The 71,584-nt window shown below is 28.5% G+C and overlaps 9 protein-coding genes, 1 non-coding gene and 1 pseudogene across 13 annotated transcripts in view; 7 read left to right on the top strand and 4 right to left on the bottom strand.

The window, feature by feature from the left end:
* LOC101506536 (DEAD-box ATP-dependent RNA helicase 36) overlaps window positions 1-4,277 on the bottom strand; it is a 4,899-nt gene extending 622 nt beyond the window's left edge. Inside the window, exons 1-6 of the mRNA XM_004503161.4 lie at window positions 3,592-4,277; window positions 2,758-3,080; window positions 1,508-1,711; window positions 1,343-1,424; window positions 360-458; window positions 1-193 (exon numbers count right to left, since the gene is read on the bottom strand). The exon at window positions 1-193 is cut by the window's left edge and continues 622 nt beyond it. Coding sequence (XP_004503218.1) covers window positions 1-193; window positions 360-458; window positions 1,343-1,424; window positions 1,508-1,711; window positions 2,758-3,080; window positions 3,592-4,227 — 1,537 coding nt within the window. The 5' untranslated portion in view covers window positions 4,228-4,277. The remainder of the gene's footprint in view (window positions 194-359; window positions 459-1,342; window positions 1,425-1,507; window positions 1,712-2,757; window positions 3,081-3,591) is intronic.
* Window positions 4,278-12,705: 8,428 nt separating this feature from the next.
* On the top strand, window positions 12,706-14,095 carry LOC101506870 (lectin-like protein At1g53070). The gene has a single exon (XM_004503162.4). It carries the CDS (start codon window positions 12,842-12,844, stop codon window positions 13,895-13,897), a length of 1,056 nt encoding a protein of 351 aa, XP_004503219.1. The 5' UTR covers window positions 12,706-12,841; the 3' UTR covers window positions 13,898-14,095.
* Window positions 14,096-18,270: 4,175 nt separating this feature from the next.
* Window positions 18,271-19,275, top strand: LOC101505142 (U-box domain-containing protein 45-like; annotated as a pseudogene).
* An 8,313-nt stretch (window positions 19,276-27,588) lies between these two features.
* On the top strand, window positions 27,589-30,779 carry LOC101507200 (proline transporter 1-like). Its single transcript, XM_004503163.4, has 7 exons — window positions 27,589-27,809; window positions 28,419-28,643; window positions 28,726-28,820; window positions 29,096-29,285; window positions 29,730-29,854; window positions 29,942-30,157; window positions 30,256-30,779. Exons 1-7 carry the CDS (start codon window positions 27,722-27,724, stop codon window positions 30,631-30,633), a joined length of 1,317 nt encoding a protein of 438 aa, XP_004503220.1. The 5' UTR covers window positions 27,589-27,721; the 3' UTR covers window positions 30,634-30,779.
* Window positions 30,780-36,247: 5,468 nt separating this feature from the next.
* LOC101507517 (probable sugar phosphate/phosphate translocator At3g11320) lies at window positions 36,248-42,933 on the top strand. The gene is made up of 6 exons (XM_004503164.4): window positions 36,248-36,466; window positions 36,573-36,790; window positions 40,038-40,505; window positions 41,139-41,242; window positions 41,329-41,557; window positions 42,353-42,933. The coding sequence occupies exons 1-6, from the start codon at window positions 36,418-36,420 to the stop codon at window positions 42,497-42,499; spliced, it is 1,215 nt and encodes a 404-aa protein (XP_004503221.1). The 5' UTR covers window positions 36,248-36,417; the 3' UTR covers window positions 42,500-42,933.
* A 365-nt stretch (window positions 42,934-43,298) lies between these two features.
* LOC101508572 (uncharacterized protein At2g39910) lies at window positions 43,299-47,683 on the bottom strand. The gene is made up of 8 exons (XM_004503167.4): window positions 47,528-47,683; window positions 46,944-47,442; window positions 46,772-46,858; window positions 46,127-46,317; window positions 45,017-45,212; window positions 44,637-44,701; window positions 43,676-43,777; window positions 43,299-43,587 (listed from the first exon to the last, which is right to left on the bottom strand). Exons 1-8 carry the CDS (start codon window positions 47,569-47,571, stop codon window positions 43,425-43,427), a joined length of 1,347 nt encoding a protein of 448 aa, XP_004503224.1. The 5' UTR covers window positions 47,572-47,683; the 3' UTR covers window positions 43,299-43,424.
* An 88-nt stretch (window positions 47,684-47,771) lies between these two features.
* TRNAY-GUA (transfer RNA tyrosine (anticodon GUA)) lies at window positions 47,772-47,865 on the top strand. The gene is made up of 2 exons: window positions 47,772-47,808; window positions 47,830-47,865. It is a non-coding gene; the product is annotated as a tRNA-Tyr (tRNA).
* A 3,873-nt stretch (window positions 47,866-51,738) lies between these two features.
* LOC101507830 (LIM domain-containing protein WLIM2b-like) lies at window positions 51,739-54,956 on the bottom strand. Of its 2 annotated transcripts, XM_004503166.4 has the most exons (6): window positions 54,799-54,956; window positions 54,431-54,583; window positions 53,646-53,745; window positions 53,516-53,550; window positions 53,324-53,413; window positions 51,739-52,221 (listed from the first exon to the last, which is right to left on the bottom strand). In XM_004503166.4, the coding sequence occupies exons 2-6, from the start codon at window positions 54,563-54,565 to the stop codon at window positions 52,012-52,014; spliced, it is 570 nt and encodes a 189-aa protein (XP_004503223.1). In that variant the 5' UTR covers window positions 54,566-54,583; window positions 54,799-54,956; the 3' UTR covers window positions 51,739-52,011. The 2 variants fall into 2 exon arrangements, with proteins under 2 accessions (XP_004503223.1, XP_073226499.1); XM_073370398.1 differs by lacking the exons at window positions 54,431-54,583; window positions 54,799-54,956 and adding an exon at window positions 54,078-54,102.
* A 2,537-nt stretch (window positions 54,957-57,493) lies between these two features.
* LOC101508884 (uncharacterized protein At2g39920) lies at window positions 57,494-59,763 on the bottom strand. 3 transcript variants are annotated; one of them, XM_004503170.4, is made up of 5 exons: window positions 59,624-59,763; window positions 59,304-59,449; window positions 58,344-58,788; window positions 57,936-58,136; window positions 57,494-57,850 (listed from the first exon to the last, which is right to left on the bottom strand). In XM_004503170.4, exons 2-5 carry the CDS (start codon window positions 59,344-59,346, stop codon window positions 57,823-57,825), a joined length of 717 nt encoding a protein of 238 aa, XP_004503227.1. In that variant the 5' UTR covers window positions 59,347-59,449; window positions 59,624-59,763; the 3' UTR covers window positions 57,494-57,822. The 3 variants fall into 3 exon arrangements, with proteins under 3 accessions (XP_004503227.1, XP_012572049.1, XP_004503225.1); XM_012716595.3 differs by having other exon boundaries at window positions 57,494-57,855; XM_004503168.4 differs by lacking the exon at window positions 59,624-59,763 and adding an exon at window positions 59,567-59,623 and having other exon boundaries at window positions 57,494-57,855.
* Window positions 59,764-63,706: 3,943 nt separating this feature from the next.
* On the top strand, window positions 63,707-66,848 carry LOC101509633 (sedoheptulose-1,7-bisphosphatase, chloroplastic). Its single transcript, XM_004503171.4, has 8 exons — window positions 63,707-63,891; window positions 63,984-64,103; window positions 64,315-64,500; window positions 64,994-65,075; window positions 65,192-65,413; window positions 65,735-65,835; window positions 65,940-66,011; window positions 66,400-66,848. Exons 1-8 carry the CDS (start codon window positions 63,793-63,795, stop codon window positions 66,679-66,681), a joined length of 1,164 nt encoding a protein of 387 aa, XP_004503228.1. The 5' UTR covers window positions 63,707-63,792; the 3' UTR covers window positions 66,682-66,848.
* A 4,177-nt stretch (window positions 66,849-71,025) lies between these two features.
* The window catches only part of LOC140920927 (uncharacterized), a 1,032-nt gene continuing 473 nt past the window's right edge, over window positions 71,026-71,584 (top strand). The window contains exon 1 of the mRNA XM_073370255.1: window positions 71,026-71,584. This exon is cut by the window's right edge and continues 473 nt beyond it. Coding sequence (XP_073226356.1) covers window positions 71,026-71,584 — 559 coding nt within the window.

Raw genomic sequence — 71,584 nt, forward strand, 5'->3', positions numbered from 1 at the left:
CCTCCACCTCCTTTTTTCCCTGCTTTTTACCTTTCTTGGCAAATTCTTTATTTCTTTTTCTCTTTTTACTTCTATCCTTTAATAATCCTTTCTCTTCTAGCATTTTCAGTTTCTGTTTTTTCCGCTCTTTTGCTTTCTCTTCAAAGCCATCATCCATCATCTTCATTTCTGCAACATTCTTAGCACTGAAAACCTACAATGTATCAAAAGTAAAGAAGTCATTTGGAAATTTAAAAAATAAGCCTTACATAGCTCATAATTTTAAATTTTAAAAAAGCTACAATCAAGAAGAGCCAACAAAACACAATCTGATACGCAAATCAATCACTAGACTGAAAAGCTACACCATAAAAACATACCTTTTTCATCAAAGATAGCACCTCTTTTTCATTGTATACAATTATTTCAAGTTGCCTTGCAATAAGGGCCTCTATTTCATGAATGAGAGCAACATCATTCTGCAAATGCCAAACTTAGATGGTTACAAAAGAGGAAACTAATGTAAAACAAATATCAGAATCCTAAAATGATGTCATTTAATATAAATGAAACACCATCATCGCTATTGAAACAATCCAAACAATGCTTATGCAAACAGCAAGACCATATGAAAATATTTAGATGTCTTTATGTTATGACTAACAACAAAGTTTGCAATGCCCTATTCATAATACTACACTTAACTTTAGAGCTCAGATGTGCCATTTTTGAAGACATCACATACCTATAAGTGTTGGGTACTCATGGATATGCATACCAAGCATGTAATGAAATTATTTTAAGAAAAATGGGTAGAGCAGAGTGACTCTATGGATAATAACTTCCATATTGTTTTTGCATAATGGGTAAGAGCATACTAGTTACAGAATACTCAAGGGTCTCCATCAAGACACACTATTCCCTTTCACCATTCTGGACAGAGAAGCTTAAAGATACAGATGGTGAAGACATAGCAGCCAGTCAATGTATTACAAGAAAAAAATTAAAAATCAATACATACACCATAAACTCTTTCAACTACAATGCATGAAAACTCAATTTCAAACAATAAAATAAAATCTGAAAGGATCTGTTTACTACTTTGAGAAAATATTTTCTATTTTCATTTCATGTTTTCATTTTTTAATTACAAAACTGCCACCTTGTTTTCAATTTGTTTCGTGTTCTCAAAGAATTGTATAGAAAACACTCAAAAGTGGATTTTTTTTTTGTTTTCAGTGTTTTCTGCACAAATCTTTGAAAACAGAAAACAGATTGAAAACAATGTGGCAGTTTTGAAATTAAAAGGGAAAACAGAACATAAAAAAAATGTTTGCTCTTATCTCTAAAGTAACATGTTTACCTGGGTGATGAGGCTCAAAGCTTGTCCTCCTCTACCTGCTCTTGCAGTACGACCAACACGATGTATATAATCTCGTGGAAACCTGCAGGAGAATAGTTGAAATCCATTTCATCAAATGCTTGAAAAGCGACGAATAAAATAGCTAAATTGGAAATGAAAAGTAACCTTGGAACATCATAATTGATAACAAGGTCAACTGTAGGAATATCCAAACCGCGACCGGCAACATCAGTTGCTAGTAATATTGAAACCTTTCCTGATTTAAATTCCTGAAGTGCTTCAAGCCTCTGAGCCTGTGACCTGAATGAATATAGCGCTGCAGCTTCTTGATCAAGCACTTCCAGCATTAAACTTAAACGATGACAATCTCTGCAATTTGAAAACTTTTAAAGTATCTACAAAGATCTAGACAAAGAGAAGGAGAAATAATTACTTAGGATAATCAAATAGTTTAGGAATAATTGTCATAAAATTTCCACTTTAGACCTCAACTTGCACGCCCAAGTGTAAGCAACCATGACTCAGAACAACTATACTCCTATACTATCAACACTTACTTTTCCAATGTGCAAGTCAACAGTTCAGTTACTATCAACACTTACTCCTATACAAGTAATTGAATCTTATTTTTAAAATACACAGCAAATAAAGCTTTGAATCACCAACAAAAACAAACAACCTCTTTCCACATATTGATGTTAAACCATAACCTACATTTTCTGCTGAAAGGCATGCAATGATGCATCCCATATTTTACGAGAGTAATCCTACATACACCCAATGTCTACTAACAAGCGGGGACACACGAAAACCAATCTCAAGTCTGACTGCCTGCCAAGTGCCAACTATCATTTTTTAGCACATCACAAAAGGTTTTATTAAACGAGGCGAGGCAAACAATTGGCCATCACACATAACAATACCAACAGATATTTAATTAGACTGGAGAGTCCACAACCTAAAACTTCAAAAGGTATTTCATTCCTTCAAAATCATAGAGAAAGCTAATGGTATCTAGTGATGACCTATAAATTTTCAACAACAAACAAGGAGGAAAAGAAAGGGAGGGAAATGCAAAACTAATACAATCAATATTTATCATGCCGGTATTACAATGAGTTTTATCTTTTACCTTCTGACAATGGGGAAGGGGGAAGTTATGACAAAAACATAACAGCCTAACCATCAAATGAAAAAAAGCAATCAAAGTTAAAAGTATGACATTAGCTACAAAAAAATAGTAGGCAGGGTTGTTTAATAAATATACGAGCTGAAAGTGGCAACATGATACTATCCCTATAGCATCTCGGGAAAAAAAGTGTTCTGAGCCCAAGAGAATAAACATGAATAGCATGCCATAAACATACAACAAAAATTAGTCATGAAAAAATTGAATAGATCATCTAGAAAGATACCTGCATGTGGAGACAAAGACAATAGCAGACCGAATGCTATTTTCTTCCATTTTAGACAACACATACATCAAATATACATCCTTCACCTTTTTAGGAATTATTACACCTTGTTGTGTAAGCTTTTCAACTGTCTTAAACCCTTCATAAGCCTCAAAGGCATACAGCTTATCTTGGTAACGGTCACACAACTTTTGAAGATTACTCGTCGTGGTTGCAGAAAAGAACAAGTTTTGCCGGTTTTCAGGTAAGCACTGAAAGATAAATTTCAACTCCTCCTGAAAACCAACATCCAGGACTCGATCCGCTTCATCCAAGACAAGATACTGCAGAACCAAGTATCAAGTACAGCATAATCATAATAATGTTCACTCTATTTATAATTTTTTAAAACAATGCAATGTATAATATTTATAAAAATAAGCTGTACTCACTCAATTAAAGTATGTATAAGCTACTTCTATAATAAAAGATAAAATAAAGCCAAACTATTTTCATAAATTATTCTAAAGAGCTTATAAAAATAAGCTGAAAACAAGTTATCCACGTGCAATAAGTTGTTTTTATAAGGTCTCCAAAACAATTTTAGTAGTGTTTATGTAGGTAAATAAACTTTTATAAGTGGATCCAAACAGATCCTTAATCATACAAGTAAATCATGCAATTTTAATTACTAACAGTTACAAAATAGATTATAATCATGGATAGCATAAATTAACCGCAAATGCATTGGCAAATCAAAACAACAGCGACAATTCAGATACAATCAAATAAAACAAAAACAAAAACAAAAAAATCACCAAATTCATCGTGATCATTGTTCATTAGATTCATTACCTTAGTCCTAGCAAAAACAGGAGGAATTTCAGGACTATCTTTAAGCAAGACCTTAATCCTCCCGGGAGTAGCGATAACAAGGTGAGGTCTGGCGACCAACTCTTGAGTCTGTTTAAGCATATCCATACCTCCAACAATAACCGCAATGCGGAGGCGGAGCGAGGATCCAAGGGCGCGGAACTGCTCAGCCAGCTGAAACGCAAGCTCGCGCGTGGGCGTCACCACGAGAGCGAACACACCGAACGGATGCTCAGCGAGACGCTGAAGAATAGGAAGCGCAAACGCCGCCGTTTTACCGCTTCCAGTCTCGTCGATACCGATCACGTGGCGGCCTTCTAGAACCTTTGGGATACAGTGCTGTTGCACGCGCCGTGGCTTCTTCATGCCGAGCTCCTTGCACGTCTTGACAACCCATTCTGATAGTCCAAGATCGGAAAACGTGGCGGCGGAGGTGTCATTGGTGTTTTCGGCGGTAGAGTTAGGGTTTTCATTGGAAACGACTGCGTTTTGAGGGATTTGGGGATGGGAGTTACGTTCTGTGGCATTGGAAGTGAGGGGTGAAGGGTTTATGGAGGGTTTGCAGGATGGTTTGAAGAGTGGGAAGTTTTCGTCTGTTAGGTTTTGTTGTTGCTCCATTATGTTGCCGTGTTACTGTCGAGGAATTGGTGATGGAGGGTTTATCAAAATTAATTTTTATTTATTGGGTCTCATATATATTTTACAGTTAGACTAACTTTTTTTAGTTACACCCGAAAAATAAATTATAAATTAAATAGTTAAAATGTTTTATTATTATTTATATTTCTAAAATTCTTATTTTATCTTTCTTTTCTTCATCTCTCTCGTTCATTTAAAAATATAAGTGTTTTCGATCAACAAATATAAATTGAAATATGTTTAACCCTCGTATTTAAAAAAGTATATATATGTAAATTGATTCAATATATAGGTTAAGAAATTATATTTACACAGACATAGTTTATGTAAACATATGTTTAATTAATTTATGTACGAGTGAATATAAATCAAATTAAGTTGATATATGTATAGTTTTATTTACATTGTTTGTTAACACAATTCACGTAAACTTGTATATACGTCATGAATTAACTTTACTTAAACTACGTGAATTAAGTTCATGTAGGCAATTTTGATTCAACTTTTATTTCTTCTTAATGCATGCAGCTAAATGAATCAACATAAACTTTTATTTTTGACGCAATGAATGGCGGTGTGGAATATAGTAACGTGAAGTTGACTGATGTATTTACCATTAAAATGATGTTTGATACACGAGAATATTTATTGAGATTCGCTAAAAATACTTTAAGAAAAATGGAATTGTTGTAATCATCTTTATATCCGAAACAACCACAACAGGCCAAGAACAAAGACAAAGTTAATTTTTGGTTGTGAAAGAAACGACAAGCATAAACCTTGCAAGAACCTAAATCATGTGTTGGGTACTTCCACTAAAAAATGTGAATGTTCATTTAGATTAAGATGAACACTTTCAAATGTTGGTGATGAATGGTCTTTACATGTAGCATTTGGTTTCCATAATCATGATTTGTCGGAAAAAATTGACTAGTCATTATTTCCTGAATCAGTTATCGCATGAAGAGAAATATGTAATTGGTGATATTACTAAAACATGGTCAAACTAAGAGAACAATTGATGGCATTAAAGGATCAATATATGGAGAGTTTTACTACCATCAAACATATTTACAATGCACGTCAAATATATCGTTAATCGCTAAATGGCAACAAAACTAAAATACAACGTCTAATGGCATAGATGGAACGCGATAAGTATGTGTATCCATATAGGAACATAGATGATTCAAATGAGTTGAGGAACATGTCATGAACCCATTCAAATGGTATCAGTCTTGCAAATAATTTTCATATAGTCTTGATTGTGAATATTATATACAAGACTTGTAAATATTGATTCATTTACCAATGGTTTAAGTGTGTAGATAATTTTGCATGGGCACTACAAATATTGAAAGAACGTATTATATTTGATGGGGTTGAGGTCATTTTTACTGCTAGAGACATTGTCTTGATGAACGCAGTGCAATATATTTTTTCGAAAATGGTCAATTTATTGTGTTTGTTTAATGTATGCAAGAATGTCAAATTCAAGTGTAAAATGGTTGTGTTTTAGAAGTAGAAACAAGTATTAGTCAATATTAGAATAATCTATGGTCTAACTTGTGCATGTGATATAATAGGGTATAGTAGATGCATATTCTCATTCCATTGGACATTATTCGTATTTTTTTGGAGGTAATTCCATTTTCATGAATATAGATTTAGTAAACATTTCAAAGCTATCTTTGAAACATGAGATAGATGTCATAGTGAAAATGTTTGATTAGCTCAATTAAGCAGACAAAATTGTACTTGGGGTAAATTGCATGAGGTATCTTACCCATCTACTACGTCAATATGCCCACCTCCTAAAAATATTAAAATAAAGATGCACTAAAGAAGGGAAAAAGTAAGGTGTTAAAAAGAGAAAAATCATATCTTGTGATACATCATGGTAGGAGTATGTGGATGCATTTGTTTTATGCACTGGCGCAAATGCAAGCAACATTAAAGCATATGTGAATATGTTGCTACACATGCAACTACTGATAATTGACGATGCTTCCATAAATGGGACATGTGATTGATTCAAAGTTTAATGTGGTTTTTAAAAGTTCAAACATGAGGATGAGGGTTAAATTGCGTTTGACAAAGTTGGATTCTTTTTGCTAATTTATTTAAAACTGATTCGGGTTTGGTGGCTTGAACACAGACACCTTGACTCTACAAGCCAAATTTTCTCAACAAACCTGAAAACCGACATATTGTTTAAAGAAAAAGAAAGCCACTATCAAGTTAGGTTACAAAAGTTTAGAACAAATTTGTTTGCTTCTATCAAGTTATTGTAACAATGACTCTCACACTATAACACGCTAAGAAAATATTTCTTTTGAGCGAGTTTTTCTCTATACTTTAATCATATGAATTCTAATGACTTAGGAAATTCTATGCTTGTGAGTTCTCTAATTTTCTTCTTCAACCTTGATTATTTGTTTTATAAAATAGGTTAGGGCTTCTCCTTTGTCCTTGCAAAATAAATGTATCTTCTATTGAGTGTTTCATCTTGTAAATAATTATTGATCATATCTTCTTGTAGATTCTGATCAACTCTTCTCGTAAATAATTCATATCTTTTTGTGATAAATCTTGATAAAATATTATTATAAATAAACCATATCTTCATGTGATATATATTGATAAAATCTTCTTGTAAATAATTCATATTGTCTTGTAGACAAATCTTGTTGTAAATAATTCATATATTCTTGTGTTAAATCTTGATCAATTCTTCTTGTAAATAATTCATATCTTATTGTTGATAAGATCTTGATCATATCTTCTTCAAATCTTAATCATATCTTGTTTTCAACTTGGTCAAAGATTTTCTTCAATTATAAATTTGAATCAAATCTTATTTTAGATTGTATTCAACAACACAAATCTTTTTTCATACTCTTGTGTTGATTTGAGATTTTGTATTATGGTTGTTCTTGGATCTTCACAAGGTTTTGATTTAGCTAAGTCTTCTTCTCATACTTAATTCTTTCAGTTTCAGTTGTTGGCTTTCCATCTAAGGCATTGAGTTTCTTGTTGGAGTGAGATATTGTGTTTCTTGAATAATGATGGTCAGAGGTGGAATTGCATGACTTAGAATTAAAGGCATTGAGCAAATTACCTTGTTGAAACTTCAGAGTTAGTGCAACATAAGAGGTTGCATATCAGAGACAATATTTGAAGTGTGTTGCACCATTTTGATCAGCGGATTGTGAGCTTTGAATTTATGATTTGAACAATATTTTAATAGTTAATTATACATTAATATGAGCTCTTTTTCAATTTTTGCATACTTAATAACGTCATTAATCTAAATTTATTGTTCATAAAAAATATTTATTAACATCAAAACTAAAAGTGGAAAATCAACTTGGTTCCAACAGTTTCAATGGTTTATATGTTCATAACAATAAATATTTCCAAATTAACTAATGAGCTTTACAATCCCTTTTCTTCTTCGTATGGTGTGATATTGCTTTTGACCAATTTATAATCTCACCACCTCTCTGAGTATGCAACAATTCAATCAACTCATTTATAACTTCAATTCCATTAGGTAAAACCAAATTACGACTGAGAAGTGTCTCCACAGTTTCTAATGAACTCATCAACAATAATAAAAAAATAATTTAATGGACTTTTAAATATGATAATTTAATCATTTTAAATATGAAGTGAATTTCTTGATATGTATGATTCTTCTAGTTATGCAATGGATTGACCTTTAAACTGGTTGGCCTATCATTGATGGTTTTCACTATATGATGTAAGTATTAGAGATCATGTGAAACCACTTCATATAACCATAGACACAATATGGCCGATCTTGTAAAATTGCATTAGGATCAACTAGATGAACAACATATTGCGTGAACATTATGTACATCTACTCTAGAATGGTTGTATGACCTACAATCTCAAATAGTGAACCAATAATTATCTCAACATGATTGTATTGACGCAATACCTTATTTGGAATATGTGTATACATCTCCAGGCCCCACCTATTCCAACATTTAAATAAACAGGTTCCTAAAACAAACGTGTCATTTTATGGTCTTCATACAGAATCCAATATATCTAATTAACAATATGAAGTGATCCTCCCATAATTTTGGATGCCTAACCCAACTTTATACCTGTCGGGATTGGGTGGAATGGGTTAAGTTTAAATTATGATGATTTTACCATACACTCTCACATCTAAATTTGTCACCCATCCAATCATTGTGAAATACAATTTTGCCCTTTTAACCATCTATAAAACCTTCAACTTTTTTAACTTCTCATTTTTTCACTCATCTTTACAGAATATTCGAAAGTTTCGAAATAACAATTTACAAAATTTTCAAAACTTTAGAACAATTTGAAACTTGCAAAATAGAAAATACTAGAATTTTTGAAATTCAAATAATTCAAAACTTTTGGAAAAGGAAAATTTCAAAACTTTCTATATATGGAAACTTTCGAAATTTTCGAAATGTGATCCTTATTTTGAAAATTTTCAGATCTGGAAACTTTCCAAATTTTTGAAATGTAATCTTTATTTCAAAAATTTGAAACTTCCAAAAGTTTTGAAAATTTGAAACATTTGAAACAATCAATTTTGAAACTTATTATAAATAGTTAAAATGATAAAATTGTATTTTCATGTGTCTTTGAGAGGTGACAAATTTAAGTGTGGGGTGCAGGGTAAAGTCATCTTGATTTATTGAATTCTATCGGTCACTTCCAATCCAACTGTAGTATAGCAGCTATACGAAAATTTTATTTTCACACAACTACGTTGATATAGAAATTTAACTCCAAAATCAAATTTTAGCTTTAAGGTTATAGCTTTTCATTTGAAAAAGAGCATATTTTAATATTATCTTATCTTTTTTTGGCACAATATATTATTGGCTTACCTTGATATAGAAAAAATTGCTAAAGAACCAAAGCCAATTTTTCAATCAAAATATACATGGATAAATTCATAACTTTCTTACCTTTTTTTGTGTTCGAATAGATAAAAAATTTCATCATAATTAACTCACGCAATTGCGAGATCCGAATTTGAATTCGAGATAAGACGTTCAATATAATAATATTGACATTTGTTAGTTGAACTAATACTTAAAGACAACTTACTTACCTTGTTTACCACATTAATATTTGAACAATTGTCTAAATATAAAAACTTATATTGTTATTTTAATCTCATGGTTTTTTAATGTAACAACCCATTATTTTAAATCACATAAATCAATAAAAGTTATAAAATTAATTTGGTAGTTGGGGTGTATAAGTTAAAGAGTGTAATGTTCAAAATATTAAAGATTATAGCTACCTCCAGTAAAACACTAAATAAGTATACTAACATTGAATATTTATCATTTTAAAAAAAATTTACAATAGTCAATAATTATTTCTTCTAATAAAAATGTATCTATCTAGTGTTATGCTATTCTTTCATTGTTTTTTCACATCATACATATCATTTAATATTATTAGCGACTCATTCTAATATAAAGATTTATATAATCATATCATTTGTATTTTATTATTATGTATCACATCATTTAAAAATGTACAAATATGACTTTGTTTTAATACAAATGTCTATATTATATTTTTTATTATTATTTTTTTTTAGTACATCACATTTACAATAATAGAAAAATATTGATTCATTTGCACAATATAAAAGTTTGCATTGTCATGTTATTGTCTCGTTGCTTTCTCGTCTCACATACTTAAATATGTGCAAATTGATACCGGTTATCTGAACTTTTTTATTTTTATTTTCTTTTTAATTATCACAATTATAGACGAATTTTGTTTTTATTTACTTTGTACTAATAATGTAATCTTTGAAATGGAGTCAAAGTTAGTGGTTGATCAAATATGGTCTACTAATGCCACGGAAAATGAAGTGGGCTAAAGTTTATTGTGATAATATGGTATCTTATATTATTTTCAAAATTTTAGTATAAGTTTGGTATAAGACAAGTGAACACCGTAGCTTGCTCTTATCCACGATTTTTTCTCAAATTTTATAATATGTTCTACTTTGTATTGTTGATTCTGTAATGAATAAATGTCTTGAAGTTTTACCGTAAAAAAATTAAAATGAAGGATTGAGTATTTATTTTTACTTGAATTTGAAAATTGATTTTTATATCCCATTGATTAGGTTTTAAACGGTAGTAGAAGATGATAAAGAGAGAGTTTATTAAAAGGCCGCACAGAATTTAAGTGTATAGGTTGAACTTTTATTTAAATATATATTGTCCGTGGACTTAATTATAAAATGAACTAAATATAAACAAAACCCAATTAATATATCGATATTTAATATTATTATTTTAAAATTATTTTGAAGTTAATTTTTTAATGATGTGGGAATATAATCATTATATTTTGAGGTAAGTTTTTGAAGTTAAAATATTTGTTTTCGATCAATAAAAAATAGTATATTATGTGTGTAATATAATATATTTTAATATAATATATTTTAGTAATTTTCAATTGTTTGATTCATATAAAAATTAAATGTATAATAAAGAGACTACAAAGTGAAACTCATAAGTTGATTGAGTGATTGTTATAATAATAATTATTATAATTATAATAATAACAATAATATTAGTATTTATACAAATTTATTATTCTGGTATAAATATTATTATCGAAATATATATAAAAAACTATAATATAAAGTAAAATTATTATAATACTGAATTTAGATAAATTTTGATGTGACTGTTGAAGTACCTTTTGTAACAATATTTTTAATAAAAAAATTATCATCGAAATATTTATAGAAAAAGTTTTATTTTATCTATAAATATTTCAGAAAGTTTACAAAAAAAGAAAAAAGAAGATATATCAGAAAGTGCCAAATCATTATACTTTTGACATTTCGCAAGTAGAATGCACCGACAGACAAATTAAGACAAGCCGGTTCCCCGAGTTGGATAGTTCGCAAGTTCCTTTGAAGCCAGCTATTAATACAACGATTACAGTCAAAATATATTTTTTAAAGAAAAACAATAATTATAACATCGATCTAAATTGTTTTGCATTTTTTATTCCCATGGATTCTCACACCGAGTGTCTTAATATTTTTTAAGATTGTTTTTGAATATAAAAAATTATATATTTAATATAAAATATAATTTTAATAATTATAAATTACTTTAAAATATTAATAAAATTAAAATTAGTTAAATTTATTAAAATAAGTAAATTGCAAATAATATAATTTTAAATTAATATTAATCTTCTAACTATTAAAAAAAATTCATTTTCTAATATTTTTTGAAGCAAATTCATATTTTTTAAAAATACTACTAAATAATCACATTTCAAAAGAAAATAATCACATTTCAAAAGAAAATAATCACATATCTTTATCACCTTTCATAACTTTAAAAAATACTACCAAATAACATATAAAAAAATTAAATAAAAACATTTTTAATTATTTTATTAGAGCCAAAACGAACTTTTTAATCCTATGATATTATTTTATCCATTTACTAATTATAAATTCTTGTTGAAATCAATAAAACTTAGTGTAATTAATATTTTTTATATAATAAATAAAATCACACTGGATTTGAGTTTTTATTTAATTCTATAATTTTTATAATTAATTTATCGTAATTATTATAAATAAATAAATAAAAGATTGGAGTCATAATAATTTTGAGACAATGTGTAATTTGTCCAAATTGTATAAAACAATTATCGAACATGCTCACAACAAAGATAATTTTCTTTTTTCATATGTAAAAGTAATTATATATAAGATACGTTAAATATCAAATATAGATACATATTTTGTTAAATATCAAATATAGATACATATTTTGAAAAAGATTGAAAGTCTAAATATATATCATGATGTCTCTGAGAGATTGATTCCTCTGTCCAACCCATCTCAATTTGATATTCACTTAACAACCAAAAACATTATATTTTTCAATTAAAAAAAAAAGTTAGCCTATACTTTCCATTACATATTTTCAGTTTTAAAATAAATACCATTTTGGCATTTAAATATTGTTTTATATAAATATTGCATTATATTTTAAGATAACGTTAATTAATTTTTTTAATTTTACCTCTAATTCAATATTATTGATCCCACCTCAGTTATTATAGTTGAAGTGTAAAAGTAATGTTATAGAATTTTAAATTAATTATTTAATTATTAAATGTCATAATAAATTATAATTAAATGATAATTATTAAAAAAAATTACATTATCCATCATTATATCTTAAAATTTACCATAAATCTATAACAATATTTGATGTCATTATATTTCACTATATTAGAGTAACTATTAAAAATAAATTTATAAAATCGCAACATCCTTTTATAGTTTTTCCATAAAATTTATAACTACATTTAATTTTTGAAAGGAAGCTACATTTATTTTGAAAATTTTGAGTAGTAATTTACAATATAAATGAAAATGAAAGGAAAGTTAAAGAAAGATTATATTGAGCGGTAGACATGAGCAGCAGCAAGAAGAAGAAACACAGAGATTTGAAACATAAAACAAAAACAGAGTTACATTATTGTTGAAAACTATAGCGGCATGGTTACATTATCCCTTTTCGTTTTATCTTCCTTAATCCTCTTCTTCATACAACCTTCTTTTTCTTCTTCTTCTTCCACCACACATTCCTTAATCAATATCCCTAATTTCGACAACGACGTCGATCTCTTCGGCGATGCCAAGGTTTTCGCCGATAAATCCGGTGGTACTGGGACCCACGTTAAACTCACCCACCACTCTTCTCTCGCCGCCGGTCTTCTCCTCCGCCGTCAACCCATCATTTTCACCGACACCGCCTCCTTCTCCGTCGAATTCACCTTCTCCATTTCTCCCGACGCCGGCGGCGGTCTCCTTTTGATTATCATCCCCGGCAATCTCGCTGCCGCTTTCCCTGGTAACGGTTCCTACGGATTTTCTCCTTCGACGACGAATAGTTTCCTCGGCGTTGAATTCGACACCTCGAAAGACGATAATGTCGGTGATTTAAACGCGAATCACGTCGGAATCGACTTCGGAAGCCTCGTCTCCGTCGCGGTTGCGAATGTTTCTGATTCGAATATGGTTCTCAATAGTGGCAAAAAGTTGAAAGCTTGGGTTGATTATGAAGCTGGGTCCCACATTTTAGAAGTTAGGTTAAACAAATGGAATGAAGACAAATCTTTGAATCCTATTGTTTCACATAACATTGATTTGTTTAAGATTTGGGGTAGCCAACCTGTGTATATTGGTTTGAGTTCTTCCAATGATGCTGATTCTGTTCAAGTTGTTCGTGTTTATTCATGGAAGCTTAATTTGAGAAATGTTTCAACAAATTCATTGCATTCTCAACCTGTTGATCCAAATGGGTTATCTGATGAAGAAGCTAAGCTTGATGCGAATCGAAAGTTTCGACCTTTGACACTTCTTGCTGGTGTGATTTTTGGGACTGTTTGTGTTGTTTTGGTGACATTTGTGGTTTTGTTTATGTGGGTAATTTTTTTCCATAAATATGAAGAAGAGTCTCTTGCAAAATTACCTGAACACCCTTCTGATGTAAGGTATGAAAGGATTGATGTTGCTGTTGACAAAAATGCTGAAGAGACTGATCAACATTAAGAACATATAGGTGATGATGTGAATTCTTTTGCTAGTAGGAGATTGTGATGATATTGTTATTGTTGTTCTTTTTTGTGTCTATATAATTTGGAAAAATTCTTTTGTAGGAGATTATGATATTGTAGATTCATTGTAATAACCAACCTTGTAAAATATTTGTACTTCCTGATTTGGGAATGGGAATCCACTTTTCATTGATTCAAATCTTGCACTTTGAATTTTGTAATATGTGATCCTTGGTAGCATATAAAATGTTCTCAGTTGCTTAGATTAGATATTGTAATTGGCAGGTTCTTATAATATGAGTGACACATTAAATAGGAAACCAGAAACATTCTGGAGAGTTTGTTACTAAGAAATGCTTGTGTTGATGAATTGTTTTGGGTTTATGATTTATGAGAGTGAGAACGTGAGAGATTATTAGATAAAGGAAGCCTATGTGCTTGATTTGTATACATGTTAGTAAAATTGATTTTTCTCATGTGTTGATGTATTCATGTTGTTAAATTGTGCATGATTTTCCCAATTACAAATAGTTACTATTATGGATTTGATGAACGGGGTGTGATATCCTTCTAACATTATGAATTACATTACATAATAAGAATTGATGTTACAATCAAATATTAGAAACAATTGAAATTTTCGATTTTAAAATTTGGAAATCATCTAAATTATAGATTATTATTATTATTGTTATTATTATTATTATTATTATTATTATTATTAATAATAAATAAAACATTTATGTAAATTATGATGGATTGTGATGAGTTGACTTAAACAAACAATCTATTTGGATGGTAGTTAATTATAGGTGATAGGATGCATAATGGATGACATTACTAAAATGAGACAGGTTCTAAGAGCATCTACAACGGTGAACTCAATATGGGTTCTTTAGATGGGGTCCACTGTGCCACATCATGTTGAAGTAGTTCACTCATTTTCTATTCCAACGGTGAACTCAACCTGATTCAAGTTCTACTATGCCACGTCACGCTAAATCAACTCATTTATTTTTTACGGTTTAACTTTTAAAAAATCATATTATATTCCACTACTTTAATTTATACATTAATATTTAATTTTATGATAACTTAAAATGTTAATTTAAATGAAAAAATAAATAAAAAAGTAGTTAATAAAATTTTTAATAAACTTATGTGAAAAAATTGTGAAGAAAAAGTATGAGTAACAAATTGTTTCTATTAATGAGCTAACAATCGTAATTAAAGGAGAAAAAAAAGGTTAACGGTGGTATATTAACTAAAAAAAAGCTAATGGTTACAAAATTATTATTATTTAATAAATTAAAAAGAAGATAACGGCTATAAATTAATAAAAAATGATAAATTTATTATTATTAATAAATTAATAAAATGTAGCGGTTATAATTATATTATTATTAAATTATGAAATTAGATAGAAAAAAGAAGAAAAAAAAAAGGTAACCGCTATGAAGCACCGTTCCTTCCTGACAGTACCGTGATGACACCTTGGCACAACTCCAACGGTGAACCCACAAAAAACTGGAAGTTAAGTAATTACACGCTGGCGAACGAACTCATTTTCACTCCCGTTGTAGATGCTCTAATTAGCACACTAAATCGATCCTTATGATAAGAAACAAAGTGCCCAATATATATGGAACCGCCATTGGAATTATCTCATATATAAATATAAATTGATATTAGAAAAAAGAGGATTCTAAATTAAAAATACAAAAAAAAAAAAAAAAATAGTAGTTGCAAATTAACGAAAACATTTTTATCAAAGCCTTCAAGGTTTTCACGCTTTTGGGAATTTGATATGCAAACAAAGGTAAATATTTTGAATGGTACTTTCTTGTAAAAATATATTTTGTCGAAAATCTAATTCTTTTAAATTTTTAGATTCTATAAACTGCAATAATAAATTATGAATTCATTTATTTACTATATCGTTTGTTGAACTACCATTTTGTATGATTGTTTTAATATATACTCTTTAGAAGATTATTTTATTATATTTTTTTGAATGATGATTGTTATTATATATTCAAATGAAATATTATATTTGTAAATATGATTTTATAAAGATGATTGTTGAAAAATGAATTATTTTATGGTATGTGTTTGAAATGAACTTATGCTCTATATGGATGAGTCTTGTACCTACAGTTATTTACGCGGATGAGTTATGTGTTCCATATAGATGGGTCTTGTACCCACATATAGATGAGATTTAAACTCTGAGATGAGGTTTAAACTCCACACAGATGAGTCTTGTACCCCAAATGTAGATGAGGTTTAAACTCCACACGGATAAGTCTTGTATCTCACATATTGATAAATTTTAAACTCCACAATGAGATGAAGTTTAAATTCCACACAAATGAGTCTTGTATCCCATATATAGATGAATTTTAAACTTCACACAGATGAGTCTTGTACCATACACTAGATGAATTGGTGTTAATGATGAGATAATACTCACTTCTTGGAAGTAGTATATCTCTATATAACAATCAAACGTCATTGAATTGATTGATTTATTTTATGCAGAATAAATGTGTGTATTGAATTTATTTGATTATTATTTTATGCAGAATAAATGTGTATATTAGATTTATTTAATTATTACATATGTAAATTATCATTAATTTAATTGATGAGTTTTTTTATTAATTATTGAAAGTGATTGGTTATTATAGAAGAATGTTAGTTATATCATGTATGTTTCTAAATAATATTTTTGGAAGAATGAAGATGTTGTGATCTTACTGCATCGATCGAGAACATTATTTGTTTTAAAATTGTGTATATTATTCACTAGAATTTAATATCTCATTAAAATGTTGTTTTCAAAGAGTTAGATCGTCGGGAACGTCGATAATTGAGAAGTCTTCCCTCCTTTGAGAAGAGAAATTTCCTTAGATTAAATTAGTAGATCAAGAATAAGTAGATATAATGTCTACATAGTATTTTATTTTGTGGTTAGTTATTAAATGCTCAGTTTTAAATATTTTGATCATTAAAGATTTTCCGTTGAAAGGGTTTATTTTAAAAATTTCATAACATGATTTCTTTCGGACAATTCATTATTTATTATAGTACTTTATTCTCTTATATAAATTAAATTTTTTCAATTGTTATATCCACGTGTAACTATCAAACCTTAATAGGTGCATCTTCCTGCATTGATGTTCCTGGTCATCATCAATTAATTATCAATCAAGCTCTTTTGATCATTCAATTGTGTTTGTGTTACTTCACACTAGCTTATTTTAATTGTTTTCATAATGGTTGCAGTGCATGAATAATTGCATACAAATAAGAGTTGCTAAATGATAGGATGTTTTATTTTTTATTTTTTTATCAAGTCTAATTATTTGAGGAGTTTTGTATTGTGCACCTCCATCTGTACCTCCCATCCTCCATCCTCATAGAAAATACCAGATTGCCCCTAATATTATTAATAAAAACCTTCAAAAAAAAAATTCTTATCTTTTTTTCACTCATTTTTATGACAAATTACCATATTTATAATACTATTTTTACATATACCAATTAAAATTGAACAAATCTAATCACTATTTATCACATTTATAAATATTATTTTACACATTTTTATAGATATTTTGTGTTATTTTTATATTGATCGAATTGTATTAATGACAAAAACAAAATATTTAAAAATCCTCTGATTTAAAAAACACATGCCTAATCAATTCAACGGACAAATTTCTATTTGTTTGTTGATAGATTATATACATACATGATATATTGAAAAGTTGTATAACTTTTTAATTAAAATAAAAAAATTGTATCACTTTATTATATATTTAATTAGCCTTTATATTTAATTATTCTGAGTCACAAGCTCATGGTGTTAGTCTGTATAATTTTTGAATGTTAATATTTTTTTTTGATTAAATCAAGACTAGAGATAGATAGCTAAAAACCTTGTACACATTTTAAAAGATACAAAATTTAAATGAAAAAGATAAATGCCTATAGTCTTACCGTGTAAATTATTTACCTGGAACGCTTTTAAAGTGTAAATTACACATAAGTTTTTGCAAAAAAAGTACTAAACAACTTACCATTATTGCATCACATCCTTTGAATTTGACCATGGTAGAAAAATTTAGTGACTAGACTATGTTGTTATTTGTCACCCGAGTCTACTATTACCTCTTTTCTTACATTATTATATTTTACTTCTCTAAAAAGATGATGATTATTTATCAATGTACCACTCTTTTGTGGGACATTATTAAATAAGTGAGAAATTGGTTACAAGAGGAACAATTTATCTCAATGTTAATTATTTATTTAAAAAACAATAGTGAAAATCGGTGGATGGAATGCTCGTGAAACCAACCATCTATGACAATTGATTTAAAACAAAAACAAAAGAACATTGAGAGAAATTGGTCTCGTGAAAGGTAGTTTTTTACTTAAATTATTTTTTAGTGGTACAGTAAAAAAACATCTACATTTATTTATTTGACCTCTTTTTTATCAAGCAGGAACAAAATTAACATTGTGCAAGCAGGTGCATTAGAGCCAATAATTAATTTTCTCTGTTCACAAAATAAAAATCTTCAAGAGTATGCAACTGTATCATTGCCCACTCTATCAGCTTTAACAACAAACAAACCAATCATCACTTCTTAGGAAATAATTTCACTTCTTATTTACATTCTTAGAGATGAAAGCCACCAAGCCAAAACAGATTAAATAATGGCTATCTAATTTATCAACACACTTTGACAACATCATCCCTATACTATAATCAAATTCAATTCCATTCATAGCTAACATTCTCAAAACCTCTAAAAAATCCTAAAAAACAGCTGAAAAATGTTGTTGTTTGATAGAATCCTTGGTTGATTATGAAAAAGGAAGAGTCTCCTTAACATCCGAACAAGGCGGCGTTCTTTCGGTTGTTGAAGTTCTTGAAAATGGAACACCACAAAGTAAGGAACATGTTGTTGGAACATTGTTGAAAATGTGCCAAAGTGATAGATTAAAGTACAGGGAACCAATTTTGAGTATATGTGTTATTCCAGGACTTCTTGAACTTACTGTCCAAGGAATAATGAAGTCTAGGACAAAAGCATGTACCCTTTTGCATCTACTAAGAGATTATGATGCTAATACAAAATTTGACAAAATTGAAGGTGACACTCTTGAGTTTGTGATATTATAGCTAAGATTGATAGTGATGATCAATGTAGTAAAGCTAAGAAGATTTTGGATGAGATGGTTCAAATTAGTTTGGAAAAGAGTTTGAGACATTTACGACAAAAAGCTTTTGTATGCATCACAAGTGATGTGTCTATTACTAGTTTTAGTTGTGCTTTGGATTTTCTTTTAAATGATTGTTGAAAGTAGCATCTAAATTTTTTTCTCTAATGTAAAGGAGATACTTTTTAAATAAAAAAAAACACATGGATAAAAATGTCGGTCCAAATAACTAGAATAACTAGTAAATATTAATAAATTAGTATTTTGTAATTGAAATATCAGTTTGTATATGTATAGATATTGAGTGTTTGGTAAGAATTAATAAACTAGTATTCTGGACCTATATAATCAACAGAAAAATGTATCTCTTTAAATTTTAATTTTTTATCTTGCTTCAAATAATACTATTTCAACAATACTCGTTGTTTTATATTTATATTTATATTTGATTTGTCAAAAAAGAAAACAAACTATTGTATAAAATGATATTATTCATTTTCAAATATATGTGTCAATTGTGTCATTACAAGCATGTGCCACAAAATTTAGGGGCAATATAGCTCGTGATAGAATATAACAAAATTATGTCATCTTCTTAAAGATATATATATATATATATATAACACAATTGAGAAGTGTTATGGCTAGATTTAGGATGTCATAGTCCAAGCCCGTCAAAGAAATAGGGTCATTTTGGATTGACCCGATCCAACTAACAATGGCACAAAAGTTTCTCAAGTTAGAGCATACTCATTTCTATGAAGGGATCTGAAGTCGTCATCCATGGTAACAAACCTAGAGCCTCAATCCTATTATGGCCATCATATGGTCTAAAATGAGATCCTGGGATGATGGACCATGATAACTCACATATGTTCACATCTTAAGCCACTTGATGGCAATCCAACGGTGATTACAACCACCATATGAAAATTTTCATTCCATGATTAAAAAGACACATGTCATACATTATAGGGTGATCTGAGAATCACGTATCTTCCTCCATGTTGATCATAACAAATTCTTTCTAGAAATCCAAGAGGAAATCTAGTATAAAACAAAGATACCTTAACTTATAAAAGTATACTGAAATTCTAACCTAAACAATATCTCATTCTCTAAAATAAATTTACTTGATCGTCATAGTTTGGAGCAACAACCATTACTCTCAACAAAAAAACTATCAAGTCTAGTTTAAAAGAAGAAGTAAATGCTTTTTATATTAAATTTGTTTACATTCAATTCAATCACAAAACCAAGAGTGACGATCGTTACTCTCAACAAAAACACTATCAATCCCACATGAGTCCACGTTCAGTTCAAAATAAGAAACAAAAGGTTTTTATATTAATTTTGTCTCCTCATTTTGGTATGTCCTACTTATGATTGTGAGCAACAAAATAGGATTGAGACGGTTGTTGAATCAAGGGTAATATGTGATGGATCAGTAACATTAATTATTTTCATATTTTTATGTTAGTTCATGTATAATTAGTCGAGGTGGGGTACTCTCCTTTTCTAATTCACGTAGAATATTTTGTTTTTCATTATCATTGATAAAAGCTAATTTTTTAAAGGTCATAATTATTAGTCCAAATTGTATTTTTAGTTTAGGGTTTAGGTCATTTACCTCTTTTTTTCCTTCCAAATAGTTTGATCTTCTTGAATTCAAAAAACTTGCCCATATTTAAGACATTGGTTTCATTTTTAGGGTTTTTGATTTGGGGAAAAACTAAAAACAACTTTTTAAAGAGGGGAAGATGATGAAGTCCAGGTGTATGATCAATTCCACATTGGAAATCAAGTTTCTTTTTTGTCAAATTAGACATTTTTTGACACTTCATCTGATTTGTAATAGATAACAACAAAATGATTAAGTTGTAAACTTTTCAAGACATAAATGACCTATTTAAAAAGAAAAAAAAAAGAGATAAAGGATCAAACAATTACAAATAATTAACATGAAGACCAAAAATATAATTTAACATAATTTTTGTAAAATCTATAAAACTATTCATTTAATTCAAAATTAAATTCGCAATACAACCGGAAGTTAAATCTAACATTTAGGAGTTAGAATAAAACATTGACACCCTTGCAAGATTGTGAGCAACAAAGTTTGGTTGCCTCAGAATAAAACTAACCATACAGTTTTACAATGTTGCAAAATAGAGCCAAATTTAATTACATTTGTTTGATTTTTCATTGATTCCATCCACCATTGTCTTACAATCCAACTCGATGGTAACTCTTTAGACATCCAACTCTTACAAGCAAACCAAAGCTTCGAGACGATTTGTACAAAATTTCCAGCAACTAAAGCTCCCCTTATCTGGTTTCTTCCACGATAAGTCTAATCTATCTATCTTTCAGTATTACTTGTGACATGGTTTCTTTTATCTAATTGTCATTCTTGGAGAAACTCGTGAGTTAAAGTTATTGACATCCGAATCAACTTTTCATTGTTGTCCCACACTTTCTCGCTTCTTCTGTCTCACAAACTCGTTAACATTCTCGAGTGAGAAGGTGGACATGAGTTTAAAAGAACAATATATTGTTGTCTACAATTACTCCAATAAACCTACCTCTCCAAACCGTTTCTAGATGCACACATTTAAAGAAGAAATGCCATTATGTTTCGTCCTCTGAGTAGCAGCAAAGACAAAATACTAGGACAACTAATGTGTTTGCATTGTAGATTTACTTTTAGAAGGAAGACATTTTTTAACAATACCACACAATCAACTTAATTTTACACAGAACCTTCAATATTCATATGCTTGTCCAATTTCCTTCTTTGCAATTGCATGGGGGTAATATCCATTTGTTAAAAATTACTTATATTGGGAGAGGGATGAAGTGTTATTAAGGTTTTTTTTTGGTCAATGTATATATATTGCACACAAAGAAATCTTACCCCATCATGATGAGAATGCACAAGTGGTTTTGTAACAACTCACTTAATTACAATATATTAAAATAAAGATTTTTAAAGTTATTAATATATTAAAGAAATAATGAATTAAAAAAAATTGAGAATCGCCAAGAGGTAATAATAGAAAATGTCCAAGGGTCAAAAATAGAAAATTTTCATTCATTTTCCCTCACTTATTTATTTTCCAGGAGAAAGTTGAAAAACATTTTCTTTTTCTTCCTTTTTAACAAGAGTCGGGAGAAAACCCCAAATCCGTATTGTTCATCATCTCCCCTAAATCCTTCATTCGTCTTTCTTTTTTAAAATCTCCAAAAATATTAGTTTACTTAACCTCATCAGACTTGCTTTGACCCATTACATGCACGATCTCATTCCTCAACCATCAATAATTGATCAAATTGTATTGAGTAGAAAATAAGCAACAACAAAGAAAAACTCCAAATACAAATCATATTAATGGTGTTCATTATTCCGCTGCACTCAATATGCGGCTAGGCGATCATTATTCCCCTGGATATACATATAAAATAGATGTTCATGGATAGACAAACATTCCATTGATTCTTAGTTTTGGGGTTGAAAAAGTGCGTCGATCCAAATGATTGCCTTTATGTTATCAAGATGTATGAATTTATTGTCAAATTATAGACAACAAGAGGGAAGAAGAAATTGTTGGAGAAAGTCATTAAAAAAAATAAAGGATTAGAGGGATTAAAAGAGGAAAAAATTATTTAAAAATTAAGTAGAAAAAAATGAGGTGAAACATAAAAACACAAGAAAACTCTCTAAGGCGTACAAATAAGTTTTTTTTTGCTGAAGTGGGATATGTGTGCACACGTAAAAGAAATACTATGATGTAGCATGAGGGTCTGTTTTAAATATATATAATAGATAATAGATTGATCCTGAGTTTTACAAATTTGGCACAAAGCACGATGTGAATAGAATTAGTCTTATGAGATCACACACATTACATATCATGTTGGTACAAATATAAAATAATTTTATAATATTTTATTATTGTCTTTCATAATAAAAAAATTATCCTAACCTTTGTTTCATGAGGAAAGGGATTATAATGATCCAATGTGATTGAAAGGTAAGTAAAATTCAAAGTTCATTAGTTAATTAATTGAGTACAATCACTTAATTGTTTATAACTATCATTAAAAATATCTTTATTTAAAAATAAAATAAAATAAAATATACGGATCATTACTAAAATTCTTGGATATTTTGTATATAAAAAAATGCGCACTTGGGTACGGAGACCAGTGAGCTAAAGGGTAACCAAGTCATCATCAACTTAAATTTAGTGCACTTAATTAATTAAGTATATCTTAGTAATAATGTATAACTTTTGTCCTCCTCAAAAAAAAGTTTTGTGCATTATGAATATATATATATTCCAAATTAATCAACAATCGCTCTCAATTGATGCTGGTTGTTTGGTTCTATAATACGAGTCATTAATTTTGAGTTTTTAATTCAAAGAGCATCTTCTTTTTCTTTGAAAAAATATTTGAACCATGCACTAGCAAAAGAAGTCGAATTTCCACACGACAGGTTTGTGCCCTTGAAATATAGTTGAATTATTTTCCACCTCAGCTTTCATAGCAAAGAGAATCATAAACTATTGTTTGAATTTATTAGTGAGCTTAATTAAAAAGCATCTCAAAAGAGTCATTCAATGAATAAAAGGTAAAGATGCATCATGAGGAAGACTGACTACATGATTGTTAAGAAACGGTTCACTACTTTATCACCTTTTTGAAAATGTGTATATCTTTTTCCCAACAATATATTAGATAATCTAATTTAACTTTTTTATAGTACAAATTATATTAATGTGATTCAAATTTCAATCCTAAAATTAGTTATATTTCTTATTTAAGATACTAAACATTTTGACGAGTATATTAGATATACAACTTTGAGATCATTTTGACATAGGGTGTAAGGCATGGATGAAATGAAATGCTGTATGGGAATCTAATTTCTATACTTTATAGGGTTAAAATGGCAGCATCTTTGGAATTTGAAAGGATATTGCTCTCCAAAAAATTATTCGTCCACACTTTAAAAAAATCTTGTCAGAATCCGTTTTTACTTTTTTTTTTTATAGTATATTTTCATTTTCTTTTATTTGTTTTTAGTGAATATAATGTCATTTTTCATATATAAAAAGAAAATCCAAAAGAAAAAGAATGCCAAGTGCGGAATTGTGTCACCCAAAACCAATATCAGAATTCATATAAAATTGGTTTGCTTTGATTGATGGTATACATTTCGTTTTTCTCTAAAAGAAACTATTTTAGGTAAACAAACACCAACAATACCTAGCCATAAAGAGACCATTCCATGTTGAGAGAAATTGCAATTCAATGTTCACATTCTAATAAAAGTATACTACTCCGTCTTAAAATATATACAATCAAATTGATAGTTTGATTTCAATTTCGAATTAAATATATTAAAAAAATTAATTAATTTTTAGTTATATTTTAGGACAAATTGAGTATTATTTATTAGAATTTAATGGGTATGAATTACTAACATGCAATGAGTTACCACTTAATTTCATATTACTAATTTTAAGCACAATATTGCAAAAGTTAGGTGATACAAGAAAATATTGAATTTTCATTTGACATAACTCATCGATGTCAAATTGTTTTATGCAAATGCTAACAAGTGTTGAACATCTTAAGAAAAAAAGTGTTGAATGAGAGAAAACGATAAAGATATTTGGTGAAAATTGTGTGTCTGAACTAGACATTGCAGTTGAATCTGAATATGCCTGAATCTCCCTGTATTTAACGGAGAAAAACTATTTTTAATAGATGCGGATGTAGATTTCCCCCCCCCTTTTTAACGTTACAAGAGGGTGCTGGGGCAAGTTTCGTCAAATCCGTCCCGCACCCACCGACATAAATGCAATTACTTAAATACTCTTATATCTCTTAAAATAGTAACAAAATTTTAATTTTGTCAATCTTCCTTCTTCTTTTTTGTTTTCTTTGTTGCCACCGTCCACCTGCACCCTCACTATTTATGTTTCGACTGTCTTACCTCCTATTTGTGCGTCATCTTTCGTGTGTTGTCTATGTTCCCTTATTCTAAATACATATTTTCTTAATAACAACGACACTTACTATCTTCTCTTATTCTCTTCGCCGCTATAATTTTAAGGTTCATTTTCGTTTTCTGGTTTTCTGCATTTTGATGCATTTTCATTTTTGTTTGAAGTTGAATGGTGTTAAGTATCCAACACTTCAAACCATTGCAAGGATGTATTGGCAATTTCTGTTTCTACGGTAGCTTCTAAATCTACATTCAGTATCGACAGACATATCTTAAGTCATCATCAAAACCGACTTTATTGGGCTACTTTAGAGGTCTTGATGTATGCTAGAAGTTGGTTATGAGAGTGCTGAGAAGACTGTTAATTGTTTTAAATTATTCATTTAAATTTGAATATATTTGAAATAGCTAATAATTTTGTATATTTTAAATTATTATTATTTATATTGTATTATGTCGATATCGATATGCAATTTGAATTCTAAAATGGACAATAAAAATGATCGTTAGAAAATGCTTATTTGGAACTCTTTGTTTTGATGATTTGGAACTTTTTGTTGTTTTGATGTATTAGTTTGTTTGAATATTTACAACTTTTCTTCGAATTGACATTTTCACTTCTAAAGAGTTTGAAAGATTATAAAAATATTGTGACTTGTAGGAAATTTAAATAAATTTTGAGATATTGTGACTTAATTATTTTGATTATGGAATTTTAGAACTTAGGTTGAATGTACTATTTAGTTAAATTATTGATTTTTTTTATGCTATGAATAAATAAATTCTAATTTTTGAAGTGGGAGTGAGGGTGGGTCAGGGAAGCCCGTCTCCGTTGGGTGTAGGTGTGGATATTAAAAAGTCACCCTCGACGGATGCAGGTGCTGTATTGGAGTTGCGGATGCGTGGTTGATAATGCTTAAAATTGTCTTTATCTCGTTGTCATCTCTAGTCTGAACTATACAACTGAGTCTATTTTATATAGACTCAAGACAATATATAAAAAAATAAATATAGAAGATAATATCTATTTACATGATATGATATACAATAAATACAAAAATCATAAATATAATTTTAACAGAAAGTAAATAAATATACAAATATTTACTTGAAAATGTATTTGAAAGTTGTGTTTTTAACTCTTTAAAAATTTAAAATTGATTTTTTCAATGTAAAAGTTTTATTTTTTATTTTATGTTTTCTTAAGCCATCTACAATGGGGAGCCATTACCTTAATAATTACTGAATTGCTGGAAAAAATAAAACAATGGTGAAAAGGATAAACCAAAATTAGGGCAGAGTTTACCGAAGAAAAAATTATCACTAAAGGATATTGGATCTCTCGAGTAATCACATTATAAGGTTGTCTCTCAGTAGATTATAGATATCATGTGGAATTAGAAAAAATGATAGAGACATATGTGAAAATCGTGTATATGTGCTATAAACAAAGTTACATTTATATAAACTCAATAATAAATACAAAATAAATATAGAAATTATTATTCATATTTACATAATATATTATATAATAATTACAAAGATAATAAATATATTTAAAAAAAAAAAGTAAGTATATTAGTATTTACTTGAAAAGTTGTGTTTTTAAATCTTTAAAAAATTGAAGTTAAATTTTTTAATGTAAAACTTCTATTTTTTTTAATTCATGTTTTCCTTTAATCATCTACGATGGGAAGTCATCCCCTTAATAATCATCAATATCCTACCTGAGTCCCCCCCTTATTGTGTACTAAGAAAAATAGGTGCTTATAAAGATAGGTGTATTTAGAGTGTGATTGATTGAAAAGAAAAATAGGTACTTATAAGTGTGAATGGTTTGAAAAGAAATAGGGAAGGCAGAGTAGAGTGGGGTATCAGAGAAGTTGAATTGAGAAAGCCAATTTCTCTACATTGATTTACGAGGTAGAGAAAAGATACAAAAATCAGTGATACCCTCTACTTTTTGTGGGTTTTTTAAAACAATAAAAAAAAGAGAAGATAAATAATTATTTGTTACTTTCATTTTATTTTATATATTTAAAATAATAGAAAAAGAGAAGAGAAATAATTATTTGTTACTTTCATTTTATTTTATATATTATTTTTAAAATAATAAAAAAAGAGAAGAGAAATAATTTTTTAAGTACACTTAAATTAATGTATTAAATTAAATTTAAATAGTATTGAAATCTTTGACTGACATTTGTCATAGTTAAATTAAACGTCTGTCTCGAATTTAAATTCGAGTAGAATTCATCTCCCTTTTAAGAAAAAAAAATTAAAATTAAAGTAGACTAACTAATATTTAATGGTGCTTTTAAGGAGAGAGTAGAAAGCGATAGAAGTGAAAAATATTAAAAGTTCCAAATGAGATATTTTGTAGCAATAATTAAAATAAAAAAAAAAAGATTCTAAAAGGAGTGTGTGTGAATGTTGTTAGGCGTTGGTTGAATAGAATGGGGAAACAGGAGGAAGAGGGTTTATATATAGAGAAGAGATAAAAAGTATTTTCTCTTCATCATGCTGGTTGCGTGAAGAAGCTGGCGTGAAACACCAACAACAACAACAATGGGAAAAGGAGGCGGTGAAGTTGATCCAAACAAGGTCATCAATGATACCGTTCAAGTCCCTGATACCGCACATCAAATTAGCAGCGGTTCGTAATAATCCCTTTCCATACACAAGCTTTTTCGAAAATGGTTTATTAAGATTAATCATAAACGAGTTTTAGAATTTTACGGCTTAAGGAATGGAATTCACGTAATTCACGCACGCACGTGCAGATGCGGTTTCTCTGCTTTTCTTATTTTTTTTAGGAACGCATGCCAAATATTTCAATTTCAAAATTACCTTTTTGTTTTTTATCTTTTTGTTTATATCAGAGTCAATATCACACCTCTCTCAATTTTGACTCAGCTAACTTCAATTTATCATTTTTATTTTGTTTCACGTTTTGATTATGATTATAAATATTGTAATTGACTCTATATCAAAACAAAAGAATATTGTATTTGACTGAAAAGGATACACAATTTGTAACTAGAAAACTGGTAAATATATAAATTGGGTCTAGTTTATTTGTTTTAATGCAACAATTGTAGTCTAGTGAAAAGTGAAGAATTATCAATGATTTCCTGTTGGAATTTTCATTGACAGTAGTTTATAATTTAAATTTCCCTGTTGAAATGGAAAGAATACTGAATACACACCCCATTTAATATCCTTCAATTTATGTTCATCTGTTATATTTTTTTTTTTTTTGCAGATTCATGGTTTCAAGTGGGATTTATCCTCACCACCGGAATCAACAGTGCTTATGTGCTCGGATATTCCGGGACCATCATGGTTCCTCTGGGATGGGTAGGGGGTGTAGTTGGTCTTATTCTTGCTACATTAATATCACTCTATGCTAATTCTCTTATTGCTATGCTCCATGAATATGGAGGAACAAGACACATTAGATATAGAGATCTTGCTGGATATATATACGGTAAGGCCAACAAATCACGGTGAAAAATAACAAATATATCATTATGCTGCTTATGTTGATTTTTATTTCGTTTTTGATGCAGGTAAAAAGGCATATTCTCTCACATGGACTCTGCAGTATATCAATCTTTTCATGATAAATACTGGTTACATCATTTTGGCCGGTTCAGCCTTGAAAGTAAGAGAAACTTAGAAACCATTCAATCAAAATTGCATTCTTTTTAACATTATTGACTTGGTGTGTCTTTGGAACTATAATGAGTTTGACAAAATCACGGTGTCACTAGGATTTTGTGAAAAGCCACGCTTTGGTTCAAAAGTGTAATTTTTGACAAAATCACAATCTAAATAAGCAATTAACCTCTTTCTCAAGTGACAGAACTTCTGAAATCATACCAAAGTTGTGTTATAGTGACTATTTTTCTAAACCGTTTATTCTTCACTGTGGTGCAGGCTACTTATACCTTGTTTAGAGATGATGCTCAACTGAAGCTTCCATATTGTATTGCTATAGCTGGATTTGTGTGTGCCATGTTTGCCATTTGTATTCCTCATCTTTCAGCTCTTGGAATTTGGTTGGGATTTTCAACAGTCTTCAGCCTGGCATACATTATCATAGCATTTGTGCTATCAATTAAAGATGGTAATATCTCCATTCTGTTATTATTGCACACTAATCATACAATCACTTGGTAATAACTACCATCAGTTCTTTAAATCAATTGTCCATAGCAATCTATTTTTCTGAAATTGACATTTATTTTTATATACTAAAATAAGTACCATCCCTTATCTGTGCATTCATTCTTTACATTTTCTATATGCTTTTTGAAACATCTTTGAGGGACTTACATTCATTTATGCTATTTTATTCCTTGAACTAGCAGAAGAACGTCTCTATTTTTTCCATTGTGGTTTATAACTACCTAAATTTTACACAATTATACGCTATGTTACAATTTGAAGCATATTATCGAATATTTTAAGTAAAAAAATATATTAGTTACTAGCTTTATAAATTTGAATAAATAGTTTGATTTGTGCCTTGATACATATCTAGAACTAATAAGCGGTATATTACCACCAGGAATACAAGCACCACCCCGAGATTATGCTATTCCAGGAGATGGTGCAAGTAAAATATTTACAACAATTGGGGCAACTGCTAACCTAGTTTTTGCATATAATACCGGCATGCTTCCTGAGATACAGGTTAGATAGAAGCTTACAAATTTTCAGATCTTAACTTTCAAGTTGATGCATGAAATCCTGAGTGTTATTTGGTCTTGTAACTTGCAGGCAACAATTAGGCAGCCAGTTGTCAAGAACATGATGAAATCACTGTACTTTCAGTTTACCGTCGGAGTTCTGCCAATGTACATGGTTACCTTTGCAGGATACTGGGCTTACGGATCTTCGACAGCAACCTATTTGCTAAATAGTGTGAATGGTCCAGTCTGGGTGAAGGCTTTGGCCAATATTACAGCCTTCCTTCAATCAGTCATTGCATTACATGTACATATACATCTGAACTAAAACTTTTACTACACTTAAATGTTTTACTTAAAAATTGTGTTTACCTGGCCTAGTAACCTGTTTTCTGCTTCTGTTAGATCTTTGCAAGTCCAATGTATGAGTATTTAGATACCAAATTTGGGATCAAAGGAAGCGCACTGAATGTTAAGAACTTGTCATTTAGAATCACGGTAAGAGGTGGCTACCTGGCGTTTAACACATTTGTCGCGGCTCTCCTTCCGTTCCTTGGAGACTTCATGAGCCTCACAGGAGCGATCAGCACATTTCCTCTTACATTTATTCTTGCAAACCATATGTACTTAGTAGCAAAGAAGAACAAGCTAATGAGCATACAAAAGCTCTGGCACTGGGCCAACATTATTTTCTTTAGCATCGTGTCTATTGCAGCAACTGTTGCAGCACTACGGCTTATTGCTGTAGACTCCAAAACATACCATGTTTTCGCAGATTTGTGATAAAAATCATTCTAGTCTTTCAGCAGTTGTAATGCCAGATGTTACATGTTTCAAATGCTTTCATTGATGCAGAATGAACATAGGGTCCCCACGCAGAAGGTTGTATTAATGTACTTTATTGAATAGATCACTCTTGGTTGAAGTTAGTGACATGTAACATCACATGCACAGTTTTGGAGATAGTTAAGCAATGCACCATATTGTTTTGTGAGGGTTACTAAATCGGGTACGGTGTTAAGTCAATTAAGCAAGAAGCGATCAAAATTAGATTGAGAATTTATAGTAAGGAAACCGTGAAAAGATAATTACTACATACTCAAAATTTGAATATGATGCTGAACTTAGACTCACAATATCCAAATACTTCAATTGCTATTTCAACAAAGGAATCCGGCAAATTTTCCAAACTTTCCAACATCAGAGACATTCGTCAAGTCATCTGGAAAAAGTTCCCATAACTTGCAATAATTTAAGTAACAAACATAATGTAAACGATAATGATATTTTTAATAACCTCTACTTAAATAATAAATAATGTAATCCCTACCCTAATCAAGAAAAAAATGGAAGTGAATAGAAAATACACTAAGTAACTGCTAACGTTTCCTACTATACATTATCAATGTCCCTTTCTCCTAATTCAGATACGTCGGTTCCAATACAAACTACAGTACTAATCTTTTACTTACGTATAATTGATTTCCAAATTTAAATTTTGATTTTAAAGATCATTGTATTTTTTGTTTTTAAGAGTTTTCCAACATGAAATTTTAAAAAATTTAAGCCGCAACACCCGTCCTTTAGGTTCAATAAACTTGTCCTCGTTGAATATTGCTAGAGTATTTGCAAGAACTAGGAACCCAAATAAGGTCCACAAACCATTTATCTGCACTGCAATCAAACCTAACCCCATCATCAAGATAACACTCATTGATTGCATTGACACTATAGAGGAAAGATTATCCTCATTATCAAATAGGGTTTAATCCAAAAATTTCACTCAGTTACAAATTTAAAATTAGGCTATTATGAAACATGAGGGAATAAATTGAGTAATATTTAGCCATATACATATAGATATTAATTTATACATGCATAATCAATCATAAATAGTTACAATATCACTTATTGTTCAAAAATTATGAATGTTACCCTTAAAATAGTTACTAGTACAAGTGAGTTGATGAATAATGTAGAATTTCAGTTCTGACAATAAACAAAGGCATTGTTTGGTAACGTTGTCGATAAGTTAACTTATAGTTTATTAAACTAGTTTATAAATTTGTTGGATTAAATGTGATGTATTTGGTAAACAAATTTTTTATATCAGTTAATAGCTTATTCTCGTACGATATTTCAAGTAGCATTTAAATTTATAGTTAGTTTTTTTTTTTTATATATATTTTTTCATTTATAACTTTTTATGTTATTTTTATTATTTTGTTATCCTTAATAAAAAAAAAAATTACATGAGAGTACTATTACTTCTACATAATACATTCATTATTTCATTCCTTGCCAAACAAATTCACAATAACAACAATTTAAATTTCATACATTGCAAGAATCTCTGTCAATAATTCAAAATTGACGGAGGTATACATTTTTATTTTTTATATATATACATTTAATAAATATATTTAAAATTAAATAATTGTGTATTTTTAATTAAAAAAAGAGAAAATAATTATATACTTCTATATCAATTTATAATTACAAAATTTAAATTTATCAAATATTTTATTTTAATCTATTAATTTCTCAATTATAAATTATAAATTATCTACTATAAATTATCGACTAATTTTTTCAGATATAAATTAAATTTGCAGCTATCAATTAATTTAGAACATATTTTCATAAAAGAAAAATAATAAATTTAAAAAGAGAGAAATAAATTTGATGAATAAAGAAGAGAAGATGTAAGTATGTATAAAAAGGAACGGTGGGTGGCGTCGACGTGGAACGGAGGGATGACCCACGATCACAAATGCTCGAACGTGTGCCAGGAAAGGAAGGATAATTCAACACAAAAACGCACCACCGTCTTGCTCTTTCTATAAAGAAGGTCAGAGTAGAAGATCCTTTAAATCGAAAAATTCTACTTCTCATCCTCTTATTTTTACTTCTTACCTCTCAATTCTCAAAACACATCAAAATACTATTTTATTTTTTATTAAATAATAGTAAAAAAAATATTTAAATTATTAACATTTTGATAATTATAATTTTTTATTTTTTATTTTTAAAATTATGAAAAAAAGTACATTTCAAAAATTTAACATTAATTCAAATTCTTTTAATTTTAAAAAATCTTATTTCAAAAATTTTACATTTATTTAAAGTTTCATTTTTTTTTAATTTTAAAAAAAATTGTATTTTGAAAGTTTCATCTTCATTTAAAGTTTTGAAATTTTAAAATTTGTAAAAAATTTGCATTTCGAAAAGTTTCACATTTATTCAAAATTTTAATTTTTTTTTAACTTAAAAAATTTTCATTTTATAAATTTTACATTCATTCAAAGTTTCGATTTATTTTAAAAAAAAATAGAAAAAATTACATTTCAGAAGTTTTACATTTATCCGATGTTTTGAATAATTTTAAAACTTTTGAAAAAAAAAAAGACATTTCAAAAGTTTCACATTCATCCAAAGTTTCGATTTTTTTTTAAATTTTTTGAAAAAATTACATTTCAAAAGTTTCACATTCAACCAAAGTTTTAATTTTTTTTTAAACTTTTGAAAAAATTACATTTTAGAAGTTTCACATTCATCAAATATTTCGATTTTTTTTTAAACTAAAAAAAAAGTGCATTTAAAAAATTTCACATTAATACAAAGTTTCAATCTTTTTTAACATTTTTAGAAAATAACTTTTTGGAAGTTTTACGCTAATCCAAAATTTTAATTTGTTTTAAATTTTTTTGAAAAATATTTCAGAATGAATAATATTAAAAAAAAAATTATCTTTTTTATGTACATTTAAAAAATGGAAGGTAAATGTAAGAGAGTGAAAGATAGATTTTTCCTTAATTTGTTGGATCAATCCAATTATTAGCAAACAACAAATTACCAATGGCCCAAATCATGGACCCAAAACCTTGTAAAAAATAAAGAAAATTTTACTTGTGCTCCTAAATTTAGCAAACTTGAAAGGAAGATTTCTAGAAAGAAAACAACTTTTTATTTATCACACGCAAACTTAATTTTACGTTTTTCTAAAATTTTTAAATCACATTTTTGAAACTTTTTTTAATAGAAAATCAACTTAAATTTGGTGGGATAGAATATTTTAAAAAAGAGATAAAATAGGTAGTTTAAGTAAAATGTCAGATAGAAATATAATTATCGAGATATTAAGTAAAAAATTTCAAATAAAAAGAAGAGTTTAATTGTCATGTATTGTCACTGTAAACAAATTTATATTGTAAGTATATTATAATCATTTATATGTGTGATTTTAAAAATAATTATGATAAAAGACAAAAGATTATAATAATCTAAAAACTAAAATCAATTAATAGTGTCAAATATCTTTACACTATTGCTACATATGAATTAAATCCTAATAATAAACTTTTAATTTGAGAATACTTTATATATGCACCTTACAATTCCAATTTATCATTCCGTCTGTTTTTTTCTCATAATTTTTTATTTACGATGAATGGATAAATTTATTTTTTTTATAAAACGGTATAAAATAGTTCAAAAAAATCATTTACAATGATAAATAGTTTTTTTTTTTTTTTTTATTTCTTCACTGCTGTTTACACTTAAAAATAAGTAATTATTAGTGGAACATCAAACAAACAAATTTTGGACAGTCGAAATACCATTATCCAAAAGAAGGTCAAGTGCGTATGATACAATTGAATATGAGCTAGTTGAGTCTTTCTCAAGCTTACTGGAAGAGTGAACAAGGGTTGTCAAGATTTAAGATCGAGTCAAAGTCCACTACAACCTTATAATTTGAACATTACATTCACCTTTCATGTTTTTAATGTCACTAACGACCAACAGAGAGGCACGGAAAAGAACATGCATTGATCGTGCCAACATGACAAGCTGAAGAAACATGAGAACTAGCCGATAATGGTGCACCACAAACTTCTTTAGTTGGAAGTTATCATGCACTACTATTTGCCTAATTAGTTGAGCATTACTTCATGTATGTAGTCCATGATTTATGATTAATAGAGTTAGTTTTGCTTATAAATATTACAACTTATAATTTTTATGACACATACAATCAATCAAACAATTTTTTACGCTATCTTTATCAATTTACTTTACTTTATGCATCTAGTTCAACAACTTAAAAATCCACACAATACTTAACGTTCTTTAGCAGTTAATCAACTTATAGCTAAAAAACAAAATTTCTTCCTTGACATAATCGTTTGAAGCCAAAAAGAATTAAAAAATTGAAGACATATAATTGTTTCCTCGACTAAGTCTTTTTCTCAACAACAATTATAAATTGCATTTAATAGAATACAATTATAAATTGCATTTAATAGAATACAATTATTAAAACAATTTTGCTACTCACCCACTCTGCTTTACTAGTTACACCTCTCTGCCAGTATTGAAAAAACTAAATTGCCTTTATTATTAAATTAAATTTGTCAAACCTTCTTCTTTTCTCCTCTTCCATCGAGAAACCCACAACATTCCTTCATTTTCATATTCATATTCTCTCATTCTGACTCAACCTCTATTCTTCAACGTTTACATGTACTTGAATTTAGTTTGCGTACATGTATGTGAATTGAGTTCATGTACGCACTTCTAATACTCATTATAAAATTTTATATGTATTTGAGCTCAGTTGACATGAACTTAATTTACACACATTGATACATATACGTGAACTGAGTTCAAGTAGAAATTTCTTTTACTCACTGCAAAATTCTACATATACTTAAACTCAAATTACGTACATGTACGTAATTCAGTTTGCGTACATTTACATGAATTAAGTTCAAATACAAATTTCTCTTACTCACTACAAATTTTACATGTACTTGAACACAATTGATGTACATATATGTGAATTAAGTTTAATATATTTATATGAACACACAATACGTAAAAGTATAATTTAAATTTGTATACAATATATAATTTACTACATACGTAAACTCATATTGCGTAAAATTTTCATATTTTGAAGTAAAAATACAAACTCAACATATTAATAAACATATCTTGCTGATGGCTTTAAGTATAATAAGAATATGAGAGTTATATAGTATAAGTTATGAGTAATGAGTGTGAATTATGAATGAGTATGAATTATGAAATATTAGTCATGAGTATCTGATATAAATGTATGATATTATAAGGTAGGTGATGGTAATGAAAAAAAGAAAAAAAATAAAATATAATTTATAAACAAGTGAAATAATAAAAAGTATTTTAAGTTATTCTAATTATATGTAAATTTGACGAGGTGTTGGGAGCAAAACACCATGTGCAAATAAGAAAATTGTTATTAAAAATGTTCACAATAAACTTAATAAACTTACGGTGGAGAAACGATAAAAATTGTTCCTAATAAATTGGAAATTATAATATGTGCTAACTTAGTAATGTGTTTTATAGAATGAGCAAAAACATCACTGTCACCCTTGAATCGGTACCCATTAAGCACTCAAGTTCACTGTTTTGTTCTTTTCTCTGCAACCCTCTTTCTTCCTTCCAACTCTCTCTTGTGTCCAAAATTAGTTAGACTTTTCTTCTTTTTTTTCTCTCTTTTTGAGCAGAAACTTAGATTCAATGGCTCAAATTACTCTTATTTCTACAGCAATTATCACAACTATTACTGGCATGTACTATTATATCATATGTTATCCACTCATTTTTCAATTTACTTTCTTAATTTTTAATTATTATTATTGATGTGAAGAATTTATTTATGTATTTGATTTCAGGTAAGGGGAAACAACAAAGTGAATTATTATCTACTATAACTACAAGGTATAAATTGAGTTCACTGAATTGGAAGATTCAAAGGCTTTCATGGTTTGATTTCAAAACTACTTCATCAAATTATTATTCATATTCATATGGTAATAATAATACAAGTGCTGTGGTTAAGGTTTCTGAAGGAAGTGCCATCTCTCTCCCTCATGATTGCCCACTCGAAAAGGTTTGGGAATTTCTTCATCTTAATTCTTAACTTTACTTTTCCTTTTTTTTTTTTTGTTATGAAGTACTAATAAACTTTACTTTTCTTCATATAATTAAAGTCGTGTTATTATTATTATTATACTCTAAACTTTAACTTAATTGGCAAATAAATATACTTATGTCCTATTTACGTATGTAATATTTAATTACTTTATTTTATAGAAAATAAAACTATGTTTTCTCTCAAAAATGAACTATTTTGAAGATTATGTAATTTTTCAACTTTTCTACCAATACGTATTACTCTTATTAAAAAGATTAATTTAATACAGATATTTTTTTACACTATCTTTTCTGTAGTAGTTTTTTAACTAAATGTTTTCAGTTGTTAAATTCTAAGGTAACACCTATACAACTTTTACCAAAGGAAAAAATAAAATTATTAAATGTACTCCAATAATTGGAGTATACATCCATATTTCCATTTTTGAGTAAAAAAATAATCTATATTTCCATTTTTTATACGGTGAACTGGTGGACTTCAAATTTATAATAGATTTTTCAATAAAATGCAGTTTTTTTTCAATAACTGAAAAATATAAAAATACACTCTTAATTATTATTTTTATACTGACTCTCAGTTATTATTAAGAAAAATTGTATTTACTATCTTTAAATGAAATTTATGCTCTTTTAATTTTTAAAATTAAGTTATCTCACCTATATTCACTAAAAATATGAAATTTCATTTTGTCACGCTTATAACTTTATCTCTTATTTATAAAAATATATTAAAACAAACACTTCAATTATGCTACTAAAAACATAATTATATAACCTAAAATTTATATTTATAGAATTCTATATCAAATAAAATTATATTAGAATTTCAAAGTCAAACTTTGACAAAAAATAAAAATAAAATACAATAAATATCAATTTTGGACCATACAAATATGAAGTACTTAATTCAAGATATTTAATGGGATTTGAGCGAATGTGTGAGGGTGTTTTTTTAGTCTAGAGAGAATACATTTGAATTTACCATTTTGTTCATATTTATAGGTTAAATTGTATTTTTTTAATATTAATTTAATTTGTGATTTTACTTTGATATCATAATTATTTTCTATTTTGTTTTAGTCATCCAACTTTATTTATGTTAGTTAAACTAGACATTTTTATAAAATTAATGCAAATCTCCGATAATTTTGATTACATTGCATTAGTTGTAAAATCTCAGTTTTTCCTTTCTTTTTCAAATTAGGATTTCATCTTCTTCTTTTGAAATTAATATTCTCGACTAACAAAAATAAAGTTATGAGACTTATACTTAAAAAAAGTAGTTATAAGTCCAAAATAAAATCTAAAAATAAGTTAAAGAATCAAATGTGTAGTTTTGCTTATTTAATATAAGGTTAAACTCAAATTTTTTGTTTTTTCTGTCTAATTACTAATCTCTTCCCAACTTACCTTAAAAAATCTAAAGTAACCAAGGAAAGTTTGTATAAGGTAATTAAATTTACTAATTTTTCTTTATTGAAGTATTATTTTATACAATCATTCGATTTTAATCAAATAATCATATTCAAACTGTAAAATAAGTAAGTTTGACTATGACTAATAAGAAATTTTTTATTTGAGTAAAAAATATAATAATATTTCATTTCTATTGAGTTTCATTTTAAAGGGATGTGTGTGCTATTTAGACATATATGACGTAGATGAGTGCAATTTTTTTACCTACATAAAAGCAAACACCAGAGGTAACCATTTTACATTTTTTAATATTTTTTTTTGACCATGTGTCAAAAAAGTTATGTTGAGCATACAACAAGTGCTATTATCAAATTTGCTTTTGAAAAAAAATAACAAATGTATTAATTTTTTTAAAAAAATATTCTTTATTTTTATACCACACCATGAGAAATAAATTGCAAAAAAACAGTTACGAAATTTATTATTATAGCTAAAACCAAACTTATTTCCAAATTTAACACTTTCATAATAACAAACGAAACGAGCAATCACGATTGGAAATCTCCCAAATCATCCACCATCTTCACAATTATAATATGAAACTTTATTTTTTCAATTAGAAAATGATAACTGCCAGAGAGTCAGGGATTAAAATAAAAATGGATCCAGGAAATGAGGATGTTCCTTCTTATCACGTTTACCAATAGAATATAATAAATAAAACTTTAGTTTTCTATGGTATAACAACCAATTAAACGTGTAATTTTAAAAATATTTATGTTAAAAATCAATTTTTTAACATAATTTAATATAATTCATTATTATCACTATTTTTTTGTTACAAATGATCATTATTACTATTAGTTACTGATTAATATTACTCTAATCTTATTAAAAACAAAAATTTGTCAAAGAAAATTAATGTACTTGATATCTCTTCTTTGTTATAAAATCCTTTAATACATTTTACAATTATTAAAAAAAATGACTGTAGTAATAAATTTGTGAAAAATATATATTACATTTATATATTTAGTCCTATAAGAGAAAAAAAAAATTAAAATTTTTAATGTAAATGTATTAGGAGTATTTTTATAAATAAATTATTAATGCAAGTTAAATTTTATGATACAAGAAAAATAAAAAATAAATGTTAACAAATATCATAGGTAAGCATTTAAAAATAGAAATATCTGGTCAAATAAATTAACTTTCTTTAATTCACTTTTGCTTATACATAAAGTCAAAGATATTATAATTAATATTATTAATTAATTATACTAATAAAAGATAATTACTATACATTAAAAAATTTACATTATAAACATATCATAACTATTTATAAATATAGAGTAAAAAAAAATTAGGGTAAAAATGAAGAATGAAAATAGTCTTAATTAGTTAATTGAATGAATACAGCTTGTACTATTTACACTCTATTAATTTAGTCGCAATGAAATTGCAGATGCTAGCATAAACATAACGCAAGCAATTCTGGTTCCATCATCAATCAATCAATCCTCTCAAAAACACACAAACACTACCTTTCTTCTCAATCGAACGCAGACCCATCATTCTTCTTCTTCTTCTGCAACTTTCCCATTTCTCAATTTCTCCAAAACCCCAAGCCATGGATTCACAGATCCATGGCTTGTACCGTTAAAAAGTCAATAACTTTTTTCCGTTTTCTGCGTACCCATTTCAATGCCCAGATCCATTAACCTATTCAAATCACAATAATTTAATAATAATAATAACCCATCAATCTCATTATGAAATTATTACAGGTTTCTGAAGATCAAAAAGGTTCAAAAATGAAGGGTTCAAGCCGTTTCTTCACAATAGGTCTTGTAGCATCGTGGTACTCTTCCAACATTGGAGTGTTGTTGTTGAACAAGTATTTGCTCAGCAATTATGGGTTTAAATACCCTATTTTTCTCACCATGTGTCACATGACTGCTTGTTCTTTGTTTAGCTATGTTGCTATTGCATGGATGAAGGTTGTTCCTATGCAAACGATTCGATCCAGGGTTCAGTTTTTCAAGATCTCTGCTTTAAGTCTTATTTTCTGTGTTTCTGTTGTGTTTGGGAACATTTCTCTACGTTATCTACCTGTCTCTTTCAATCAGGCTATTGGTGCAACAACACCTTTCTTTACTGCAATTTTTGCTTACATTATGACATTTAAGAGAGAGGCTTGGCTTACCTATCTTACCCTTGTTCCTGTTGTTACTGGTGTTGTCATTGCTAGCGGGGTATGTAACTTATCGTTGTTATTTATTATCACCCTTCTTCTTTGTTTTTATTTGTGCTATTTTTATTCAGTTTTTTTCAATTGTTGTTGGAAATTTAGAAAATTATCTTATGGACATGCTATTTTTATTTTTTTTTGGAAGTTGACTTTTTAATGGTTTAGGTTGTTTTGGATGTGATTTCAGATGTTATAATGAGCTTTTGTGTTGAATTAGAAAGTAAGAAAATTAGTTTAGTTCCTCTTTTTGACAAATGACAATTCTATTTGTGTACATGCTTAAGGCTATGTTGATGAGTCAAAGTTGTCTTTTTGTAAAAGATAGTTCTTGTTTTCAACTTATTGAATTGAAGAGATCACAACACAACAGTTTGAACACGTTGTGTGTTCTAGTATTGAATGATATTTCATTGTTCTTCCATGCCATGAAATTACTACTTTAAAAATATATGCAATGTTATTGAATATATGAGTAATACTTGTTTACACTGTCATTAAACTGAGTTTTTTATATGCAGTTTTAAGATATGGTAGATCTTTTTTCTCTGATGTATTCTTTGAGTGATATTGGTTTGTGAAAAATAAAAATAACTCTTGTTTCTGATATATGTTTCTTCTTCCTCTATTTGGTCAATAGGGTGAACCGAGTTTTCATTTATTTGGATTCATCGTATGTGTTGCTGCTACAGCTGCAAGAGCCCTAAAATCAGTGCTACAAGGAATTTTGCTTTCTTCTGAAGGGTAAGGATTAAGAAATCTATCCCTGTACTCTTTGCGGTTTTCATGTTATATAATCAATTTGGACTAACTTCCTTCTTGTGTATTAGAGAGAAGCTGAATTCAATGAACCTCCTCCTTTACATGGCTCCGATGGCTGTGGTTTTCCTTCTTCCCGCCACACTTATAATGGAAGAAAATGTGGTTGGTATCACATTGGCTCTCGCCCGAGATGATGTCAAGATAATTTGGTATCTGCTATTTAACTCGGCTCTTGCCTATTTTGTCAACCTGACCAACTTTTTGGTCACAAAACACACCAGTGCTCTGACCCTTCAGGTAAGTCTTGATTATTGAAATTAGTTGTTATCCCTCTTTCAAAACTATTAAGAAAGACAATGAAGTCAATAGTCTGGTTATAGACATAATCTATGATAATAACATTATAACGTCATTTGATCGATGTAGTCATCACACCTAGTGAGATAAGATTTGGTTGTTGATGTTGCTGTTGTTATCCCTCTTTGTTTGTCTATATTTAATTTTCACTCCAACAAGTTCTCTCATCTGTTGGTAGTTGGAACATCATATTTTGGTGGTTGTCAAATGTGTACATCTTCAAGTCACAAGACATGCATCACAATTCACAATATTAGCATGGTCTTGGTCACCTTTTTTTTCCCTGTTATTTTGCAATGTGCATTGGTGCAGTATTTTTTCTGTGATTTTGGAATTTGGAATATCTTGTTCACTTGAGAATGAAATTCTTTGAAAACAAATTACCTTATGTCATTTTAATTTTTACAATGCCTAGTAATATTTAATCTAGTTTCTCAAAATTCATAAATATTAAGTATTTCTTGTTCTACTTTCTGTGATTAACAGAGATTTCATAAGTAGTATTTGTAAAATGAATACAGGGAATGCCACTAAACTTTCTACTGGATCTCTAAAGCTAGGGCTAGACTAGTGATTTCAAACACTGCTATAGTTAGTTCACAAGAATAAAAAACTAATTTGGTAGAATTGGGAAAATTATGCCTGTTACGTGATTTTTTTCCAACAATTTCTGATCATCATGCATGAAGTGTTATAAATTGATGTTTTAACTAATTGTTGAGGTTATTCCTACAGGTACTAGGGAATGCTAAAGGTGCCGTAGCTGTAGTAGTTTCAATCCTAATATTTAGAAACCCAGTTTCAGTCACTGGAATGATGGGTTACGCACTCACAGTCTTTGGAGTAATACTTTACAGTGAAGCTAAAAAGCGAACCAAGTGATATATATAGATCATCATTCTTGGGAATTCAGCACTCAACTTACAATATTTTGTTTTAGTTACTGCACAGACAACCTCACTTCCATGAGGTGAATTTGTTTAGAATGCTAGTGATTGGAATCTGAAGTTTTACTCTCATATACAATTTTTTTGTCCCCACACAGAAAGCCTCATTGAATGGATTCCTCTTTGAGTTATAGCAATGTTGCAAAAATTGCCCACAGTACAAAAGTTGCAATAAGTGACTCATAATTTTCTACTTACCAATGTCAAGATAATTGAGCAATGTCTTTTTATCATATATTCTTTGAGGGAAAGAGTTGTAAAATTGGATATCTACTCATATTTGTCAACTCTACTTATGTTTTTTTTTATATATAGAAACCCTGCTTATATTTGTTTATTAATTAATGATAAAATTCATATTTTTGCCCATATTCGAATATTTACAGCAAGATTTCAGATATATTGTCTTTTTTGTGTTATACTGAATATCCATCCATCGTGCATAGTTACATAGATTAATTTATCCAATTGGATAGGACTACAATGGAGAACAAAATTCTCCATCAACCATTTTAATGTTCCTACCATCGTAAGGTTGGATTCTGAACACTTAACCTCTTTTTAAGTTAGAAAAGACTTTGATGGAGAACATAATTCTCCATCAACCATTTTAATGTTCCTGTCATCGTAAGGTTGGATTCCGAACACTTAACCTCTTGTTAAGTTAGAAAAGTTAGAAAAGACTTGAATCATCTTATTCAAGTGCTATCGGATAAAATGAAGGTCAAAGAATATATAAAATAAAGCTTTGCTTTTCATTCATGCTCCAGAATTTGTCCTTGTTAATTACATCTACACATGAACCCAAATTGTTGCAACCATGTATAGCATTGAAATAATAAAAAATGAATGTTCACTTGTCATGTTTGAACACTTGCAGAACCCTTCTGAATGATCTCTAAAGGTAGGGTTAGGTTATCAAGGTTAGAATGGTTTCTTCCACTTAATGACAGATTAAGAGTGGTCAAATCTGGATCGGATTGATGCTTGTCCCAAGCTATATTAAAACGTTGGCCTCTGATTCTAGGTACACAAGAAAGATATTGGGTGAGGGAATGAATAATATTTGTTGAAATTCTTCAAAGAAACTATTCCAAAAATAAATTCTTACTCTTGAAGTAGGACCAGTATCTGAGATATATTTGCTCTAATATCTTCCTTGGCTGTTGCCAGTGCTGCCTCCTTATACACAAGAGCCAATTCATCTACCAATCTGAAGTCAAATCATGTGCCCCAAATGAATTAGATCAACAAGGAAAATACACAATAAATGTAAGAAAATGTTGATATACACGGCAAAAGTCCTGTCCCCATCTTCTTGTACTCGTTATAATTTGTACCCTCTATTTTTTTGAACATTTTAAAATTAAAATGATGGTAAAATTAAAGAATTCGGATCATAAAATTCATCTTGAGATTAAGTCAATACAAGATTTACATCAGACAATTACCTAGAGTAACCTTGTGATCCTTTTTCTTTGAAAACATAAAAACACACATAATGATAATTGACATAATTAACAACTGCAACCAAAGTTAATCGATAAGTGATATCCTGTATCTTAGACCAATTGAATGCCACATTTATCTGAAACAAAAATTTAAAACTTAATTGCAATTTTAGTTCTTTTATTTGTACCAATTCACGAAATCGGTTCCTATATTTTAAAATGACAGTTTTGGTCATTCATTCTAATTTTTTTAACTAAAAAATGGTGATGTGACGTATTTTAAATAATGTGACATATGATACAATGGTGTAGAATGATTAACATTCATGAAATCGCAATAAAATCTTCTAAAAAATTAACTTTCAACTTCAAAAAAAGTTCATTGTTGTAATTTAATTAATGACACATGAATAATTAATGCATCTAGATGACTCTATATTATGAAATCATATGCTACATCATTTAAAATATATCAAATCATTTTTCAATTAAAAAATCTGAAAGAAAGACCAAAACTATCGACATTTAAAATAGAGGGACTAATTCCATGAATGGATGGAAATAGAGGGACCAAAATTGAAAATTAAGCCAAAAATTTAATGTCATAATTTTTTAACTCGCCTTGCAACATATGGTGAATTCCTAATCCACGTTAATCTCAAAACTGTGTAAGTACACTTCAGAACCTGCATCAGAGTCAATCAGAAATTATTATTTTTGTCTCAGAATACTAAAAGAACAAAATTGAATACATATTAAATTTTGTCAAAGCCATATAAAGAGAAAGGAAAGCTGGTTCTGAAATCTCTAGCAAGTTAAAACAATAGCAAATATTTTGAATATAGATCTAATTCAACATTGCAAGTTACACTGAATTATTTTGGTTGTACTTGAAAAAAAAGAGTTTAATAAAAATCATTAGGATAACTTCAAAAAGTGCTCTCCAAACTTCAGATTCATAATCTGGTGAAAACAGCTTTCCCATATATAAAGATACTCACCAAAATAACAGTATCATCATCATCGGCATGCATCCACTGAAAAAATAATGGGAAAATGCGCCTGAAGTGAGCTAAAAGCACAAGACCAACTCCATTAAATAGTGATTCAACAGATTTAAGCCATGCAATGCGGCGCTCTTTGTTTCTTGGTTGACGCTCCAAGTGACTTAACATCTCGTTCAACATCCTTTCAAACCTACTCAAGAAAATTACAGATTATCTCATTTATGTGATCCTTTTAAGGGCTCATTTATCTCAAATGACAAGATATGTATATCTCCTTCTCACCCCTCTTCTTATTTACACGAAAATGCCTTTCTAATCTAATTATCCCAGCCTCTAACTACTAACTAACTCTACCTCCCTCAATTAGTCTAAGTATTTAATTTACATCTTTATTGGTTTGTCTAAACTAAATGACACCCTCTCAAGTTTTTAATAATATTCTTCACCTGCAAAACTATATTCGAACTGCCAATATTAGTACATCAATTGACTTGGCACTCAAAGAGATAGACAGTCACTTGATTAAACATAATATAACAACAGTGATCGATGCTTTTCTCGCTGGGTGAACTCTACTACATGTATCAAACAATGCCAAGATGTTCTATCATGAACTAAATCTACAGATGAACCATTAAAACTACAGGCCAACTGCTAGTAGTTTCCTTTCGTCTCCCTCTTCCTTTAGTTATTTGACTATTCTCCATCTAGTAAAAATAAACATTATCAGCTAATTCAGCTCTCTTGACCATAATTTGACATATTAACAGTTGGTAAAAAAGTTACAAATTGTCCTCCTTGGCCTACTGATGTGAAGTTGTTACTCTCTCTTTATTAGCTTCTTGAAAAGTAAAATGGAAAAGCACATATCTATGTAATAAAAGAAATTAGGACCAATCAACTATAGTCACTGGTTCCTACAAAATACCACATTTCTGAAGACAGTGTTGCGTTGCGAGTCAGTTTCCAGCTTATTCAGTTAGCTTAGCTAATCATTCGAATTCAAAAATTTGACATGGTATTTAATACGTGAAGATATTAAAAATTCCTATGATGCTACCCCTTATAAAAGAAAACGGAATGGAAATGGATCAACATACATACCACAGACCGCGTGGATTACTTTTCTGAGTAAGAGACATGAAAATTACTGATGCTTCAATCACATAGTGCCATATTTCATCATCAGAAGCAATATTCTGGCAGCAGGCATCAAGTATCACATCCTCATACCCACCGAGTTCAGCAGCATCCACATTTTTCCCAAGATGTATAAAGCTAACCATGCCTTGTCCCTGAAATTGTCCAACATAACATAATCACCATCTACTGAACAACTTTCAGATTCATTCACTTCCATCTAGCAGTGATTTTCTAGGTTGTTATACAACCCCAAATCAAACACTAGATTGTTTTCATGAGCATGACCCTCCCCAGTTTCACGGTTCATTTGTAATTAAGTGTGTTTGATTTCTAAATAGGAAGAGATAAAAGTGATTTCAGACACATAAAATTGATTTTGACATGTTTGGAGGATGTCAACTAAAATTGATTTTGCAACTAGAATTGATTCAAACTTGAGACTAGAATTTGTAGTAGTTGACTCCAAGCGTGATTTTTACACTCAATTTATTGGTCAACTCACTTTTGTGAATGTATCTTAAACATAAAACCACTTGACATTCAACTCGTTTTTAACTAAAATCAAATTATGTCATCACAAAACCAAATACACACTAAAGCACGTACCTTCACGGCTGGCGACCAATGATCAACAGCAGTCAATGCACAAGGAATCACCCATCCACACAACTTTCCCAAATGAGGATAATCAACCTATGGCAACAATTCAAACCCCAACATCATCAATATCTTAGAATACATACAATATACAAAACAAAACACTACCAAAACCTCTTACCTGAGTAACAAACCATCTAAACTGAAAAGAAGCAAGAATCGCAAACCCAACTGGAACTCTAGCAGATGCAGCGGAAAACTCGTCATACTCATCAGACTTATCAATAGAACTCTCCTTAATTCTCTCTTTCAGAAAAGGAAGTACATCAGGAACCAATTCGAGAAGCAACCTCTTCTGTGGAGGAACAAGGTCACAATTCAAACCTAATTCAGCAACCTTCTGGGAGTTCCTATCGTTGAAGACAGTGAGGTACGCTTCGGAGAGTTGATAAAAGGAAGTGGTTGCAAGGGAGGAAAGGTGATTAGGGATCCATGAAAGAAGCTCTGAATTGGTGTCAGTGGAAGAAGATAGAAGAGCACATGCTAGAGCGAAGTCTTTGATAGAAGTGTGGATGGTGGAATTTGTGCATGTCAGAAGTGGTTCAAGAAATGCTTTGACGGAGATGTTGGAGCTTTTGTAAGGAGTTGTTGCTAGAAAGTCAGTGATTGAATTTGATAACCTAATAATAAGGTAGAATCAAATGGAAAGTTCAGTGTGAGGAATGAAAAATTAGGAGAAAATAGAGAAAGAGGTAGGTATCTAACCGAAGGAGAGTATCTCGGAGAGTGGAAGATGATGATTCCGACATTGGCTGCTCATTAGGGCTCTGCTCCCAACACCACGAACTCAAAATTCAAAATTTCCAAAATCAATAAGTGCTCGAATTTGCTTGTTAATTGAAAACAAAATTTACTTCGCATTTCCCTTTCTTCTTCTTCGCGTTTCCTTTTTCTTTCTTTCTACATTTGAATTTAAGTTTTATTATTAATTTCAGATTATCTTACACAACCGACCTTAGCTCAGTTGGTAGAGCGGAGGACTGTAGTGGGTACAAAGCCTGATAGCCATCCTTAGGTCGCTGGTTCGAATCCGGCAGGTCGGATTTTTTCCACTAAATTGATTTTTATTTTTTTATTTTTTTATTTTTTTATTTTTTTATTTTTTTATTTTTTTATTTTTTTATTTTTTTATTTTTTTATTTTTTTATTTTTTTATTTTTTTATTTTTTTATTTTTTTATTTTTTTATTTTTTTATTTTTTTATTTTTTTATTTTTTTATTTTTTTATTTTTTTATTTTTTTATTTTTTTATTTTTTTATTTTTTTATTTTTTTATTTTTTTATTTTTTTATTTTTTTATTTTTTTATTTTTTTATTTTTTTATTTTTTTATTTTTTTATTTTTTTATTTTTTTATTTTTTTATTTTTTTATTTTTTTATTTTTTTATTTTTTTATTTTTTTATTTTTTTATTTTTTTATTTTTTTATTTTTTTATTTTTTTATTTTTTTATTTTTTTATTTTTTTATTTTTTTATTTTTTTATTTTTTTATTTTTTTATTTTTTTATTTTTTTATTTTTTTATTTTTTTATTTTTTTATTTTTTTATTTTTTTATTTTTTTATTTTTTTATTTTTTTATTTTTTTATTTTTTTATTTTTTTATTTTTTTATTTTTTTATTTTTTTATTTTTTTATTTTTTTATTTTTTTATTTTTTTATTTTTTTATTTTTTTATTTTTTTATTTTTTTATTTTTTTATTTTTTTAAATCCCATAATTTAAGTGTTGATTGACAGCTATTTTGCGGTAGTTTCATTAGAGGCAAATGTAAATCAGCCAGATTCCAAATTCAAACTTCTATGACGGACTTTATAACACAATTGTTATTTATTTATTTATTTTTTCTTTTTATGAAAAATAATACAATTGTTAACTAACTCTTATTATTAGATATTTAATATCGTCAATTATTTTTTATAATTTAATCTATACCATTTATAAACTATAAAGATTCTTTACTAGAAACTATAAAGGAAACTCTAAAGTTTACTAATAAACAATTCCCAATTTGTTAAAATGTGTCCAAATACTGTTGATTCTAATAATACTTGTTAAAGAATAAAAAACAAATAAATAAAATAGTGTATTTTAATATTTTGAAATTTAAAAAAGTAGTATTTTTGTAAGTTTTTTTTCCTATATGAATTCCTTAATAAATGTCATTGTTCTAAGAAAACTTGTTAGCACGGTTCTATATATTTTTATCTTTTTATATTTTATTTTATTAAAAAAAAACCTGTATCTTGTAATTTCATATGATAAGTACATAATTTAAATATTTATTTAATATTTTTTCGAAGGCAATAGAATGAAGTACCTGTCATGAAACTAGTGTAAAAAAAATTATACTCCTCTCTTGATACAAATATAACAAAAAGTTATTATTAAAAATATGAACAAAATTTAACTAACTTCATCATAATTGATGCTATCTTTTTATTTTAAAATATCATTCAAAATAACAAATTGTCGTGCAAATTAAGAGAAATATTTTGGTACTAGAACTCACCATGTGATCATTAAAATATTTGAATTTATAGCCAAAATATAGAGTTCATTGTGGATCACATGAAACAACTGTGCATTCTAGAACTGACTCTAGAATGGATGTATGTGTTTTTTTTTTATTTTTTTTTTATTTTATAGTTTTTCGTTATTTATGATTTTCTATATATTTTTTTACACTTATAAATTTCTAGTATTAATTATGAAATAAAAAAAAAAAAATAAATATTTTTGAATAAGACTCTAAGCCAATAAAATAGAGGTCAAGCTAAGGTGAAGTTTGCAAAATCTCTAATACAAGGGGAAAACATTTTTTTTTAGAGTTTATTTTCTCAGCTCTACGTTTGTAAAATACATGTTTTTAGAAGTATATTTTCGATCGAAAAAAAATAATATTCGGAAACATATTTTCAACGATATTAAAATTATTTTTTGATATGTGTATTTTCGAAGTGACTCTGAAGGATGACAAAAGAAACTCTCACCTAAATTATATATACGCATATTTGATCTAATCGTTTCTATTTTTTCTCTCTCTCTCTTTTGATCAGTTCTTTTTTTCATTAAAGAAGGGTGATTTAGAATCAATTTTTGGTTCGAAATCACTTCTTTAAATTGTTTTTTATTCTCTTTAATTTACAATAGTGATTTTTACACATATTTAGTTTTTCTTTTGTGTTTATGTGTGGTTTTGTCGTATTTGTATTATTTGTTCATCGTCTTGGTACAATGTTTTGCTTTCTCGTCTTATTGCGATGTTCTTTGGTTCAAATTCATGGATTAGCTTCAATCAAGTAGAAATTTAGTCAATAATTTTGACACCATTAATGTTATAGCTATGAATGTATGAGTATTCAGAACACCTCAATTTTGCTATTTTTACAGACTTTGTCATATTTTTAGATATTTTATCATTTTATGCTATTAACCTGGATGTTGTGTGTTTGTTCACAGGATCATTATTTTCGATTTTAGCGACTTTGAATTGTAATGTTATCAATCAATGTAATTTCTATCAATTTAAATTAATATAGTTTTTTTAGTAAAAAAGAAAAGAAAAGAGACTCTCATGTTTTTCATATAATAAGAGGTTTTATTTAATGTGCATAAGAAAGATAATTTTGCATTACACCCAAGTTTGTTTTGCACCATTATATCCATACGTCTCAATATATCTCATTTAATTCAATGGTTTGATTTATTAATACAATGATGGAAATCAAAGGCTTTTTTATTTTGTTATAGAGGAATAAGGATCAATTTTTGAAAGCCCAAAAAGTGATCTCTACTTTTAATCCATCGGTATGTTCAATTCAAAACAAGTTGAAATGAATGAAAATTTAGAGTAGCGTTTCAAAAACCAGACTATACTACTGCCTAGTCCTGCCAAATCTCCGAAAAAATCATAAATAAGACTTGCTTGTCAATTGTCAGTTAGTTGGATCACATATGTGCATAAACTTTTTTTAACGAGTAGGAATCAAACTTAGTATTTTAGGATTTACAACACTCCACACACTACACACCAATTACTTGCACTAGACCATAATAATAGATATGTGCATGAACTTTCATTTCCATGGCGTTATTAAGCATGTGTTTGGAAGACTGATCAATCAGTGATACTGTGGATTCTCCCAAAAGCTATGCTTTGAAAAGGTCACCACCACACATTCATCACAAAGTTTACTGCAAATCCATACATGCACTAACTCAAGATACAAAATGTGTCGAATCTACCAGTTCACTTAAGCTGCATTTGTCACCCACACGCACACTTTCCAAATGTCTCAACATAGTTGATAACTTGATGTGCTCCCAGAGAAGTATAGATCTGTTAGTAAAAGGATGGAACAAAACCATGTAAAACTTTATCATCATAAACCCACTGTTTTTTCCAGATTTAAGATAGCTGAAATATGGTTCTTGGGTCTGCTACGGGCAATAGTAGATTAATGGAAGAAATTAATATTTTGATTACCCAAATTGATCCATACTCTTACCTTAATGAAACCAATAAGCCTCTTGCACAATAGCAGAGCACTTCCAAAGCTGCACCTTTAACACTTCCAACATGATACTTTCTCAAGAGCTCATTATTTGAAACCCTCAAGTCTCTCAAGAATACATTGCTTCCTTTTAAAGAAAGATATTCCCACAAACTTAACTATTCCAAACTATCAGATACGAAGTGAGACATTTAACATTATCATTCCATGAATCCGAATCATTCCAAACCGTCTGAAAATTGATTACAAAAATCTGGGTGATCAATCCAGGGGTTCACTTTGCGAACACCCTCAATTATAAATCTATTAAACCCAAGTCAGCAAGATCCCAACCCAAATCCTCCAAGATTACCCATTCTTCTAAAATTATAAAAAAATAAAAAAGTCTAAAGTAGCATTCGGTAGAAAATGCAAAGAAAAACTGCATTGTAAAATTGGAAAGATGCATTTTGCAAGTCAAGCTCTCAGTTGTCATTACTGAATGTGCATTGGATAAATAAATCACACAAGATTTGCACACCACGCATGTATAAGTAAAGATCAGAAAAAGGATCAAGTATCGATGGAACAATTATGAAGGGAAAAAGAACACACATACAAACAAACACATTCTTGACAGACCAAAACATCCTCTTCCTTCAAAACAAAACAAAGGCAATAGAAGGCACCAAACATTCAAGATTCTGGAACGGATGTTGCTGCACGCTTGATTGATGCAGACTTGATAAGATGATTATAACTACCTTTCTCCTTAAAAAGCTGAGAGAAATGGTGCTTGCAATACAAAATTCCCTCAAGGGCTGCATAATTTGATGGAGTTATAGGACAACCACCATGTGAACACTTGAAACATGATTTGTGATAGGCCTGGCTTTCCACCGTTACCTAAAATCAAAATAAGATATATTAAAAGACGACAAGAAGAAAACTAAGACATTCTAATTCAGGGTAACTGTGCAGAACTGCAGATTTGTAGTAATTAGATTTACTCATGCAGGCAATTATTGACAAATACATAAACTTGAAGATTAGAAGCAGCAAATTCTCCATTTGGGTTATATGTTAATGTTATATCCTCTAATTTCAGGTGAGCTAGCCTCTTATTGGAGTGGAGATTGGATAAGTGATAACTAGTTTAGAGTTCTTGATTAGAATAAATTATCGATGAACACTTGCTAATTTGCATCGAACACCTGTTTTTCTAGAGAACCAGCCTCAGTTCAAATTCGGTTGGAGAGATAAAGTCTACTCTCCCTTCCCAATGATCAAAAGTTAAATTTAACTGACACAAATACAACATACAAAAAAAAAGGACATTATTTGATATTACCACAAACACAATTGCCCACATTAATGTCCTAATCAATATGTACTACAAATCGTGTAACTGTAGATATTAACAGCCATACTCCACCTTCAGTTTCAACCAACCCAGCAAAAACTTTTATGTTACTTACCAGCGAATATGTCATTTTGGGCAAATGCAACTTCTATTTCATGTTTTTAAGGGTCATGAACTGAATCAGAATATAGGTTTTATCATCTTCCGCTTAGAAATAAAATAGAACACACAATTTTCTTCTCTAGATATATCTCCCAATAAGGTAAGGAAGCCATATCACAGTCTACTTGTGGTCTGAATGTTGAAAAAAAAAAGTTCAGACACATATGATTTCGATAGCATAGCATATGACAGTTTAGCAAAAGGTCAAGCTAAACAGTATTTTTCATGCTAGCAATTCAGCAAAGTTGTACTATATACCAGCCTTCTTTATGCTCCACCTATTCTTGATGTTAAATGATTTGGTTACAGACAAACCATACAGCCAAAGAAGGACACTCTAATCTACAAGATCTACATGGGAATAATTACTAAATAAACATATTCTTAAGGTATGAATTCTCATGTATCCAATCTGAAACAAAAATATATCCGACTCTAACTAATATCACCAACTAATTTATTTCCGAGATTTTAAAATCCTACCTTCTCCAACGGATAAGCAGTTTTGCCACATGTGGCACACTTGTCTTGTGTCCCAGAAAACATGCTTGCAGCTTTACTAGGGGACCTTGTCTGGCATAAACAGAAGATACTAATAGTTATTCAGCAATACCGAATGCTGTAGACCTGATTTTGAAAGAAAAAAACTATAAAGATAAAATCAAACAAATTTACCAGCTCAGGAGTTGTCTTGTCAGCTAACTTTGCAGCTGTTCAAAATGAGATTATTGGCAATTAATGAGGCGTCTAATTCAAAAATCAACAAAATCAGCTTCATCATACTTGAAGAAAAAAAAAGACATACGTGACGTGAAGTTCTTCTTGAAGGTGCCAGTCTCCTTGAAGAGCTGCTCATAATGAGGCTTACAGTAAAGAACACCTTCCATTGAGGAATAGCTGCTCAGCTGAAACATAAAAGATCATCACCATCAACAATAGTCCTTGTAATAAGTTCAAACTTTAAACTCAGACACACAAACATGAACTAAAAAGCTGTTCAACATTTTTAATCCAAACCCGTCTATGTTATTAAAGTAAATGTTAAATATGTTTTTAGTGTCTATAATTATCTAAAATTTTGTTTGTAATCTCTGAATCCATTTTTTAGTCCCTAAAGATTACAAAACAACATGTGTATGTAGTTTTGTAATTAGTAGAGGCTTAAGTGAGTACAGGAACTAAAAAACAAAAAATGTAAATTTTGTTTTTGGTTAAGTATCCTAATGGCTAGACTCACAATCCTTAAACGTGGAGAAGTGGAGAATTCTAAGTTCGAACCCGATCCCTGCAAATTAATATCCTTGCAGCTACCAACTGAGTTGCAATTACCAGATTTTTGCCTTAAAGTAATATTCTACACTCATAAAATTCCTACTTTCATATATGTCTATATACTACTATATTTTATTCGCCAACTTAGATCAAATAAAGTTGTTATGGGAATTTTATATGGATGGTAAAGGCCGCGTGAAACATAAGCAAGGATCTAAGCAAAAATGAACAAATAAAAACACAATCCCAAATTTGAAAGCATAGAAAATCATCAATGTGCTATAAAATCAACAATGCAGCAACAACAAAAAAAAGCACCTTTAAAGTTCCTTTGCAGTGAGAGCATCTGAAACAAGCTTTATGGTAAGAAGTGCCATCAGCAGAAAGCTGATCAACGGGATAAACAGTTTTCTCACAAGCCTTACACTTTTGTTGAGTACCAATGAAAGACATCGCTCTATCTTTTTAGATCTGAATTCACCACAAAAATATGGAGAAAAATAATTTAGCAGAAGATAGTTTATGCAAATGGTGAATAAAAGGGGTTAAAATTATAGAGCGAAAAAGTATATATATTTGAAGGAATTTGTTTGGTTTCAAATAATGGAAGTGGAAAAATGAAATGAAATTAATGGTATAAAGTAGAGAGAGTAAATGAGGATATTAGAGTATATGATAGGAAGTACCTTGTGAATAGAAAGTGAGAAATGGTGGATCGGTGAAGATAAAGGGGAAAATGAAGCAACTTCACACAAAATTGAAGTCTTCTTCGGTTGAGACTGAGAAGGATGAATGAATGTGTTTTGGATATAAATATTATTGATAACAAGTCATATCATGGTCACCATTATGTAAAATTAAATTATATTAAATTATTATGTAAAATTCAATTTTATTAAGTCATAATTCAAGTGGGAAATTTTAATTGGCGTCTTCTTTTAAATTTGAATTTAGAATATCATATGTAATTTAATTATAATAATATTTATTATTTTTTTAAGACAAATAAAAACGTTTTGATTCTTTAAAAAAACTGCATACTCTTAAGTTGATGTCTGAAAAATAAATTAGATCAATTCAATTTCTATACGAAACTAGTAAAAAAGGTACAGCTACGTCCTAGTAATATTAAAAAATTACTATTTGACTCTAGTTAAAAAGAAACAATGTGATTCTTATAGAAGAAAATGTCTCCAAAAAATTATTTCTTCAAAATACATTACTCATTATTTATTTTTAGCATTCAAATAATCATCTACTACAAGGATATATCATTATAATTATAAATAAAAGTAAGATATTTTGTCTTCAATTGATTGTTGGTAATATTCTTTTCGGATATATTTTAGGTCTTACTATAATTGTAAATTTTGAATATTTAAATTAACATAGTTGATATTTTTTAATTATAGATGTTTTGTAATCATGATTTTTTTTATATAAAAAAAAAAAGTTATGTTATGATCTTTTTTTATAATTGTCAAATGCTATTGATATTAAATTGCTTTATTTGAATATTAGAAAACAAAATTAATAATTAATTGGAGTTGAATCTAATGGAATAGATTAAACTCCCACAATACAAGAATTTTTAGGTGTATTTATTAAAAATTTAGTGTTTAATACATCTTAAATATAATTAGCTTCAAAGAATGAAATTTATAGAAAACAAAAAATAAAATAAAATATAAATTGATTATATATAATATATAAAAATTATTTAGAGATTTTTTTGTGTGTGTTGTAAGTATGATACTGTCTGTTTTTTTAATTATCAAATTATTTGATTTTAATTATTATTACATATTTGATTATCTTTTTTTTAATGGTGATTCACACAGGGACTAAATTGATCCATTTTATTATTTGCAAAGACTAACATTAATATTTATTTTTCTTAGAAAATGAAAAATGAAATTAAATATATAAATGATATTTTAGTAATATCTATTTATAAATTTGACACATAAAAATAATTATCTATTTTCTTAATATATATGAAAAAAAAAAGTAGAATAACTAGAGAGGGACGGAGATAGTATTATTGGTGGATCCATTTATAATTTCAATTATTTACAGAATCCACAAACACAACTATTTTTTGTCCCAATGGTATGGCCCACGGGTAACAACTCAATCATGAGCAATAAATTAGTAGAGAAGATGCTACTACACCCCTTATTTGCTACCTACATCTACTTCTTATTTCTTACGAATCTCGCCGCGCCCCACTCTCGAACTTAGTACCTCCACCTAGATATTACTTCCTCGTCATTCTTCAATGTTCTTTCAGATTTTTATTTCTGTCTTAAAATAATTTAACTATTTCTTTATTAATTATTAGTATATTATCACATAATAAAAATGATTATATTGAAAATGATGAAAATAATGTTAGTTAAATAATACAATTAAAAACAAGTACATTGAAAATGAAAGAGTCAATTATTTAGAAATAATCTTTTTTGCAAATTGAGTTAATTATTTTGGGATGAGAAAAATAATAACTAAAAAAGAAAAAATAGTTATATAACAAATTATCTTTATCAACTACTTCTTCGGTCACAAATATAAATAAAAGTTAAGATATATTTAACCCAAAACATAAATTAATTGAGTTTCTATTGTCATAAATGTAAAATAGAATTAATGTTTCAAAAATTGGATATACACTCTAAATGAGATCCATCTAATTAGAGGTGTACACAAGTTGGATTGAATCGTTTTTTTTGTCAAATCTAATATCCAAATCAATCAATTTTATTTGGGTTGTGTTGAATTTTCGATCCATAATTTTTGCATCAAACTTGAATCAAACCAACCCGATTATGCACAAGTTGGGTTGGGTTCATGGATAATAAAAAAAGAATGTAATTAAATTTTAATACTCGATCATCTAAAAAATAATAAAACTATATTGACACATATCAATTAATACTTAAAATACATGCACAAACACAAGAAAACACTTAAATTGATTAAATTAACAACAAATTCTCAAACATAGTTCAACAACTAAAGTTTAACTATACATAAATAGTAAAAATATAAATAAATTATATATGTCATGTCAATAGGTTGAGTTCACGGGTGCATGGTTTAAAAAGTTAAATCCGTTATTTAAACTGAACATAATTGAGTTTCAATAGAATGGTTCGGGTTACACCCGAACTTAAATGCATAGTCAAAATGTAGATTGAATTAAATTGGATGATCGAATTTGCGGGTTTATCCGTACCCAACCAAGTGTGTTAAATTACTAAATACACTTTCTTTATATTAAAAGTTTCCAAATCTTAAGGAGTTTCATGATTTCCCCTGATATTCATTCAGTGAATGCATTGAATGCCTTGATAGAATAGAAGACGTAGAACAAGGAAGTGACCTCTAGCCTCTAGGTACATACTGAATTGTATGTGGTATTCATTTATGTTAAACGTATAACAAAAACAAATATAGTTTTTAACAAAAAGAACCTAAATAATCAAAAGCAATTATTTCTTCCTAATGGATGAAAGATGAAACTAATGTCCTGTATCTATGCTTGCTCTCTATCTGTTGCTCAAATTTGTGACATACATAAAAGGTCTGGAAGCAGAAAATTTCGTGTTCCAGTATCTGGACCGGTCAACGCATCGAAATGGCTGCTTATAATGCCTCTTATGTTGAAGCCATTTTTCTGCATCACACTTCTTTGCCTAGAAAAATACTCATTCCATTTGGTAGAATCTGAATCTTCTGCTCTGTATAAATGCAGATCATTTCATTGACAGTATAAGATCATAAGATTCAATTATATATAAAAGGAAGATAATCAGTATACCTCATCATCAAGGAAGACCAATCACTAAATCCTGCAGAAACAAGATGGTTAATGGTGACATTTTGGTATATTTGAGATTCTCTTGATAACAAAATTATAGACCATCCATCAGTTTGAAGCTTCATGTATAATCTTAAAACAAACATGAGCTTTACATCTTTTGCTTCTTTCATACAGTTACTAATGCTGTCATTATGAGACCTACACCAAAAGAAACTCCTTGTTAAGTTATCATTAACTATAAAAATGATGTTATCAAGTAGCAAGAAACATAAATTGGTCAAATGATGCAAGTTGGTGACATACATCACAATACCAAAAATCTAGACACCAAAACACCATTAATTAGTTTCTGATGTGAGCATTTTTCTACATTTTACACCATCTTGTATTAAGGGATTACCTTACCTGTGATACAAGTAAAAAGAATAAGGATTTGGAGGAACAATGTCATCTATGTCAATCAACACCACATCCAAACCATTATCTGAAGGTCTCAGACTCTTGAAGTAATCATCAATCATAGACACAGTTAAATTCAAGTCTATAGCATATTGACCTCCTTTGATATAATGTATAGTCAAATCTCTACATATGTTTGGAAGATCATATTCTTCTAAGCTATTGAGCTGAGCATGCAGAGAATGCACCCTGCAATGACTGTAGTAATCATTTAAATTCGCAAGTTCAGTAGCTCCGGGATTTTCACTTTGACATGATTGCAGCATAATCGCCAAGGAAACCAGCAAAGTAATTAATAAAACTCCAAGAGTCACAAGTGAAGCAAGAAAGATTGTTGCTGTAAAAGATGTCATGTAGAATGCTGATTCTGGCCTATAATGGCTTGATGTATCTGTGAACACAGAAAAAAGTTACAATTCATAAGTGCTAAAAAGATAAGAAATCTTAAAACAAGCTCTATATTAGTGGATAAATCAGTATTCCAGTCCTCGAAATTGTACGAGTCGATGAATTTAGTCCATCAAATTTATGAAATAACAAGTTTCTTAAATTATAGAAGATCAATCAAATTAGTCCCTCAATCAAAATATCTATTTAGTATACACATCCATCCAAATCAATGAAAAAGCTACATATTTACTTGAGTAGTCTCTTGCAGCAACAAGATAGGCATAAACTTTTTTAAAATTGTGGTGTTAAATTTGAAAAAATAAAACACAAAATTGACTGACGGTCATTTTAAGAGACTAAATTGCTATTTTACAAATTTGAGAGACTAATTGACAAACACTTACAATTTCAAAGACTATAATAATGATTTACTCAATTATTTAGTACTAAACTAAAAAATGAATCTAACTCATATGCTAGCTCTACAAAGAGAGACAAATTAAAGGTATGGCATACCAGAATCATCTGAAAGACTAACTGCAGAGTACTGTTGCTCCATTTGTTGTGCATAAGCAGACAGCTGTTTAAGCTATAAGCTAATTACTCTTAATCCAAAATTCAAGTAACACTTCCACTTTGGTTCCAAATGTCAGAGAGATAACCTATAATAATTCAACAAAGATTTAGTCATCATTCAAAACCACATGGTTCAAATTTCAGAGCAAGATGAATTAAAAAGGGTACAATTGGAAACATAAGAAAAAAGAAAAAAATCAAACCCTGTTAGAGATGAATTTAACACAATACAAGCATAGATGAGTGAGTGAGGAAAGTACCTGAGAAAGACATTACTGAGGCTAAAAATAAAATCTGGGAGGAATTATAAGATGATAGATATTTGAGCAGTAAAAAAGGTTGCAGAATGCATGGGAATATATATTTTGACATTGTCTTTTGTGTGAGTCACTCTCCAAAGGAAGCTTCCTTGTTTCTTTACGTGCCTTTCCTTTGTTACCATTGTCTATACTTCACTGGAAAATCGTTTATTATAATATATTCACAAATATCAAATGGACAAATTCTACTTGGGGATAAATGTTTTAAACTCACCACAACACTCTTTAAAAAATATAAGTATTAAATGAATTTAAGTTACTCATTCACCATATGCGATTCACTTAAATATACTTTTTTTAGTGTAAATAATTTTAATCCCAGAAAAGTACATGACACTTTCATTAAGGTTATTATGGTGATTTATCTTTAATTATATGGACAAAAATCAAATATTTAAATACAATATTTTAGATCTAAACAATTTGAAACTAGAGAGTTGAACGAGAAATTAGATTTATAAAAATCTCCATTACTATTAAGTCACACATTAATTATATATACAATACATTATAAATAAATATTATTATAGACCATCTCCTGTCGTAATTAAATTATATTTCCATTTTTTAACCGTTAAAATGAATATACACACAAAGTTACAACCAACAATTACAATGCAAACAAGTTTTATTGGTATTATAATAAAACAACCATGACAAAAAAAAAATGACATATTGGTAAGAATTAGAAACAAATAATTTTTGTACATTATCTTATAAATTTTGATTTTTACTTACAGGGTGCAACTCACTTAAATATCGATTTTACTTTGGGTATGTTTGGTCGGAGAGTTTGGAGGAAAAGAGAAGAAATAGAGAGAATAATTTTAAAATTGTTTGTGTGGTTCAAATTTTATTTAAATAGAGAAGGAAAGCAAAATGTATTTTTGCTCTCTCTATTTTTGAGGAGATTTAGTGGAGTATGAGAGAACAAAGCTTCTGTGTCTTTTACCTGACAAATAAAATCCTATCCTCCAAATCAATAGTTTTGCAAAAATAGGATCTCTTTTATAAGTGATTCACCATATATTAGTACTTGAAAACTAAGATTTGTCTCAAACAAATAGAAGTTTATGGTTTTTTTTTTCTCTCGTTAAGTTCATGGTCATATTTATTATGAAGCATTAGAAAGTGATTTGGATTAATTTTTGTTCAATAAAAACAAAAAAAGTGAATGTGTTCCACAAAATCAAATCAATTGAATGCACATCAATTAAATTATCGTCTCAACCGTAAGGATAAGGAGGGTCGTAAACTTCTACTTCAGAAATATGTTGTCGATCATCGTTAAAATTTTTGATAATTTTAAATATTAATTTTCGGTAGATAATATATTATGTTGGTACAGAAAAACTCTCACTTTGTTTTATATATCACTATCTCACATTTTGTGCAAAAACATTTGATATATTAAGTTAAGATTAAATTGTACTTAAATTTTATAAACATTACCATTTAAATTTAGAAGTAAAAATGATTAGTAGATAGTTGTTGTTGAATGATATATTAGAAATACACAAATTTTATGTTGCACAAGTGAGATAAGTCTTGCGTCATGCACAAACTTTTATCAACCATTTGATTAATAAGTCTTATCATCGGATCAAATGAGATATTATGAATGATCCAATGGTAGAAAATAAATTTATCAAGATGATCTTACTTATACACATTAAAAAAATGTTGAAAAATAATCATTTTTATTATGATGTTTATTGTAATTTTCTATCTCCTTCTACCCAAATACCAAAATTTCTCATAAATTAATATACTAAAATTTTCTATCATCTTTTGAACTATGTGTAAATAAAATAGACATGACATTTCAAGAGATATTTGAAAGTTTGTGTATATCAAATCACATCACCGTTTGTTATTGTTTGTGTGCTCATATTTAATATTCAACCAATGATACTTCTATAAGATAAAAAATGATCGGTTTTTCATTAGATAACATTTTGAAAGTTTCCAATGATATATATATATTTATATATATATGATAGATGAAATTTAAGAGTTGTAAATATTAAAATATAGAAGAAAAAAAATTAAACATCAAAACTGAAATAGTTTAGAAATGAGACATTCACAAAAATTATTACGTCATTGAAGAAAAGTTAATTAGTACTATGCAATTGCCTTTATAAAGTGTATTTTGGGAAGACCATTTAAAATATTAAGAAAAACAATATATTATAATAAGTTAGAATAATAATATACAAGTTATCAAATGAATATGTTATAAACTCTTAAAAACTGGGACATTATCACAATGAAATTTTAGGACTCGCATATTGATCTCATTCAACTTAATAATTGAATGAATCATTGTAATCTGTTGCAAGTGCAAAATTGGGAGCTAGAGTTAGAACTCAATAGTTGCTATTGAGGAAGTGCATAGGAGAATGAAAGAACACAATAGCTGTTATTGAGGAAGTGAATAGGAGAATGAAGGCAATGAGGATGTGGGGAAATCTATGATATGATGGATTTAAGCTACAATGCAATTTTGGCATATAAAACCGAATGATTTTAATAGAAAAATGAGAGTTATTAAATTCATTATATGATAAAATTATGTGATAATGAGTGGAAGGGAGTGAATTTATCCCCTACTATTCCCTGATAAATTAACAAATATTATGAAGTAATTCATTTGGTTTTGTATTTGTTTTCAATTCCTAACAACAACAAAAAACTTCTCGTGATTTTAGTTTCTAAAATGTTTTTTTAACGATGTAGAAGGTTTTTGATTTTATTAACACATATTTTTATTAATTTAATTATTATTTATAATTTATAATTGAAATAGTACTGAATTTCTGATTTGTGGTTTTTAAGATTAAAAAAAAAATTAAAAAAATTAAACTCCCCAAATCAATTGCATGAAATTGTCTCAAGGAGAACACCGAACTAACCAAATGTCTTATAAACTGTATATATCTTAAGAGTGATATAAATAGTTAGCAATGGAATTTAGAAACCAAAAGATATTTTAGAGACTCTTATTTATATTCCTTCCTTCCTTTTATTGTTTAGTTTCATTTATTTCTTACATACAATTTAACAAACAAAGAAGCTAATCACCAAAAAAGAAAGAAAAAAAAACCAAAGAAGCTATTCAGATTTTTATATATTAAATTTATGCCTCGGTTTCTTTTTTTAAGCTAATCACTATTCCCTATTTGGATTCATATTTCATAGTCTATAGTTGCGGTTAAGTGTTAACTCAATTTCATAAGTCTACAACTCAACCCCCAATAATTTGAGGGAGTTTCTTTTCGCACCGTCAACGCCATTTTGAAGTCTATATTATATTATCAAGTAAAAATACAATTATTTTTCATCTACAATTATACTTTTAAACGCATGTGATTTTTTACAAACGGTAGATGAGAAACAAAATTCTCTTTTTTATATACTTTTTAAGTTTCTCTTTTGTGAAGAGTCGGAAGAGTTTTGAAGCAAAAGAAAAAGACAACCAAAATAAATTCCATACTACCAATAGAAAAGTGCCAAATTTGGCTAACTAGCTACTTAAGCCTAGCAATATGACAAAATTGCCATCCATTATTTTATTTTTATATTTTACTTTTAAAGAAAATGTAAAAGCCTATAGTTTACTAAATAATTTAGTCACACCTATACTGTGGGATATGAAATATCTAATTAAAATGAATGTTCCTCTCTTTAATTATAACCAAATGAAAAACACTATCCACAGTTTGAGAAAGTTTAATTACTGAGAGTTTTAACTTTGTTTTAACTTCCAAAAATCCAAAGTGCATTTGATAACACACATAATACAGAACACTTCATATTTCAAAACAATATATTCACAAACTAACAAACATTGTTGATACCATATCTCTTCCTATAATAAGATCATATCACAACCACATAAATACTTGCGATGCTAAATACTCAAACCTCAAAATTCAGTTTCATTAGCCTATCTACTCACCACATGCCACGTGTCACTACATGCATAATTAGCCACATATCTATAATTTCCTATATCCCCTTCTCACACTCTTTTTTTCATCAATGAAATAACAAAAACAACATCCTCAAAAACTTTTCAACATACATAGTTTTTTTTTGTAGCCATGGAAACTGGTATAGCATGTTACTCCCGTGGTGCTTTTCTTCCTACTGTTTCTTCCAAACACTCCCTTCCTTCTATCCCTCCCTCTTCTTCCTTCAAGGTATGTACAATACAAGAATCTTAAGAATTTTTAATTCAATGATTAATTATAAAAAGTGATTGTTAAAATAACATGTTTTTGTAATGAGGCAGAGTTTGAAATCAAGCTCTTTATTTGGAGAATCACTTAGAGTGTCATCCAAATCAACACTCAAGATTTCAAGGACAAAAGGTGCTTCATTCATAACCAAATGTGAAATTGGTGATAGTTTGGTAAGTTACTTACATAGCATAAAGTTCTCATATAAGTCTACATAGTTTATGTAGTACTCACACTTCAAATTGAAAATATCTTCAGTATCTAATACATGTAGTTATATTCGATTATTGATATTTTGTTAAATTATTACTGGCATCTACGTGTCAGTATTAGTATCGTGTATGATGTCTTAAATTAGCCAATGTTGATGTTTGTGTATTGTAGGAAGAATTCTTGGCAAAGGCGACACCAGATAAGGGACTGATTAGGTTGATGGTGTGCATGGGAGAAGCATTAAGAACAATTTCTTTCAAAGTGAAGACAGCTTCTTGTGGTGGAACACAATGTGTTAACTCTTTTGGAGATGAGCAGCTTGCAGTGGATATGCTTGCTAACAACCTTCTTTTTGAGGTTAGACAAATATAAGTTACTAGTATGTCAATAAGTTACTACCCAATTATGATTTTAGAACATCATATTGTGATATAGCATAAGTATGATCCTAATTACACAAAGGATCATAACATATTTGTGCAGGATTTTGATGTAAAATTGTGATACGAGTCAAAATGATATCCATGAATCATTTCCCTTCAATATAAGTAGTTTAGTTAGTTAGGCGAATAATTGATCACCCAAAAGTAAACTTCTAGGCCAAAGTAGACTTCATCTCTCAACATGACATTTTTCATATACACTCATAAGATCAAATTCAAGACAACATGTTTAAAGGACAAAATTATCTGTCAATTTCTCTCAATGTTATGTGTCGTGTTGGAATATGATGATTAGGTCTTCTGATTCACAATTTGAATCTCGATTTGAAAACGATGAATACAATTAACAAAATGTCATTTTCTTTTCAATGTGCAATGAAACTAACTCTCCAAGTTTCTATGCACAGGCCTTAAAACACTCTCACTTCTGCAAGTACGCCTGCTCAGAAGAAATTCCTGAGCTTCAAGACATGGGAGGTCCAACTGAAGGTCTGCCATAATTATACTAAACATTTTCTTAAATATATGAGTCACGTCTCTTATATACAAATGCATATCAGTTTTTAAGTCACAGATTAGTTTTTCTAACTATATGCAACTAACAGGTGGATTTAGTGTTGCATTTGACCCTCTTGATGGATCCAGCATTGTAGACACAAATTTCACAGTAGGAACCATATTTGGTGTGTGGCCTGGTGATAAGTTGATTGGAGTAACAGGAAAAGATCAAGTTGCTGCAGCTATGGGAGTTTTGGGTCCTAGAACTACTTATGTGCTTGCTCTTAAAGATTTTCCTGGCACTCATGAATTTCTTCTACTTGATGAAGGTAAGATTGATGTCTTAAGGTTTATGACATTCTAGTAAGGTTGTAGTTACATTTCTTTTGTATTAATCCTTCGATTTTCAAGAAAATTGGGATCTGATAATCTATTGCTCGAATGGAAAGTAAATAAAGTTGGACTAAAAATTGTTTCAGATAGAGTTCGACTCAGATACACTCGACTTATTTGTGTTTAAATTAAAATTAATTAAATAAAATTTGGTCAAAGATTGGTCCAACACACTTTGAATTGAATTGAAACAAACATATTATAGACAAGAATCACCCATATTTTATTATATGACAATTATGGAATTCATATTTCAGGAAAATGGCAACATGTCAAAGAGACTAACGAAATTGGTGAAGGAAAACTATTCTCCCCTGGAAATTTGAGAGCCACATTTGACAACGCCAATTATGCCAAGGTCTTCATAGAGAATCATCTTATATTAGAAAAAATACTATTTTGTTAGTCAGTAATTTGACATATATCAATCAATGCTTACTTCTTTTCTTTGTCATCTAATAGTTGATTGATTACTATGTCAAAGAAAAATACACATTGAGATACACAGGAGGAATGGTGCCAGATGTCAACCAGGTTCTTTTCTCAACACAATCATACATATATGATGGCCTTATCAGGCCTTCATATCAAACTACTTCATACAGATTTATCTATCTATTTTACTTTCTAGACTAAAATATACACAAAAAGTTAAAATATATTTGATTCAAATTTAAATTATATATATTTTAACTTTTGTTTATATTTAAGTCTGAAGTTAGTATTAATCAATTTATAAAGTGTCAGCTAAACAATAAGTGTTTAACATTATAATCTCATGAGACAAAATTCAAATCTACTTTATTATTAACTAAACTTAGTTTAATTAATCGCATTGTGCCAGGCGACACCATTTCCGTTTATCTTTTATTCAGAAATAAGCGGTGTAATATAGTTTCAAAATGTCATTTTCTCTATACAGATTATTGTAAAAGAAAAGGGAATATTTACAAATGTGACATCACCAACAGCTAAAGCGAAGTTGAGGTTGTTGTTTGAGGTAGCTCCACTAGGACTGTTGATTGAAAAAGCTGGAGGTTACAGCAGTGATGGTCATAAATCAGTCCTAGAAAAGGTAATTGAAAACATTGATGATAGAACTCAAGTTGCATATGGATCCAAAAATGAGATCATCCGATTTGAAGAAACATTGTATGGCTCATCAAGGCTCCAGGGTGGTGTACCTGTTGGGGCAACTGCTTAAGCTGTTGAATCAACAATTCATTTTCAATTTTTATTATATGCTTTCTGCACAATATGCTATCTTCATACAACTCTGTACAATATAGTCATAATGCTCTATTTATGACTATATAATAACAAAATATATAATTTAGTAATATTTGTGAGACCAAATGTTGGTATTGACAAGACTAATTCTCCACTTTTAAATTCAGCAATCCATAAAAAAATAAAATTACGGTTGTTGAAACGGTTGGCAAAAGAACAAGGTCCAACATAATGATCACAGAGTACATAGACTTAGAGTTATAACAGTGGCCTATTTTAAACTAAAATATTAGATAATCAAATTTTAAAATTTTAATATAATATTATATTGCATATAAGAGTTTTAAGTTATAAATTTTTAAAAAAAATATATATATTAGAGAGAGGTAATAGATTAATTTTGGTTTACATCTTTAATAAATAAAATTAAATTAAAATTTAGATTGAAAATTTTATTTTATTTTATAATTATAATAGTTGTTTTTGTAATTTTTGTTTATAGATTATTCCCTCTAATTCTTTTATAATAGACATCTGATTTGTGTATTTGGTTCATCCAGGTTCTAATTTAAAAAACTGAGCCTAATTAAAAATGCAATTTTAATCATTAAACAATTTGATAAAATTAATTTTAATCCATATACACATGTCAATTTACATTATACAATGAAGATCTATCTCTACCAACCTATATGATACAATTGCATCTGATTTGATTAGATTAATTTGTGTAACAAAAAAATACGTACATATAACATGTCATATTCTAATGTTAGAATGAAATATATATCGATAACGATAACCTAATAATCACAATTCAACTCATAAAAATAATTATACTCATAAAATACACCGATTATAGACCTCAAAATTACAATAAGATACACCACAATATTTATGTTAATTAACATATGTCATGTGATGTGTAGTCGAAATTCATCACCGATTAACATATACTAAACTAGAATTATCTTATAGAATTATATAATTTGATTTTCACAACTTTGTTATAATTAATAATCATTTATTTTTTAATTTTTTTAATATAAATATTTATTTTATATAAAATTTAACTACTTACATCCATTCAATTAAATTCATCCATGAAAATTTGCTTTAAATTATACGTGTGAGATCATAATTGACAATTATATCTTTTATTTTAAAAATACTATCTTGTACTCGTTCTCACGTATACAGAAAATATAAAAAAGAGTCAAATGGAATTGGAACAGAAAATATAAAAGAGTCAAAGATATGTTCCATCGCATCCATCAAATAGATCAAAGGTACGTGAGGTGTGCCGAAAGTGTAGTGGAACTTCCTTTTGAATAACAACTAGATTTCATTCATCTATTTTAGATAATATAATGATTATAATCTAGACATTTCAACCTGTTAGTTATGGGATGATGTTTTTATTTTTTTTTATTAAATTAGGGTTATTGTTAAGAATATAAAAGTTGTAAATGAGAAAATAAAGGAAGATGAGAAATAATAGGGAGGTGTTTCTGTATTACTTCATATTTTATCGGATTTCAGTTCTAATAATCCATTTTGTTGTTATTAATGATAATTTTTACAATTAATTTTTTTTATATTGAAATTATATAAAATTAAATGTAATTAGTAATATTTTTAATATATTTAATTTAGTTATTTTGCTTATAATTTATCCTTAAAGTATATATATACATAAACACAATTAAATACAATCAAAATTAATTTTAATTGATGGCTCAATAAAAATGTTATTAGAAAAATCATCTGACTTAAATTTTCTTTATATCTCAAAATTTTTACTCTATATCCCTATAATTATATTCCTACTCCATATTTTACCTTTTTTATATAAAAAATATCAGAAAAAATTATTCCACTCCACCATCATTAATTACGTTTCAGAAATTTTAAAATTTAAGTTTTTCAAAATACAAATTTTTATCGAATTTTTTTTCTTGTATTTTGGAAAGATGCAACATTTATACTTTTTGAAATGCATTTGTATACTAGAAAATTTAAAATAAATTTATCGGTACATACTATTTTGACAACTTTTTAGTTTTGAATGTTTTCTTTTCTATACTAATAAACTTTTTTTAAGTTTCTCTGTTATGTAACTTTTTTATTTAAGAAAATAGTTATGTGTTCCGAAAATTAAATTTTATAAAATATAAGTGTATTCCAAAATATCTAGAGTTTAACTTTTTTATAAATATTTTTGTGTTTTAAAAAAAATTTAAATTTTAAATTTTAAAATACATTTTTGTGTATTAAAAAACTTTAATAATTTATCAAAACTTTAATATTTTTTGATACACAACTTTAATAATTTATGTTTATTAAAACAAAAACTAATGAAACGAGAAACTTTTCAAAACTTTTTTGAGAATCAAATGAGTATAAAATAAATTTAAAAAATTGTTTGAAGGACTTGTTTGATTTAATTTTTGGAAATTGTTTTTGAGTTTTTTAAACTTAAAAACTTGTTTGAACATACTATTCTTTGAAAAAAAATTAGAAACTATTTTTATTTTACTGTTTTTAAAATTAAAAAAATTAAAACAGTTAAGATATGTTTTGCTTTTCTTTATTCACTTTTTGATATTTAAATGGGGACTAAACAAAAACTGATATTTAAAACTAGACTTTACAAACAGATTTTGTTTTTAATTTTTTCATATTGTTTTAAAAATTGATTTGTAAAAGAGTATTTAAAAATTAAAAACCAAAACCAAATTAAACTATAGCCGTTATAGTGTGTTACACAATTTTAGCTTTTTAATTGAAAAGTTTGTTAACAATAAGGTGGGTTCAGACCTTCTAATTAGGAAACAGAAGCTAAGAAACACAAGTGTATAAGAATTTTATTCCGATCCAACTACCTTATCTTACTACATCTCTCTATATTTTATCACTTGTGTTTCTTAAAAAAAATTGTCAACACACTATACATTCTCACTAAGGTAGCTTTCATTTTGTACATACTATCAAATGGTAGCTTCTCATTAAATGTCACACATTATTATGGATTCTTTAAGGTCAAACTCAAATGGTTATCATTATCTATCTAATAGTATGATTAATGTTGGAACAACGATGAACTCTCGTGATAATCATATGGTACAAAATAATTATCAAGCAAATGTTTCACTTTCTAAGTATCATCCTTTTATTCCTCACGTGACAGACAATAACAATAGAAATAATGATGTCGTATTTGAAAATAATATTTCATCTCGTCAACCGAGGAATAAAGAAAATTATTCTAAAAAATCGACAAAGAAAGTGTTTCATTGGAAAGAAGAAGAACACGAGTAAGATTTTTCTATTTACTCTTTCTTGTATTTTATATATTTTATGTGATAAATTATTCTGTTTAATAATTTAATATCAACAATAAATTAAACTAATCTCACAGTATTTATTTATTTATATTTTGTGTTACATGTGAATCAAAATCGTAAATAAAGATGAATGTAAATTTTACAGATGGCAACCACTAATTCATAACTCTTTCTCCCGCAAGTCTCAAATTTAAAAACAATACTTACTTAAATTTTATACCTGAAATTTTTTCAGTAATTCTATTGTTAATCTCTTTTTATTTGTATGTTAGGTAGAAACAAATACGTTTTTCATATCTATTTTTCAGTAATTCTGTTAATCTTTTTTTATTTGTGCTAATGTTTTATTACGAAATGAATTCACCCATGGATTATAATCTATTAATTATTATTAAAAGTTTTTATTTTTCATATTATCAAAAAGAGTTCTCATTTGATACACTAGTTTTTATATTATTAAAGATCAATTCTCTTTATGAGTAATTTTTATCTAAGTTGTTACACTTAAATTATTAATTTTGTGTTGATATCAAATTTCACCGATTTAATTGTTAAATTCTTTCATTTTGGTGAATAAATTTATTTTTCAAATTTTTATACTATACTCAATAATATTGGAAGTTGTAAATAATTCAAAAGTTAGTTTTGGGCCAAGTTAAGTGGTTCCACATTTGTACTCATATAAATAACTTTGTGTGTAATGTTTTGAGACTAATGCCAACTTTGAAATACATATGAAATTCAGAAAATAATTCTCTTCTCTTTTTTCTCTCTCTCTTTTCTCTATCATTTCCAAAACACCACAATTTTCACCATTGATTCACCCTCCACTCTTGATTGTGTTCCAACATCTGGCATCAAGAGCAAGGTTTAGATCCAATTTCGCTGCAATCATGTCCGTTTCCAATGACAAAATCCCTACCAACCTTATGATTCTTGATTCGAAGAATTATGACAAATGACACAAACAAATGAAAGTTTTGTTTGGATATCAAGATGTTCTTGATATGATTACCGATGACATTACTCCTCTTGGTAAAGAGGCTACAACAGCCCAAGAAGCGAAATTCAAGGAAGATAAGAAGAAAGATTACAAGGCCCTTTTCTTGATCCATTCTTGCGTCGATAGTGACAATTTCGAAAAAGTTGGCGATTGCGACTCGGCGAAGACAGCTTGGGGTATTCTTGAGAAAGCATATGCTGGAGCGGATAAGGCGAAGGTGGTGAGGTTACAAACTCATAAGCGGCAGTTTGAGTTACTTCAAATGGAAGACAAGGAAACGATTAACGATTACGTGACGCGTGTGACACGCTTGGGGAATCAAATGAAGTTGTGTGGTGAAGCCGTTTCCGAACAGAATTTTGTGTCGAAGGTATTGCGTTCTTTAACACCAAGATTCGATAATATTGTGGTGGCGATTGAGGAATCGAAGGATCTCAAGACGATGACGAAAGATGTACTTCAAAGTTCATTGGAAGCTCATGAACAAAGGATGGACGAAAGAGGAAACGATAAAGCCAAAGCGGAAG

The sequence above is a fragment of the Cicer arietinum genome, chromosome 6 (assembly GCF_000331145.2).
Source record: "Cicer arietinum cultivar CDC Frontier isolate Library 1 chromosome 6, Cicar.CDCFrontier_v2.0, whole genome shotgun sequence".
Classification (NCBI taxonomy): domain Eukaryota; kingdom Viridiplantae; phylum Streptophyta; class Magnoliopsida; order Fabales; family Fabaceae; genus Cicer; species Cicer arietinum.

Coding starts and splice junctions, on each gene's coding strand:
- LOC101507200 (XM_004503163.4), top strand. CDS start 27,722: ATGGGAAAAGGAGGCGGTGAAGTTGATCCAAACAAGGTCATCAATGAT. Junction 27,810..28,418: donor CGCACATCAAATTAGCAGCG/GTTCGTAATAAT, acceptor TTTTTTTTGCAG/ATTCATGGTTTCAAGTGGGA. Junction 29,286..29,729: donor TGTGCTATCAATTAAAGATG/GTAATATCTCCA, acceptor TATTACCACCAG/GAATACAAGCACCACCCCGA.
- LOC101506870 (XM_004503162.4), top strand. CDS start 12,842: ATGGTTACATTATCCCTTTTCGTTTTATCTTCCTTAATCCTCTTCTTC.
- LOC101509633 (XM_004503171.4), top strand. CDS start 63,793: ATGGAAACTGGTATAGCATGTTACTCCCGTGGTGCTTTTCTTCCTACT. Junction 65,414..65,734: donor ATTTCTTCTACTTGATGAAG/GTAAGATTGATG, acceptor TTCATATTTCAG/GAAAATGGCAACATGTCAAA. Junction 66,012..66,399: donor TGGTGCCAGATGTCAACCAG/GTTCTTTTCTCA, acceptor TTCTCTATACAG/ATTATTGTAAAAGAAAAGGG.
- LOC101507830 (XM_004503166.4), bottom strand. CDS start 54,565: ATGTCTTTCATTGGTACTCAACAAAAGTGTAAGGCTTGTGAGAAAACT. Junction 53,746..54,430: donor ACTGCAAAGGAACTTTAAAG/GTGCTTTTTTTT, acceptor TTTATGTTTCAG/CTGAGCAGCTATTCCTCAAT. Junction 53,414..53,515: donor ACAAGACAACTCCTGAGCTG/GTAAATTTGTTT, acceptor TGTTTATGCCAG/ACAAGGTCCCCTAGTAAAGC.
- LOC101508884 (XM_012716595.3), bottom strand. CDS start 59,346: ATGGAGCAACAGTACTCTGCAGTTAGTCTTTCAGATGATTCTG. Junction 58,789..59,303: donor TAGTCTTTCAGATGATTCTG/GTATGCCATACC, acceptor CTGTGTTCACAG/ATACATCAAGCCATTATAGG. Junction 58,137..58,343: donor TCTTTTTACTTGTATCACAG/GTAAGGTAATCC, acceptor CTTTTGGTGTAG/GTCTCATAATGACAGCATTA.
- LOC101507517 (XM_004503164.4), top strand. CDS start 36,418: ATGGCTCAAATTACTCTTATTTCTACAGCAATTATCACAACTATTACT. Junction 40,506..41,138: donor GTGTTGTCATTGCTAGCGGG/GTATGTAACTTA, acceptor TTTGGTCAATAG/GGTGAACCGAGTTTTCATTT. Junction 41,558..42,352: donor CCAGTGCTCTGACCCTTCAG/GTAAGTCTTGAT, acceptor TTATTCCTACAG/GTACTAGGGAATGCTAAAGG.
- LOC101508572 (XM_004503167.4), bottom strand. CDS start 47,571: ATGTCGGAATCATCATCTTCCACTCTCCGAGATACTCTCCTTCG. Junction 46,859..46,943: donor TTAGATGGTTTGTTACTCAG/GTAAGAGGTTTT, acceptor TTGTTGCCATAG/GTTGATTATCCTCATTTGGG. Junction 43,588..43,675: donor ATACTGGTCCTACTTCAAGA/GTAAGAATTTAT, acceptor TTGTGTACCTAG/AATCAGAGGCCAACGTTTTA.